Source organism: Procambarus clarkii, chromosome 29, assembly GCF_040958095.1.
Source record: "Procambarus clarkii isolate CNS0578487 chromosome 29, FALCON_Pclarkii_2.0, whole genome shotgun sequence".
Lineage (NCBI taxonomy): Eukaryota > Metazoa > Arthropoda > Malacostraca > Decapoda > Cambaridae > Procambarus > Procambarus clarkii.
Window position 1 is genome coordinate 1,860,344 of NC_091178.1, and position 72,089 is coordinate 1,932,432.

At 46.6% G+C, this 72,089-nt stretch overlaps 3 protein-coding genes across 3 annotated transcripts; 2 read left to right on the top strand and 1 right to left on the bottom strand.

The window, feature by feature from the left end:
* Positions 1-13,647: 13,647 nt before the first annotated feature.
* On the bottom strand, positions 13,648-14,013 carry LOC138369548 (putative proline-rich protein 21). The gene has a single exon (XM_069332966.1). The coding sequence runs from the start codon at positions 14,011-14,013 to the stop codon at positions 13,648-13,650; it is 366 nt and encodes a 121-aa protein (XP_069189067.1).
* Positions 14,014-16,487: 2,474 nt separating this feature from the next.
* Positions 16,488-23,012, top strand: LOC138369549 (uncharacterized PE-PGRS family protein PE_PGRS20-like). Its single transcript, XM_069332967.1, has 3 exons — positions 16,488-16,573; positions 18,348-19,113; positions 22,920-23,012. Exons 1-3 carry the CDS (start codon positions 16,488-16,490, stop codon positions 23,010-23,012), a joined length of 945 nt encoding a protein of 314 aa, XP_069189068.1.
* Positions 23,013-65,146: 42,134 nt separating this feature from the next.
* LOC138369550 (uncharacterized) lies at positions 65,147-65,587 on the top strand. The gene has a single exon (XM_069332968.1). It carries the CDS (start codon positions 65,147-65,149, stop codon positions 65,585-65,587), a length of 441 nt encoding a protein of 146 aa, XP_069189069.1.
* The last annotated feature ends 6,502 nt before the right edge of the window (positions 65,588-72,089 follow it).

The following is a 72,089-nucleotide window of genomic DNA, read 5'->3' on the forward strand; positions in this document are numbered from 1 at the left end:
CGACACAACGAACCAGACCGTTATGATTGAGTGAGTGAACTAGCGAATGAGTGAGCGTCAATGGTTTTACAAGTTTGTGAATCAGTGTCACTGACAGAGTGGTAACCTTACAAGAGTGAATGGAATGTAGAGTAGAAGAGTAACAAAGAAAAAGAGAGAGAAAGAAAGGAGGAAGGGAGGTAGGTTAGGGAGTGTCGGAGAGGAAAGGAAAAAGTGAGAGAGGGTGATGGATATAGAAAGAGTAGGGAGAGGGAGGGAGAGAGGGAGAGGGGGATAAATAATGATATTGTGGAAAAGTCGATAGTTACAGAAACCCGGCAGAAGACGGAGGTAAGCCCACAGTACCCGGATAGACCCAAATGGGGAATTCGGGAGGCAGGGAGGGAGTGGGAACTAAACGAGACACAGTCCCTTATAATGGGTAATGGGGATAAAGGAGGGGAGGCAACAGAGGAACAGACGGCGCGGGTGGGGAACAGGATACGGGATGGAGACATTGGTCCAAAAGGTATTGACGATGGTTCTGGTGGTGGTGGGGTTTAGGAGCCGAGCCAAAGGAGAGGGGGGCATGGCGGTGGGGACTTAGAGGGCACGCCACCGGAGGAGAGAGAGGGGGGCACATGGGGGTAGGCGGCACGGTTGGAGCTCGGGTAATTGTGTGGGGGCATCGCCGGCGTGTGTGTGTGAGAATGGCCCCACCAGCATTAAACACAGTGCAGCAGACGGGACAAAAACATTGCTGCGCGCTGGAGGAGGAGGAGGAGGGAAGAAAGGAGGGGGGGGGGGAGAAAGGAATGGGGGAGAAGGAGAGGGGATGGAGCAGGGAAGATATGATAGGCGTTGGGAAAGTGGGAGAGGATAACGAATAGAGGGGAAGACGAGTAGGAGAGTGCTTGTGTAGGATGGGGAGAGAGGGAGGGAGGGAGGGAAGGAGAGGGAAGGAGAGGGAAGGAGACGGAGAGAGAGGGAGAGAGAAGGAGGGGGGGGAAAGTTGTTCCTTTTCTACATTTCCTTTAGCATGTAGAAAAGGAAAGAGGAAATACTTGGCGGAAGAAAGAATGAAAGCGGGAAAGAGGAATACGTGGAGAAACTATGATAAATGGCGTAAGGGAGATAAAGGGAAGGTTGGAGATAGGAAAGAAAGGAACAGTTGGAAGCGATGCTCAATGAAAAATGAGAAAGAACGGACAGCTGAAGGGAAGGGAGGGAGGAAGGGAAGTGTGAAGAGAAAAGGGCGGAGGGAGGGGAAAAAAGAGAGGGAGCCCACACATGGAGAGAGGCTTATTGTGGGATGAAAAGACGCAGGTTAAAAAATAACAGGAACAGATGAAGACCAAGCTTACATGGCACGGCAATAGTGCGGCTGGCTTGTTCCTGCCCAAGGGTGGTTCCAGCCCAAGGGTGGTTCCTGCCCAAGGGTGGTTCCTGCCCAAGGGTGGTTCCAGCCCAAGGGTGGTTCCTGCCCAAGGGTGGTTCCTGCCCAAGGGTGGTTCCTGCCCAAGGGTGGTTCCCGCCCAAGGGTGGTTCCTGCCCAAGGGTGGTTCCTGCCCAAGGGTGGTTCCTGCCCAAGGGTGGTTCCAGCCCAAGGGTGGTTCCAGCCCAAGGGTGGTTCCTGCCCAAGGGTGGTTCCCGCCCAAGGGTGGTTCCAGCCCAAGGGTGGTTCCTGCCCAAGGGTGGTTCCAGCCCAAGGGTGGTTCCAGCCCAAGGGTGGTTCCAGCCCACGGGTGGTTCCAGCCCAAGGGTGGTTCCAGCCCAAGGGTGGTTCAAGCCCACGGGTGGTTCCAGCCCAAGGGTGGTTCCAGCCCAAGGGTGGTTCAAGCCCACGGGTGGTTCCAGCCCACGGGTGGTTCCAGCCCAAGGGTGGTTCCAGCCCAAGGGTGGTTCAAGCCCACGGGTGGTTCCAGCCCAAGGGTGGTTCCAGCCCAAGGGTGGTTCCAGCCCAAGGGTGGTTCCAGCCCACGGGTGGTTCCAGCCCAAGGGTGGTTCCAGCCCAAGGGTGGTTCAAGCCCACGGGTGGTTCCAGCCCAAGGATTGTTCCAGCCCAAGGGTGGTTCCAGCCCACGGGTGGTTCCAGCCCAAGGATTGTTCCAGCCCAAGGGTGGTTCCAGCCCACGGGTGGTTCCAGCCCAAGGGTGGTTCCTGCCCAAGGGTGGTTCCTGCCCAAGGGTGGTTCCTGCCCAAGGGTGGTTCCAGCCCACGGGTGGTTCCAGCCCAAGGATTGTTCCAGCTTCAGCCTGTATCTAAACTGAATATAGCTAAACCTGAAATAAAGTATTCTGTTATAAAACACTTTTAATATAAAAACTAGAGTTGGGCTTTAATGTGAAATGTTGCGAGAAGACAGACGTCTCCTTCCAAGACACCCGTAGGAACTCTTCCTGAACCTTGTAGAGTACTGGATGTGTTCTTGTATATAGGTATACAGGCAGCAGCATCGTGATCTCCAGCTGTTTGTTGTTGTTGTTAAAGATTTGCTACCTGGGACAAAGTTCCAAGTAGCACGGGCTATGGTGAGCCCGTAGTGATCTCCAGCGTTAGCCTCGTGCAGGAACACCTTCACAGCCAATATAAGAAGTTCCCGGTTACAGACTAGCATCAATAACGTGAATATTATGCAATGTACAATGTTAAAGAAAGAAATTTAGAGCAATCACTACAAGAGGCGGAGTTTCGCAACGCATCAGCGGGGCTCTGTAGTGAGAGTTATTCTTGCGCGACTCGCAAGAGTTCTGTGACGACGCAGCGGAGGCGCACGAGGCAGAACGGCTTGGGAAGTGTGTGTTCATTGGCTTGGGAAGCCTTTAGAAGTGCCACACAAGGAGGGGGGGGGAGGGTTGCTTTACAACCTTGAGAACCAGGTGAGTGTAATTTAACAAAGGAATACCTAATGGACTTAAAATAGTTCGAAGATCGAAATCAGTATGAAGTGGATATGGCGCAGTGATGGCGCTTCGCGAGCGAGCGAGGTTCGCTATCCTGGCTGGGGAAGATTGACTAGGCGCCAAACCTTTACTATACGTGCCTCTATTCACGCAGCAGTGATTGGGTACCTGGTTGTTAAACGATGGGTGGGTCGTATTCCAAAGGAACTAGTGGGTAAGGCTTACTATGACCTATGGGAAGGGAAAGCTCTCAGCCTGCTAACTGGAGTCAGCTGTCGTCTGTTCATGTTCCCTCCCCTGTAAAAAAAAAAAAAAAAAAAAAAAAAAAAAAAAATATATAGCATTACTACCAGGTCAAGCACTTGAGCCAATGTTGTTCCGAGTTTACGTAAACTATATAATTGGAATGGAGGAGTGCTACGTTTCAGTGTTCGTAAATGATTCAAAAGTAATGAACAGAGAGGTTAGGTTAGCACATGACTTCAGCAGCTCCGTTGGCTTCACCAGCACACTGGAGAGCACAAGGTAAGAACAGGTACGCGAGGACGACGTGAAGGAACGGTAACCAAGCGTACCATCAGATCTTCGAACGCCGACCCTTAAAGTGACCACACCGACGAGCCCAAATGAATGGATTGAGATATGAATTAATCATAATTTGCTCAACAGTATAAAGATAGGCACTGTTGAGCATAGAAAACAATGAAAGGTGCTGGTGTGAAGGTGGAGATGTAGTACTGGGGTGTTAGTACTCCGTTGTGTGCACCCCACACAGTACAGGGGTAGTACAGGGGGTGTAATATTTTTAGACCCCATTTAAGAGCCTAAAAACAATATCCCATTACAGCCCAATACGGGCTATTCATGCCCGTGCCACCTCTTGGGTGGCTTAATCTTCATCAATCGACCCCATTTAGATTACGCAGGTCAGTTTTGGTTGCCATGCTGTACAGTAAACTGGACATAAACGCCCTTAAACATTCATTGATGGATAACAAAGTTACCCCACAAATTATAAGTCTTCCGCGCGAAGAGAGATTGGAGAAAGCGTCATTCACATTCTCTAGAGAGGCGAGGAGTTAAGTGTGATGTGATTGAAATGTCCAAATTTGCCGTCATGCTGCGAGCAGCCCCGTCCAACAGCCTGGTTGACCAGTTCACATTCCAGGAGGCCTTGTCGAGGACCGGGCCGCGGGGACGTTGAGCACCGAAATCATCGTAAATATAAGGTGGATGAATGGGCATACCGCTGGGGATATTAATAAGGTATCAAATATATCAACACATAATAGAACACGAAACAATTAATGTAAATTGGATAAGTTTAGATGCTGGGAAGACCTGGGTAAATACTGGTTTGGAAACAGGGTTGATGGTTTGTGGAATAGATTACCGGGTGACATAATAGACGTGGGATCACTTGATTGTTTCAAGCGTAGGTTAGGAACGTACAAATAGACATATATATATAAATGAATGAGTTTCGTTGGATATAAATAGGAGCTGCCACTTATGTACCGAGAGACCTTCTGCTGTTTCCTTAATTCTTGGGTTCTTATGTTATAGGTACAATACCTTTTTGGAGGAGGAGCTCGTTGTTTTGTTCGGGCAAGACACTGGAACGATTAGCTAGTTCGTGGCACTGTTAACTCGTGTGTTAACTATATTAGCTAGTTCGTGGCACTGTTAACTCGTGTGTTAACTATATTAGCTAGTTCGTGGCACTGTTAACTCGTGTGTTAACTATATTAGTTTTTGTTGTGTTTGAAACGACCAGTCGTGCTCTCCTGGCGATTCTTGGGGCTCAAAAACATTTATAAAATTATCTAAAGATGTAAGGAATAACTCCACTATTCAAGCGGCTAAAAGAGGCAGAACCCAATAGCTGAAGCACAAGCCCATGACACAGAAATAAGATGCAGACTGGAGTGAATGAGGACGAACCCAGTGTCTGGAAGAGTTCGCGAGTGCAAGAACCGCTCCATACTATCCACCTCTGAGGGCTGGGTTACCAGAGAGGATGTTCCAGCTCTCCCCTCGGATCGACGGAAATGGACTCCGTCTCAGATTAAACAACTACGAGCTGGATTATCCGGGTACTTGCCGATATTGCTCTTGGCTATTCAGTACAAGGACGACCACCGGAAGCTGCCTCACTCTCGCTTACATACTCCTCATCGCTGGTTACGTCCTTCATTGTCGATAAAAGAACAATCAGAGTAACGTACTAACAGTTTAGCAAATCATGCATCCTTACACTTCACTTACCCAAGCATGCATGCGCACTCATCCACATGCATACAGGCACTTGCATATCCATACATACAGATGGATACGTACAGGCAAGTGCAGTCCACGTCGAGCAATAGGCACTCTCATCACTGGACTTGTTCCGTCACCAGCTCTCTCAACACGGACACTTACCATTTATTTTCAACAAAATCTTGGAGAGCCCTTAGAGGGCGCTTAGAGGGATGAGAAACATGAGTACGATGAAAGCGGCGATGAAAATGAGACAGATACGAGACGTGTAGACTCGAGTGCTTGGGTCGGCTCCAGGCTCTTACTTCCTGTAGGTACCGGGTTGATGCCCTTCTGGCAGTCAGGAAAAATGCAGGTAACCCAACCTTTCCTCTTCAGTGTGTCACCTTGTCATGAAACTGTTATCAGGCTAAGCATGCCGTGATCTCCACGTGGCAACGATTTCATACTCATGAAATCACACAACGCGACACATCAGTGAGAAAATCAGCTGTAGAAATCCGGGGGCTCGACCCAGCGACCTGGGTACTCACCCAGGTCGCTGGGTCGAATCCCCGCAGTACTTCAACTGATTTAGTACAAAACGTTTCTTCTCTCCACACACATGTGTGTAGGTACATATGTAAGTTCAAAACTGTAGAGTGGACCTTGAGCACTAGAGGCACCCAGACCTCTAGAGCAGCACATCAAACCGTTACCATCGAAAGAATATCCAGCGTTACTACTTTATCATCTTCTGTTACCTCATTACTTAACAACTTTCCCAATACCCTCATTATGAACCTCCCATTCTCCAGTAAGATACCCACCCCTATCCTCATCACATTTCTATCCTATCCACATCTTCCTTCCTTCTTCTTTTGTCACTCTCACTCTCCATTCCTGAGCTTATACTCCTCGACGACACCTTCATTCTCGCCCACGACGCCTCTGTCCACACCTGAGGTGAACAAGAATTAGCACGAGAGGAAAGGTGTAGCAGAGGACTGGAGGAAGGGAAGGAGGATGGGAGGTTTGGAGGACAAGTTAGAAAGGGAGGAATAGATCGAGGGCGAGGGGAAAATTGAGATGGAGGGCTATTTAGGAGGGAAGGTGGGCAGCAGGGAGGGAAGAAGGACTAGAGGGAGGGAGAGAGAGAGCCTTAGAGTGGGTGTGGCGGATCCGGTTTTCATCTGACAAGCAACATCGTCTGTGCCTCCGCCAGAATGCATAGTAATGGGGGAGTGTAATCCGGCTCAAGGCTTATATGTCTTAGTGTGAGAACGTGTGTTGGTGATGCAGTGGTGGTGGTGGTGATAGGGGTTGTGGTGGTGATGGGGGTGGTGGTGGTGTGGTGGTGATGTGGTGGTGATGGGGGTTGTGGTGGTGATGGGGGTGGTGGTGGTGATGGGGTGGTGGTGGTGTGGTGGTGATGGGGGTGGTGTGACGCTGGTGGTGGTGTGGTGTTGGTGCTGAGAGGTGGGGGGAAGTAATGGGTGTGGCAGCAGTGATGGTGGTGCGTGCTTAACAGTGAATACTGGGGAAGCAAAGTCTAGCTATTTATGCCTCGCCTAAATTGGTTTGTTTTTACCTGTTGCGTTTTATCTCAACTTTTAAGAAGCTTAAATTTTGTTGTATTACCTGGCCCCTGAAGCTGTTCGTGGAGGTGGCTCACGTGACTTCTTCTTTTAATACTATTCACGTCTTGACCATTCCTACAGATTTACTACGTAAAGCTACAATTATGTCATGTACTGTAAACTGAAATTAAAAAGATAGACCCTCGTTTGGTAGGGTCTATTTGGTTCTTAAAATTATTGTTAATAGATCGTGTGAATTGTGAATCATTAGCGATTTTTGTCGATTGTGTGTGCGAGTGGGTTGGGTGGGAGGGGGGGGGGGATTGTGTGCGCGAGTGGGTTGGGTAGGAGGGGGGGGGGGATTGTGTGCGCGAGGGGGTTGGGTGGGAGGGGGGGGGGATTGTGTGCGCGAGTGGGTTGGGTAGGAGGGGGGGGGATTGTGTGCGCGAGTGGGTTGGGTAGGAGGGGGGGGGATTGTGTGCGCGAGGGGGTTGGGTGGGAGGGGGGGGGGGATTGTGTGCGCGAGTGGGTTGGGTGGGAGGGGGGGGGGGGATTGTGTGCGCGAGTGGGTTGGGTAGGAGGGGGGGGGATTGTGTGCGCGAGTGGGTTGGGTAGGAGGGGGGGGGGATTGTGTGCGCGAGGGGGTTGGGTGGGAGGGGGGGGGGGATTGTGTGCGCGAGTGGGTTGGGTGGGAGGGGGGGGGGGATTGTGTGCGCGAGTGGGCGGGGGGGGGGATTGTGTGTAACCGCATGCATGTAATTTAAAAGGCGAGTGTCAGTTCCCAAGTCCGGACTTTCAGTCGGCTGTTGACACTCTTATTGACACTACTAGCTCCTGACACTTACCAATATGTTACCTGTACTCTATTGATATTATAGCCTGAACTACCTCCCCGTTATGCAGGTGATGAGTCACAATAACGTGGCTGAAGTAGTTTGACCAGACCTTCACCTTCTAGTGTGTGGTCTAGTCAAAAATACCTCCCCCATTAAATTCCTTCCATTTGCTCACATCTCCATACCCACGTCGTCTCGTGCATATATTGAACACTTCATTTTTCACTCACTTTGTCAAAGCCACTTAAGAATGTACAGGAAGCAGCCAGCAGTGTGGGGTTGAAATAGACGGCAGGTTGTACCATCCAAGATAGACGAAAAATGGGACGATGGCTTAGGAACGCTTCGTTTACTGTATCATTACCGTCAGTGAGTCGCTCGTCGTGTGAGTCAGGCGGTGAATGAGTCAGTCGTCGTGTGAGTCAGGCGGTGAATGGGTCGGTCGTCGTGTGAGTCAGGCGGTGAATGGGTCGGTCGTCGTGAGAGTCAGGCGGTGAATGAGTCGGTCGTCGTGAGAGTCAGGCGGTGAATGGGTCGGTCGTCGTGTGAGTCAGGCGGTGAATGGGTCGGTCGTCGTGTGAGTCAGGCGGTGAATGAGTCGGTCGTCGTGAGAGTCAGGCGGTGAATGAGTCGGTCGTCGTGTGAGTCAGGCGGTGAATGAGTCGGTCGTCGTGTGAGTCAGGCGGTGAATGAGTGGGTGAGTCAGGCGGTGAATGAGTGGGTGAGTCAGGCGGTGAGTGAGTGGGTGAGTCAGGCGGTGAATGGGTTGGTCCGGGAGAGGCTGCCCCGCCAGCCACCGTGGACTCTAGTTTCATGCTCATCTTAGCTCTGAAGTCTCCCGGAAATTTTATCTTGGAAAAACTTTGCTGGTTCGGTGAAGTGTGACGAGCGGTGCTACAAAGGCGAGCATTTTCAAGACAAATCATCAAGATGATGTATATCATCTTGGAAATTATCATCTCGCTTCATTCAGCGTCATTCAAAAACTTCATTTTTTTTTTTAACTTCATCGTTGGACGCGTATTCCTCTAACATATTGGCCATTATATAATTATTTTTTTTTCTTCAGAGCCGTATAGATGGACATTTGCAAGTTATACCTTGGGATCACAATCTGTATTCGTAGTTCGTTGAAACATTTAATTAATTTTTATGACATTGATAGTTTGTTGCAGCGTGAATCAATGATATTGATTTGCAATACTCATCGTGAATTAAATATGACACGTTCTCTCGCCTTCTTTAGTGACGGGTTGAGTGCGTGTGCTCTGAGTTCCCTCCAACACACCTACAGCAATTCTATGCTTTTCTTAATTTCTTATCAACTTAAGTTGAGACTGTCCCTTTTAAAACTCTAGCACAGTCATTTCTGTCTATAACGAGCATTTGTATAAGCATTCTCATAAAGAACATTAGTGTCATAGTAACAGTTACCTTGATCCATGCGAGTAACTCCAGCTGATAATGTATCTTATCCGTTATTGCTTTATTATTTACGCTAGTTAAATGATGACAGGGCTGACATGCGCTCACGCGGACATGCGCTCACGCAGTCATGCGCTCTCGCACACATCAGAGTCATTTGTCTACTGCGAGCGCAATACTGCTTTCTGGACATAAATGTTTTCTAGCGAGAAGCCAGATCCATGAGGTACGGACAGATGTCTTGGTCCGTGACGGTAAAGACAAGCTTCTGTCCGTGACGGTAAAGACAAGCTTCGGTCCATGAAAGCATGGGAGGGGGGGGGGGGGGAATATACCCTCACCGTTCTTGGCAATAGTTCAGTAACATTACCACAGTCAAGCCAGCTAGTAACAGACATACCCGTGCCGCTGGCAGCATGGGGGTAAATAACCCCATATGACGCTATGGACCATCCATTATTTTGCGTTAAAGAGAAAAACGTTTTATTCCATTCGTAGCAGAAAAGAGAGAACGAGTTCTCTATAAAATTCAGAGCCAGGTTGTCCATGGCAGGAAGGGACAGGTGCCTCTATCCATGACAATCACGTACACACGTGCCTCTTTCCATAATAAACAGGGACATGTGCTCCTACATATGGTCATGAGCAGGCATGCCACCGTCAATGGCAGTTGACATGTTTTACGTTAATGTCAACAATAAGTCTGAGCTCCGTGTTAGTCTCACATGCCCCAGTGAGGACCAGACCTTGCGCTCCTGCCGATGCGCACACACGTCGGGTCGTCCTCCCTCTCACCGTGGCTCGGGCAGACAAACGAGGCGACCCCGCGCGGCCTCGGAGCGCCATCTATATTGCGATAATTACTAGCCGCCGTCTGCTGCCATCCTCCCCCTCCCCCCCCCCCCCCCCACTTCCGTGCCCCTAACCCCTCACCCCATCTCTCACCCCTCCCCTCTCCCTCCCTCACCCCTCCCCTCTCCCCAACCCCAACACCCAACCTGACCATTTTAACTCAGGACGCTCAGTGATATACAGACATGTAACCGGCCAATTACACGTAACAATACCCGCTTTTCAATTTTAATACAATTTATATTTCTTAAACGTACACAATTTTTAATGATTTGACCAATTTTTTGTTTATTATTGTACAGTCGTCGGAGAGAATGAAATATTTGAGGCGGGTACTTCATCTTGTTTATAATGTGTAGTCGCTATCCTTGTTAACCAAGAGGGGGGGGGGGGGGATAGATACGCGACCGACACGGGGTGGTTATCACGTCCAGTCCTGCGGTCAGGCTACCTGCCGACGTGGCCTCTACGGTGAGTCTGGCTGCCGCCTCTACGGTGAGTCTGGGTGCCGCCTCTACGGTGAGTCTGGGTGCCGCCTCTACGGTGAGTCTGGGTGCCGCCTCTACGGTGAGTCTGGGTGCCACCTCTACGGTGAGTCTGGGTGCCACCTCTACGGTGAGTCTGGGTGCCACCTCTACGGTGAGTCTGGGTGCCACCTCTACGGTGAATCTGGGTGCCGCCTCTACGGTGAGTCTGGGTGCCGCCTCTACGGTGAATCTGGGTGCCGCCTCTACGGTGAGTCTGGGTGCCGCCTCTACGGTGAATCTGGGTGCCGCCTCTACGGTGAGTTTAAATGCCTCCTCTGTGGCACATCAACTGTGATGCGTCTTGTACCGTGCGTCGTCACTTAATTCACTTTTAGAGTTGTTCAGCATGGATACTGTGGTGGAACAACAGCCATCAGCTTGTGAGGGGTAAGAAACAAAACCCCACAATAGGGGATGGGGGTGTGTGTAAGGGGGGGGTGGTAGATGACCTCCTTGAGAAGCTGTGCGTGTCCTAGCGGCCGTGATGCGCTTCATAATGACGGCCGCGATGCATGCAGGCAACACAGGCCGGGTTATGTGTCCTGGTCACGCCTCCAGGATATCTAATGACGCTGCTGCATGCTGGGCGTGGAGGGAGGAGGGGTTGACCTCGCTGGGGCGCACCCTCGCCGCCGCCAGCAGGTGGAGCACGGCGCTGTGACTCCCGCGGGTCGCACGGAAGGTCCGCTGCCAGCTCCTTCCTCACACGTTACCGGCGGCTGTCACAGGTTTTAAGTAGCCGCGTCTCTTCACAATGGCGTGACTGGTATTATAATCAGCTGCTTTACGCTCGTGTATCCATGACGACTGTGGTCATATTGCTGCTATTACTACCTCTCGTTCACACTAGCATTTTGGATAGTAATGTTAGTGGTTCTGTAAACAGTTGTGCAATTTATTAGTGTTAATACTGCATCTATACATGTAGTTACCTGCTCAACTCCTTCATTGTTCACTTGGAATATAAAGCAATGGCAGGATTCAAACGCCCATTCGGTCTTAGATTTAAGAGAAGTACATATATTTTTGCCGGTATTAATATATTTTAACACTATATATGTGATTGATTTATTCCCTTTAATTTATTTGTCAAATGAAGAGGAATATTCAAATGAACCTTCTTACCAGGATTGTTGGAGTGTGTCTGGATTCTCTTGTCTCCCTGGATCACAACCATAGACCCACCCCGACCCCCGCCTCACCCCGCGCCTCACCCCGCACCCGCTGGTGAGGCGCGGGGCGAGGCGAGGGGCCGGCGTGCCTTAGGGATAGTGTAAACGAAAATATAATCTTACTTGGTATCCCTTATGGGTTTACGATGATCAGGGGGATTGGGGCGAAGAAATGGGGCTCAATCTCCTTACGTTGTCCGGGATTCAAATCTGGGGCCTTTAGTTTGCAGTGTGTAACCCGTCCTCGACTCAAGTCAATTACATCCGGCGGTCGACCCCACACACGCATTCATCAATTTTAACTTGCTGTTCATTTAAAACAGGAATTTTCTCAAATATAAATTAATATTTTATTAGCATATTGTGCATATATAGGCCTAGGTTAGGTTAGATTAGGTTAGATGTTTAGGTTCTGTTAACGATTATTTGTATTTGTAATACGTGGGTGAAGCATTTATAGCGTTGTGGTTCGAACAAAATTCGTCAGTGAAGCACTTGTTCCGGATATGTTCGAACGTCAGCAGTTGAGTCGTGTGTAAACCGTTTTTCATTTATAAATAGGGGGTTTGGCGGGTGGATGGAATCACTTTTGGGTCTTTGTTTGGAGGACGGGCTGGCAGAGTGAGTGTACAAACCATTCGGTTCGTTCTCACAATTTGAGAGCCGTCAGACTTTGTGGTTTTGACTGACCAGAAAAGTTCGAATCTAGGCAACCAAACCAGGCCAGGCTCGTTAAAGCTGCGACCGTCCCCCTACCCCTTCAAGACAAGCTCATTAATTTTAACGTATATTGAATTAAAAATAAGTTTCTCGTATATATATTATTATTACTATGTATTAAAGTTCTATGTCTAGTTAGGCTTAGGTTAGGTATTTTGGTTCTGTTGACAGTTATTTGTATTTAAAATTTGTGAATGAAGCATTTACAGTGTTTGGATTCGAACAGAGGTCGTCAGCGAAGCACTCTTCAAGAAATGTTCGAACATCAACAATTGAGAGTCGCGTGTTAACCTTTCAATGTATAAATAGCGGGGTTTACGGTTGGATAACCGAGCATGTGCCCTTTGTTGATGAGGCCGGGCTACGAGGCCTATGTTCATTAGTCCTCACAAACACTGTAGTTAATCCAGCAGTCAAATCCTTTGTTGCTTACTATTGAAATACACTGCTCGTGACTCCAAACTGATTGAATGTTTCTCGAACACTGCTTCGCTGACAACCTCTGTTCGAATCGCAATGCTGTAAATGCGTCACTCACATACTTCAAATATGAAACAATTGTCAACAGAACCGAAACACCTAACCTGACCTATGCCAAACTATAAATAGAACATTAATATATAATATTTTTACTTTATATGACAATTTTTTTGTTAATTCAAAAGACCAAAAATAATATGAATGCATATTAGAGGAACGACCGCCGCCTTAACGAGCCTGGCATGAGAAAACTCACTCACTCGCCGGGAAATCTGAACAATTACTCCCAGCACCAAAGCACTTAACCTTGCCTACTCTTGACCTAACTATACACCCAAAACTATAGCAAACACTTATAAAAATTTAGACTTAAGAAAACACAGTTTTCCTTACACAATATAGAAAATAGTTTACGAGTGAGCCTAAAGGGAGTGTCACTGCTGAGACGAGCCTTGAGGCTGTGTGGCGTGAGCTTGAGACGAGCCTTGAGGCTGTGTTGCGTGAGCTTGAGACGAGGCTTGAGGCTGTGTTGCGTGAGCTTGAGACGAGCCTTGAGGCTGTGTGGCGTGAGCCTGAGACGAGCCTTGAGGCTGTGTTGCGTGAGCTTGTTACCGCACGGGCGACTCAACGACTTTCTCGATTAGGACTAATAATAAACAATTGCTTTGGAAGGCCAATTTGCCAGACGCCAAACAACTTTTTTGTTTTTTTGTTTTTTGTTTAAGCCTTGGACCCTTTTTTTTTATACAATTAGCTGAAATTTGGCCACGACATGTCTATAAAGTTGGTGACCGTCGTCCTTAAGACATCTGGCGGGGATGTCAAAGATGTAATTCGGTGAATCAGAAGAAGCAAACGAAAGCTTCAGTCCGCGTTGTTTAACGTTATTATTGCCACATTTAGAAACGCTAGATAACTCCTCCTTGTTGTTTTTAACCGCAGGGCGTAGGGTGCAGGCCGTAGGGTGCAGGGCGTAGGGTGCAGGCCGTAGGGTGCAGGGCGTAGGGTGCAGGGCGTAGGGTGCAGGGCGTAGGGTGTAGGGTGCAGGGCGTAGGGTGCAGGGCGTAGGGTGTATGGTGCAGGGCGTAGGGTGCAGGGCGTAGGGTGCAGGGCGTAGGGTGCAGGGCGTAGGGTGTAGGGCGTAGGGTGTAGGGTGCAGGGTGTAGGGCGTAGGGTGTAGGGCGTAGGGTGCAGGGCGTAGGGTGTAGGGCGTAGGGTGTAGGGCGTAGGGTGCAGGGTGTAGGGTGCAGGGCGTAGGGCGCAGGGTGTAGGGCGTCGGGTGTGGGGTGAAGGAACATGGATTATTCTAGTTCCTGAATTCAGGTTACCAAATGTTCAAACCAAATCAGCAATAATAGTTGTTTGGCTCCACGGGGTCTCGGTGGTGCAGGTGACTTCGTTTTCGACTCAAATTCAGGATAACTTTTTTTTTTTTGGGGGGGGGGGGGTTGCTTCCTTAACAAGGTTAGCTAAGTAATTCCACACGTCATTATATATATATATATATATATATATATATATATATATATATATATATGTATATATATATATATATATATATATATATATATATATACATATACATATATATATATATATATATATATATATATATATATATATATATATATATATATGTATATAATATATAAAGTTTGTGAGGGTACCACCTCTGGTGCCAATGTGGGGACCCATAGCCTCGGAGAAGAAAATAAAAAGTATTCAGAGAAGACCTTGTGGTTTCTCACTGAACACTAATATTATCTTCCCCTACCACCCCCATTCTTTTGTATGTACACATATATATTTGCTTTATTTGAACTTTGTTACAAAAAAGGAGTTACATATGGCGTTACATAAATGGAGTTACATAGTTACATATATATATATATATATATATATATATATATATATATATATATATATATATATATATATATATAATGTAATGTAATATAATAAAATATTGTACAGACTTCCTATGCCCGCCAAAAGAGAATTGCAAAATTATTTTGTAGCTGTTGACTAGTTCAGTAACTCGTGACATAATTGACGTCTTTCTTTAGAGTTTTCCGCCCCTCTACCAGTGGAAATCTTACTCTTCAGCCTCTCACCAGCGTCCAGAGCTAAGAACAGGGTCAAACTTGTACACAATACAAGCACACACACACACACAAACCACCTATGTCAGACCAATCCTGGAGTATGCAGCCCCAGCATGGAGTCCATATCTAGTCAAGCATAAGATTAAACTGGAAAAAGTTAAAAGGTTTGCCACCAGACTAGTACCCGGGCTGAGAGGTATGAGCTACGAGGAGAGACAACGGGAATTAAACCTCACGTCGCTAGAAGACAGAAGAGTTAGGGGGGATATGATCACCACGTACAAAATTATCAGAGGAATTGACAGGGTAGATAAAGACAGGCTATTTAACACAAGGGGCACACGCACTAGGGGACACAGGTGGAAACTGAGTGCCCAAATGAGCCACAGAGATATTAGAAATAATTTTTTTAGTGTCAGAATGGTTGACAAATGGAATGCATTAGGCAGTGATGTGGTGGAGGCTGACTTCATACACAATTTCAAGTGTAGATATGATTGAGTCCAATAGGCTCAGGAACCTGTATACCAGTTGATTGACAGTTAAGAGGCGGGTGGCGGCTGACTCCATACACAGTTTCAAATGTAGAAATGATGGAACCTAGTAGGCTCAGGAATCTGTACACCAGTTGATTGACAGTTGAGAGGAGGGACCAAAGCGCCAGAGCTCAACCCCCGCAAGCACAAGTAGGTGAGTACAAATAGGTGAGTACACACACACACACACACACACACACACACACACACACACACACACACACACACACACACACACACCACACACACACGGCCAAAGCTCAACCCCCGCAAGCACAAGTAGGTGAGTACAAATAGGTGAGTACACACACACACACACACACACACACACACACACACACACACACACACACACACAGCCCGATAGGCTCAGATAGGCTCAGGATTCCTGTAGACCCCGATAAGCTCAGGAATCTGTACACCTGTTGATTGACGGTTGAGAGGCGGGACCAAAGAGCCAGAGCTCAACCCCCGCAAACACAACTAGGTGAGTACAACTAGGTGAGTACACACACACACACACACACACACACACACACACCACACACACACGGCCAAAGCTCAACCCCCGCAAGCACAAATAGGCGAGTACACACACAGGCAGACATATTCTTGTACTCCAATTAAACTAGTTCTCATTACCACTAAAAAAAACAGACTACGTTTAATTGCAATATCTCCTGTCATTTATATAGTATCAGTTAATGTAGTAATAATTGTAACAATTATTATTACTTTAATTGTATTTACTCAGCATCAAGATATAATTTATCTTGACGTTATATAACAGCGAATAATGTCTGATTACAATAAGTTTTGAATTATTATTACCTTTGTTTCAATAATGTACCTAGAATTACCTAAACAAATACAATTGCAATTGTACAGTTATTTATGGTTAAAGTTTCTACATTTTTATTTAGTTAAGAGAAAATTACCCTCAGAAATGGAAATGTGTCTGGCAGCACTATCATTATCTTCCCTCTGGGAGGTGAGGTGTGAGGGGGTGGGTGAGGGGGTGGGGTGAGGGGGTGGGTGAGGGGAAGGGGTGTGGAGGTGAGGGGGGGAGTGAGGGGGTGGGTGAGGGGGAAGGGGTGTAGAGGTGAGAGGGAACTGAGGTAAGGTAAAACGATGGAAGAATTTTCCAATAAATGTGAATGTAATCACCGAACACAGGCTAACCATAGCCCGTGCTTCTTGCCCCGCTCCTGTGCCAGGTAAGTTACGGGCTCACCATAGCCCGTGCTACTTGGAACTTGTTCAGAGTAGCTGAATCTATAACAACAACAACAACCGAACACAATGTGTTGCTGGTGGTGGCGACACAAGACACTGGCGACGACAGGAAGCCTCGCCACCTGGGGCCAGATTCACGAAAGCACTTACGAACCTGTACATCTTTTCTCAATCTTTGGCGGCTTTGTTTACAGTTATTAAACAGTTAATGAGCTCTGAAGCACCAGGAGGCTGTTTATAACGAAAACAACAGTTGAATGGGAAGTTTTCATGCTTGTAAACTGTTTAATAAATGTAACCAAAGCCATCAAAGATTGAGAAAAGATGTACACGTTCGTAAGTACTTGCGTAAGTGCTTTCGTGAATCTGGCCCCTGGTAAGTTGCGTCTCTTAGGGAGGAGGAGCACTAGGACTTAAGGAAAAAAAAGACACGAGAAGAAGTAGGTGTCAACAGTGATGAAGGAGAAAACAGAAGGGATGGTCGACCCGCGGATTTACGACTGTAAAAATGTGTGACGTGCGACATGGGGTCCTGCTCCTGTGCTCACCTACTTGTGCTCAGCAGTTCGTGCAATCTCCAGGAGACATTTTCAGCTCTTCAACCCGTCTTTCCGGCTACCAGATGTCTAAGGCCAGGTCGGGGCGGACGGAGGGAGGGAGGGAGGGAGGTCTGGTCGGGACGGAGGGAGGGAGGGAGGTCTGGTCGGGGCGGAGGGAGGGAGGGAGGGAGGGAGGGAGGGAGGGAGGTCTGGTCGGGGCGGAGGGAGGAAGGGAGGGAGGGAGGGAGGGAGGGAGGGAGGGAGGGAGGGAGGGAGGTCTGGTCAGGGCGGAGGGAGGGAGGGAGGGAGGGAGGTCTGGTCGGGGCGGAGGGAGGGATGGAGGGAGGGAGGGAGGTCTGGTCGGGGCGGAGGGAGGGAGGCCAGGTCGGGATGGAGGGAGGGAGGCCAGGTCGGGATGGAGGGAGGGAGGGAGGCCAGGTCGGGGTGGAGGGAAGGATATAGGGAGGCAGGAATGAAGTAAGATAAATATTGAAGCTCGGGCATAAGAGCACGAAGCAAACGGCTCTCTGAAAATTGCAGAATATTAAATTATAACAAAAATATTAACCTGCGCGAAGTAAACAAACTGAGATATTACTCAGTTAAAAAAATGTTAAAACTTTTTGAAATATTAATAATAGCAAGAACTATGTTTCGCATGTGTGTGTACTCGCCTAGATGTGCTTGCTGGGTCAGGCTTCAGCTCTTTAAGCCCCAACTTCCGACCATTCTCGTGTAATGCAATTATCACTCGATTTTTCCTAATCACACTTTATTTCATGTTCATGTATTAAGTTGCCATTGACATCCTCGTTTTGTCCAATATATTTAAGACTCAAAACGCTGAGGTTTGTTCTTAAATCTTCAATTTGTCTATATTCTCCATTCACATCCCTTTCTCTCAATCCTCAGTTGAAACACTGCTTCTGTATACTTGGCAAATGACCCTTAAAATCTTGCATGTCGTTATAATGCTTGTCCTGTCTCATCTCTTCCCCAGTGTGGTGAAGTTCAGTTCCCTCAGTCTTTCGTCATAATTCAGTTAGTTCATCAGCTAGGTTTGATATTCCATCAGCGTTAGCACGTCAGATATTTAGGGGTCACAAGCGTTATTCTGTCTCCTGTTAGATCAGCTCCCAACTGTGGGTTGTGGTACTAAGTGGGGCCCCTTGTAAATGTTAGTGGAGGCAGTAGAGTGAGACTGGGGGAACGTTAGGAAAGTGAATGTAGAGTTCTTGAAGGAGGGGGAGCTTGGAGAAGGCACCTCACGTCACTCAGGCACCGCTGGCTATGTCACTCGGGCGCCGCTGGTTACGTCAGTCACTCAGGCGCCGCTGGTTACGTCACTCGGGCGCCGCTGGTTACGTCACTCGGGCGCCGCTGGTTACGTCAGTCACTCAGGCGCCGCTGGTTACGTCAGTCACACAGGCACCGCTGGTTACGTCAGTCACTCAGGCGCCGCTGGTTACGTCAGTCACACAGGCACCGCTGGTTACGTCAGTCACTCGGGCACCGCTGGTTACGTCAGTCACTCGGGCACCGCTGGTTACGTCAGTCACACAGGCACCGCTGGTTACGTCAGTCACACAGGCACCGCTGGTTACGTCAGTCACTCGGGCACCGCTGGTTACGTCAGTCACACAGGCACCGCTGGTTACGTCAGTCACACAGGCACCGCTGGTTACGTCAGTCACACAGGCACCGCTGGTTACGTCAGTCACACAGGCACCGCTGGTTACGTCAGTCACACAGGCACCGCTGGTTACGTCAGTCACTCGGGCACCGCTGGTTACGTCAGTCACACAGGCACCGCTGGTTACGTCAGTCACACAGGCACCGCTGGTTACGTCAGTCACACAGGCACCGCTGGTTACGTCAGTCACACAGGCACCGCTGGTTACGTCAGTCACACAGGCACCGCTGGTTACGTCAGTCACACAGGCACCGCTGGTTACGTCAGTCACTCGGGCGCCGCTGGCTACGTCAGTGTGTCACCCTGTCTGTTGTCACGCTTGTGTGTCACCCTGTCTGTTGTCACGCTTGTGTGTCACCCTGTCTGTTGTCACGCTTGTGTGTCACCCTGCCTGTTGCCACGCGCGTGTGTGTCACCCTGTCTGTTGTCACGCGTGTGTGTGTCACCCTGTCTGTTGTCACGGGCGTGTGTCACCCTGTCTGTTGTCACGCTTGTGTGTCACCCTGTCTGTTGTCACGGGCGTGTGTCACCCTGTCTGTTGTCACGCTTGTGTGTCACCCTGTCTGTTGTCACGGGCGTGTGTCACCCTGTCTGTTGTCACGGGCGTGTGTCACCCTGTCTGTTGTCACGGGCGTGTGTCACCCTGTCTGTTGTCACGCGTGTGTGTCACCCTGTCTGTTGTCACGCGCGTGTGTGTGTCACCCTGTCTGTTGTCACGCGCGTGTGTGTCACCCTGTCTGTTGTCACGCGCGTGTGTCACCCTGTCTGTTGTCACGCGCGTGTGTGTCACCCTGTCTGTTGTCACGCGCGTGTGTGTGTCACCCTGTCTGTTGCCACGCGCGTGTGTGTCACCCTGTCTGTTGCCACGCGCGTCACATCATATCATTATATTAGGGTTGTTAATGAATGTGTTGTGTCTATAGTTGTGTAAGCGTGTTTACACACAAGTACTCGAGCACATTCCTGCTGTTATGTACAGTTTTTGATTATTTTTGTTTGTGTGTCAGAGAGACAGACAGACAGTTTATCTTCTTATCCGTGCGTGTACTTATCAGTGATTACGAGGGAGTGAGATCTAGCTCTCAAGCCCTGCCTGCTATTCTTGTATCTCCTGCGTTATAATTAAACTCTTCTGAGGTTCGAATTCTTTTGTCGAATCTGGCCTTAAAGTTGTGGATGGGGGTGGGGGGGGCTTCCACTACTTCTTCTTTCAGTGCATTTCCACCTCATGACCACCGTACTGCGTACAAGTATTTCCTTAGTTTCCAACTTATATCTGTGTCCTTTTGTCCTACTTTCAAGCTGAAGAGGCTGTCCTTGTCAATTTCCTCAATATCTTGCATGTTGTGGTAATATCCTTTCTGTTCCTTCCATGCTCTGTGTTGTGAGATTTAGATCTATTAGCCTTTCTTCGTAGCTTAACCGTTTAATGCATTACCGTCAATGCAGTGGTTATAATTTTATTGCACAGTGTATGTCAACACAATTGGCTCGAACCAACCCACAAAAGTCTTTTCTACACCAGCACTCCCTCCTCGTCCGTACCCCTCTTCCCCGAACCCCCTCTACCAGTTTCCCCTTTCACCCTCCAGCCCGCCCCTTCCCCCTCCCGATACAGGTTACCATTGCCCTCAGTTCCCAGGAAGTGAGGGCTGATGCGTCACTGACCCCCCCCCCCCCCCGGTAACGGGTCAGAGGAGGTCACCGGAAAATGTCACTAAAGAGGGGGATTAGTGGTGGTGTTGGTCGACAGTGCCTCCCTGGGCCCCCACTAAGCCAGTCAGGGGTGAGGACCAGGCCGGTCACATGGAAACTTTGAAAGTTTTGTAGAAAATCCGAGAAATAGTGTGATGATGGGACGACGTTCTTTCACTTGTTCTCAAGAAAGCATACGGAGTGTTATTTCTTTTATTTTTTATATTATTTGCGTCAACAAATGCACATATATAAGTTAGCTAATTAAGATTTTCAGCTGCGTGTATATCTCTGCATTTTGTGTGATTACCACAGACAAGCAAACATTCTCAGAGCTCACAATACCACAATAACGTAATATATCTGAGAAAATCCTTGGAATAGGACTGTGGGATCGAACTCGCGTGACCTGGGTCGTCCCCAGACGCATGATCGATCGCGCCTTCATGATACAAAGATTGTCTCATAACCAGAGTACTTTCCGTTGCTCCATCACAAGCGCAAACAAGCGTCTCGAAGATGTTAATTGCTACATGAATCTTGCCAAAGCCTCAAGATCCCAGACCGACCAAACCATTTGTTGAGTTAATTTTTGCGACACGTATGCACTTGTTTTTATTTAATTTTAACAATTTTGTTTCCATTATATGCTAAACAGATGTGTCAAAATATAATTTTTATCCTATATCATGGTTTAAATTTAACAGATTTTTATAATAGTTCCAAATTGGCATCCGGAAAACCACATATGTTGAGGTTTGATTCACCAGCCATGTACTTTTGCATCGTTTCCTGAAATGTATCTCTCTTTACACAGAGAGAGAGAGAGAGAGAGAGAGAGAGAGAGAGAGAGAGAGAGAGAGAGAGAGAGAGAGAGAGAGAGAGAGAGAGAGAAAATAGTGTGTAATAGACTTGAAGACAGAGAGCGCTGTAGTCAGACCTAAATATCTGTAATAAAATCCAGTAAAGACCATATTCCCCCAACAAACGAGTAAAGTTTTGCTCTGCAGCACAAGCTGCGTGCGCTGGCGGCCAACATATTAATGGTTTAGTGAATACTAAAAGGTACTTACCATTTAATAGTTTTACCAATTTGCTAAAGTTGCAATACTTTCTAAATATCTTGTACGCCACAGCAACATTTTCACTTTACTACCAGTCTAAATTATTCATCTTTTAAATGGATTTCTGACTTTCTTGATCTTTACGTCCATGTTAAGAGCACATCGCGTAATTCACAAAGATCCTCACATCGTAGCGATTCATTCCTATCATCAAGTTGATGAATCAGAATTCTTTATTTGCTCGATCCATCACCATCTAATCTCGCCGATGGGTTGACTGTAACGCTGAAATTGATGTGTGGGCTGAATGCCGGGTCGAGGAAAAATTTATGATAATAGATGCAGAGTTTCCTGGAATGTTCGGGAACACATTTTTACCGCCTGGCCGCCATGTTGAGAGTCGCCCCTATATTAGGATACACAGGTTTTGTGTTGAAGATTATGAGGTACAGGGGAACAGTGGGCTAATTGTTTTATTTCACAGAAATAGCACGCGCGCGCGCACACACGAATGTGTGGGTGTGTGAACCCACAAGAATGAGAGGAAATGATGAACCAGCGAGACTAGACCTAGTCTTCACTCTGAACGACTCCGACATAAGAGAAATCGGTTTCGAGGCCCCAGTCGGCCCATAAAAAGTGTAATTAGACGATGACTCCTGGATGGATTTGAAAAAAGTAGAACAGTGCAAACTGGAACTAGCAGGTCCATTGTTTATCACAATGAAATGTGTGAAATAAAGTATGTGTATGGGGCAAGTAACAAAGTCAGTAGATTAACAGATGTTGTCACAGCTCGTATAAGACTTGGCTACAAGTATCTGGCAGTTCGGCTTGTATTGGGATCTAGATGAAGTAAAGTGTAAAGTGTGTGAACAAAGACAGGGACACACACTCGAACACTATATCTTGGATTGTAGTAAAATTGAGCCATTTAGAGATAAATCTAAGCTCACGCTGTATGATATGGCAACCTATCTTATTACCAAGGATAAAATACCTGAAATCCTTGCACTGTATCCATATTTCGCTTCCAGTAGATATGACATATGAGATTAAGAAACTCAGTATTGTGAAGACTAATAATAAACAGCAGCTCCCCTATGACTGTAATATCTCCATTGTTCGAACAATCATGTATTGGCGATAAGACCTACCATTAATGTATGACGACTTACTGTAAATATATAGCTCTTGAAATAGAACATTCTCTAACTAGCTAACATGTAACTACAAGGTGTGAAGAATAGATGAAATTGTTTATGTAATAGTCTAAGATGAGGTCTGATAAAGACCTTTTGTGCCCTCTGTAATGCTTTTGCGATACCGCTCACAGGATGAGTTTGGGGTGCACAATAAACTAGCCACCTCCGGCGGCAACAGTCCAATCAAAAGTAGGAATGAGCGACCACAGTGTACTCACGTTTGAGTATCTGGTTGAAGAAAGGCTAATTAACTCGGAGTGGAACTGATAACAAAAAGGCTGGCATTCCAAAAGGGAAACTATGAGGAGATAAGAAAATTCCTAACAGATTTAACATGGGAAACAGAGCTCAGAGGAAAGACGGCCCAAGACATGGACTACATCACGCAGAAGTGCAAGGAAGCAGCAGACAAGTTTGTCCCGGTCCAAAAGAAAAACAACGAAATGCAGATGAGAAACCTTTGGTTTAATCAGAGATGTAGGCTAGCTAAGCAGCAAAGTAAAAGGGCGTGGAGAAACTATAGAAATAACGGGACACTGGAGAGCAGAGAAAGATACCAGAGTGCCAGGAATGAATGTCAGGTTGAGAAGAGAGGCAGAAGGGCAATATAAAAGTGACATCGCAAGCAAGGCGACTCGACCTAAATTGCTACCCAGCCACATCAGGAGAAAAACAACAGTAAAGGAACAGGTAATGAAATTGAAGATAGGGGCAGACAGATTCACTGCAAACGACAAAGAAGTGTGCAAGGAACTGAATAAGAAATTACAGATCTTCATATTAGAGGAAGGAGAAGTTCCAGAGATAAGAGAGGGAATAGTTGACCAAGAACCACAAGAAAAGTTTGAGATTACCAGTGGGGATGAAAGGAAGCTTTTGCTAGAGATGTATATGACAAAGGCTATAGGCCCCAGATGGAATCTCCCCTTGGATACTAAAGGATTGAGCAAAAGCACTGTACCTGCCACTCTCCATAGTGTATAACAAATCACTGGTAACAGGGGAACTGCTAAAAATTTGGAAGATGGCTGATGTAGTCCCGATAAACAAGAAAGGGGATAGGCAGGAGGAACTGAACTACAGGCCAGTGTCCCTAACATGCATACCATGCAGGCTGATGGAGAAGATTGTGCGAAAAATGCTTGTGGAACATCTGGAGCGAAAGAACTTTGTAACACAGCATCAACATGGGTTCAGGGATGGCAAGTCCTGCCTCACAAGATTAATTGAATTCTACGATCAGGGAAAAAAAATCAGGCAAGAAAGAGATGGGTGGGCAGATTGCATATTTTTGGATTGCCAGAAAACCTTTGACACAGTTACACACAAGAGGCTAGTAAATAAGCTGGAGATGCAGGTAGGAGTGTAAGGGAAGGTACTCCATTGGACAAGGGAGTACCTAAGCAACAGAGAGACACTGTGAGGGGTGACGTCTCAGATTGGCGAGACGTCACCAATGGAGTCCTGCAAGGTTCAGTCCTTGGACCTATACTGTTTTTGACATATGTAAATGATCTCCCAGAGGACATAGAAACGTTCCTCTCATAGTTTGCTGATGATGCGAAAATTATGAGGAGGCTTACAACAGAGGATGATAGTAGGAGGCTACATGATGACCTAGACAGACTGAATGAATGCTCCGACAAATGGCTACTGAAGTTCAACCCGAGTAAATGCAAGGTCATGAAACTAGGCGGTGGAAACAGGAGGCCAGACACAGGATACCGAATGGAAAATTATGTACTAAATGAAACGGACAGAGAAAGATCTAGGAGTTGATATCGCACCAAACCTGTCTCCTGAAGCCCACATAAACAGAATTACATCTGCGGCATATGAGAGGCTGGCTAACATCAGAACAGCCTTCAGGAACCTGTGTAAGGAATTATCCAGAACCTTGTACACAGCATATGTAAGACCAATCCTGGAGTATGCGGCCCCAGCATGGAGCCCGTACCTTGTCAAGCACAAGACGAAGCTGGAAAAGTTCAGAGGTATGCCACTAGGCTAGTCCCAGAACTAAGAGGCATAAATTACAAGAAGAGGCTGCGTGAAATTCACCTCACGACACTGGAAGACAGAAGGGTAAGAGGAGACATGATCACTACCTACAAAATTCTCAGAGGAATGACAGGGTAGATAAGGATAAACTTTTTAATACGGGTGGTACGCAAACAAGGGGACACAGGTGGAAACTGAGTACCCAAATGAGCCACAGGGGATGTCAGAAAGAACTTTTTCAGTGTCAGAGTAGTTATCAAGTGGAATACATTAAGCAGTAATGTGGTGGAGGCTGACTCCATACACAGTTTCAAATGCAGATATGATAGAGTCCAGTAGGCTCAGGAATCTGTACATCAGTTGATTGACGGTTGAAAGGCGGGACCAAGGAGTCGGAGCTCAACCCCCACAAGCACAACTGAGTACAACTAGGTGAGTACACACAATGTAGAAGTACAATTTGCTCTGAAAACTTCATCCGAAAGGCTTTGAAAGTCCCTGATAATTACTTTAGCCATGAACGTAATAGACTTGAGTGTGACCTCACCATACTACATTACTCATCTTTTGCTGTCGCCAGCTCCTGTTGCATATTCCAAGTAGCGTGTGTCTATACCTACGCCCGCATGTTTATGTAGCTACACTAAACAATTTTACTGGGGAATCCAAGCATGCGGGTTCGAGCCCATTTCATGACCTCAATGTTTTATTATTTTTTTTCTTTCTAAGTTAAATCATAGTTTGGCAGTTTGAAAGGATGTAAAGGGGATGATTGGCTATGGGAGTCTGGGAACCATGATGCGTTGGTAATTGACTGATTCCTGGCATATCCATTCAAGCTCACGTGGCATTTACGAGGAAAAAATCCAATTACTTTGTTCTGTATGAACATATTTGGTAAGGAAACTAACATGAAAAGAGACAGTGATACTATAGAAACAAAGCCCATGAATATCGAAGCTGCCGCAAATGCCTCGACTACAACACACTGCGTCAGCGGCCAACGGTTAGATCTTGACCTTGAAGCTCTGAAGGAGACGGATGTGGGAGACGGGAACAAAGGTGCCTTTAGCACATCCCGTACGTGTACACCCCGAGGGCTTGCTGGCTCCACAGCCCGCTGGTGTTGGTCGCGGTCAGGGCCACTAGCCCGTGCACACGCACGCAGGACCGCGCGTGCGGACGGACGCTTGACCGCGTGGGATCTCGCTGACGCAGACGGACTCGTCCACCCGTAGAGATGGCTGCTAGTCTGCGCATGTAGGTGTCGTGGACAAGAATGCTCTTGGTTTATGGCATATGCTGCCTTCGTTATTCTGTTGATGTGTGTGTGTGTGTGGTGCTAGGAGCGGATCTATCTCGAGATCTACTAAGTCTCTGCTTTTCAGAAGTTGGAAATTTCCGTCCCCTTCATCCTGTACTGTAAGTGAGGTCTTGCTCCAACGCCTGTCCTCATAACCTTGCATTTGTCAGGGGTTGAACTCTAGTAGCAATTTCTCAGACCGTCTCTAGAGATTGTCTAGGTTGCAATGTATTGCAGTCCTCCTCAGTTCTAAATCGCTTCATTAGTTCATTATCGTCAGCAAAAATGCATATGAATGATCTTACTTTGTGTTAAATCGTTTACTAATGCTAATTAGGAACAGGATGGGCCCCTAGTACCGACCCTTGAGGTACTCCACTCGTTACCGGTCTCCATTCCCATAGTTCTCCTCTTGCTATGACACGTTGACCTCTTCCTGACAGGTCCTCCTTCATCTCATTAATTACTTTTTCTAATACACCAGCCTGTTTTTCGAGTTTTTATGGGAGTCGCTTGTGAGGAACAGTGTCAAGAGCTTTCTGGCAATCAAGGAAAATGTAGTCTACCCAGCCCTCTCTATCCTGTTTGCTGTCATCTTGTCATTTAAACTCTACTAAGTTGGTCAGCAAAAATTTTTACTTTGTAATGCCCTAGTTATTCTAGGGAATTCCCTAGTTATTCTAAGTGTGTGTACACACCTAGTTGTGCTGGCGGGGGTTGAGCTTTGGGTCTTTGGTCCCGCCTCTCAACTGTCAATCTACTGGTGTACAGATTCCTGAGCTTTTCAAGCTCCATCATATCTACATTTGAAACTGTGTATGCAGTCAGCCTCCACCACATCACTTCCTAGTGCATTCCATTTACTAACTACTGACACTGAAAAAAGGTTCTTTCTAATGACTGTGGCTCATTTGGGTACTCGGTTTCCACCTGTGTCCCCTTGTGCGTGTACCACACGTGTTAAATAATCCATCCTTGTCTACCTTGTCAATTCTCTTGAAAATTTGTATGTGGTGATCATGCCCCCCTGATCTCTTCTGTCTTCTAGCGACGTGGGTTGCAGTTCACTCAGCCTATCCTCGTAACTCATGCCTCTTAGTTTTAGGACTAGCCTAGTGGCAAACCTCTGAACTTTCTCCAGTTTCGTCTTGTGCTTGACAAAGTACGGGTTCCATGCTGGGGCCGCATACTCCAGGATTGGTCTTACATACGTGGAATGCAAGGTTCTGGAAGATTCCTTACACAGGTTTCTGCAGGCAGTTCTGATGTTAGCCAGTCTTGCATACGCCGCCGATGTTATTCTTTTGATGTGGGCTTCAGAAGACAGGTTTGACGTAATATCAACAGACAGGTTTTGGCGTGATTGTGTGTGTGTATATATTCACCTAGTTGTGCTTGCGGGAGTTGAGCTCTGCTCTTTCGATCCACCTCTCAACTGTCAATCAACTGTGACTAACTACTATTTCCCCCCCCCCCCACCACACACACCCCAGAAAGCAGCCCGTGACAGCTGACTAACTCCCAGGTTCCTATTTGCTGCTAGGTAACAGGGGCATTAGGGTGAAAGAATCTTTTGCCCATTGTTTCTCGCCGACGCCCGGAATCGAACCCGGTACCACAGGATCACGCTTCCAGCGTGCTGTCCGCTTAACCACCGGCCCCCCTGTTGTGTGTGTGTGACAGACACACAGAGAGAGAGAGAGAGAGAGAGAGAGAGAGAGAGAGAGAGAGAGAGAGAGAGAGAGAGAGAGAGAGAGAGAGAGAGAGAGAATAAGGGTTTAAGTGTGCATCATTGGTGTGAGTGAGGACAAGTCCTTGCACTTGGAGGTGCTGTTGTTTAACGTGGGAGTTTGACTTGTAGTGGTGTGGGAATCTCTTATTGAAATTACCATGAGCCGTGAGACTCTCCAAGAGACATTTATCTCTGCACTTTGCCCCGTGAGACAGCGTGAGATGCCTTTGTATAGGAGCTGTGATTGAGGCTTCCTCTGGACGTTTGTGTGATGAAAGGCAGACTTATTTTTGCCCTTGTTGCTATGGAAGCCGTCTGGAGGATATGTATACTTCGAATGAATAATATCCATATGATATATTTCGTCTTCAGTCCCCCAATGTGTATTTAAAAAACCGTTGAATCTGGTAATTACTTTGGTCTTCAATGACCTTCAGCACATACCTGGTTATTTTAAACTAAAACAAAAAATAAACGAACAGTGATTGCCCCTCTTAATCCCGACTGCACCATGCCCCTCTCAGTCACGACTGCACCCTGCCCCCCTCTCAACCACGACTGCACCCTGCCCCCCCTCAATCACGACTGCACCCTGCCCCCCCCCTCAATCACGACTGCACCTCTCTCAACCACGACTGCACCCTGCCCTCCTCTCAACCACGACTGCACCCTGCCCCCCTCTCAACCACGACTGCACCCTGCCCTCTCAATCCCGACTGCACCCTGCCCCCCTTCAATCACGACTGCACCCTGCCCTCTCACCCTCGTCAGCCTGAAGGGGGCTGCGACAGCCAAGGGCCCAGCATATCACAGAACCTCCCATCACGTCCAATAATAATGTGTGCAGGGAGTGATCAAGGGAGTTGAACCAGGGTCGAGCGATTTGCCATTCTGAAGCACTACACCGCCAGACACACTGACGTCACACGATTCACTTAATGCGGCTAAATGACCGTGAATGGCACGTTGGGGGATTGGACTAACGGGTCCAGTGTTGCAAGTGCAGTGTGTTGTCCACTTGACTGCAGGGGCTGGTGCAATGAGGGCAGTGGATTGTGCACCAATCATGTGAAGGACGCGTCAATTGCCCCTCCCTCTCTCGTAACTGCCAACTGATCTGAGGTATAGGGTCAAGGTTGTGTGATGTTTGTTCTCTCCTGTCTGTTTCTGTGTGTCTGTCTGTGTGTCTGTCTGTGTGTCTGTCTGTGTGTGTGTCTGTGTGTCTGTCTGTGTGTCTATCTGTGTGTCTGTCTGTCCTTCCCTCCCCCCCCCCCCCCCCCCCCCCCCCCCTCTCTCTCTCTCTCTCTCTCTCTCTCTCTCTCTCTCTCTCTCTCTCTCTCTCTCTCTCTCTCTCTCTCTCTCTCTCTCTTTCTCTCTTTCTCTTTCTCTCTTTCTCTCTTTCTCTTTCTTTCTCTCTTTCTCTTTTTCTCTTTTTCTCTTTTTCTCTCTTTCTCTCTTTCTCTTTTTCTCTTTTTCTCTCTTTCTCTCTTTCTCTTTCTCTCTTTCTCTCTTTCTCTTTCTTTCTCTCTTTCTCTTTTTCTCTTTTTCTCTTTTTCTCTTTTTCTCTCTTTCTCTCTTTCTCTTTTTCTCTTTTTCTCTTTCTCTCTTTTTCTCTTTTTCTCTTTCTCTCTTTCTCTTTTTCTCTTTTTCTCTCTTTCTCTCTTTCTCTCTTTCTCTCTTTCTCTTTTTCTCTTTTTCTCTTTTTCTCTTTCTCTTTTTTTCTCTTTTTCTCTTTCTCTCTTTTTCTCTTTTTCTCTTTTTCTCTCTTTTCCTCTCTTTTCCTCTCTTTTTCTCTCTTTTTCTCTCTTTTTCTCTCTTTTTCTCTTTTTATCTCTTTTCCTCTCTTTTTCTCTCTTTTTCTCTCTTTTTCTCTTTTTCTCTCTTTTTCTCTCTTTTTCTCTTTTTCTCTTTTTCTCTCTTTTTCTCTTTTTATCTCTTTTTCTCTTTTTCTCTCTTTTGCTCTCTTTTTCTCTCTCTCTCTCTTTTTCTCTCTCTCTCTCTTTCTCTCTTTCTCTTTTTCTCTCTTTCTCTTTCTCTCTTTCTCTCTTTCTCTCTCTCTCTCTCTCTCTCTCTCTCTCTCTCTCTCTCTCTCTCTCTCTCTCTCTCTCTCTCCTTTTGTTTTTCGAAAACAATGTTTCTGCTGTTTGTTTTATCCTCTCCTAAAACATAAGTCCGGAACAATTCAGACTTTTGTTTAGCTAACTTCTAAACTGTATCTTTTATCTGTGAGACATTCGCACCGAGAAGCAATAACTATTGTTGTTACTCAGCACACATTAGCTATTGACTAATCGTACATTACTCAAGGACTCGCCACTCATTACTCATGGACCGCACCTTACTCACCAAACATGACCTCATCCACCGACATGCTCGCCGCACGCTGCTCAAATATTAATCATTCTTCACCAGGCATCGTCATTATTGTATCGTTTTTCTCCACAGTAAATCGGTAGAGAGGAAATTTTTATTCTCTTTCCCCCTCCCCATACTTTAGCAAGTGGCGGAAATTGAGCCAACCAAAACGTCGAATTTCCTGAGATTGAATGCCATTGGCTGGAAAATGACGAATGAGCGTGGAGAGTCGTATATATTCTCGAATAACCTCGTTGTAAATTTAGATAATGGCCCAAAAGTGGGGGAAAATTTGTGCTATAAATTACTGATACGCGTAAAACGTCGTTAATGATAAGAAAGAAGAGGAATAGGTGATAATAACGACGAGAAGGAATTACTAAAGGGAAGGAGGGGGAGGTGGGAGACACTGCTGCGCATATAGGCAAGTACTCACATGCTCACTACAGGAAAATGGTCAAAGGGAGGGAGGGAGAGAGGGTAGAAATAGCCTAGGTAACTCTATCCTATTGAGATGTATTTTACTGTCTCAATAAACGTACTTGGACTCGAAGGCGCCATCCAAACACTATTTTAAAATCCTAATGTGAGACCCATTCTTGACTTTGCTGCTCCGACATGGAAGCCCCTTTACATAGCCGTCCCCCCCTCCGCCCTCTCCCCCTCCTCCCCCCCTACATTACAATTCTACAGGTTGTTGTTGTTGTTATAGATTCAGCTACTCGGAACAAGTTCCAAGTAGCACGGGCTATGGTGAGCCCGTAGTGGACTTACCTGGCACAGGAGCGGTGCTGTGTGCTCTACAGGTACCTATACCCATATATATTACACCTCACTATCCACTCTTCAATCCATTCGATGAGCAACATAGAGATGGAATCCACATGAAATGGATTCTATTACCATTAACACTGAAAAAATAATTAAGAACTGCGAAAAGGATTCGAACCAGTGGTCTGGGTGCTCCCAAGCGAACGCTCTAGACCACTACACCACGACATGATCGAGACCATTGCAACCTGGGATTCAGCTAAATCCTCTAGGGTTCCTGAGGCTTCCACAGAAGCCTAACCAGGGTTTCACACAATGTCCCCCCCTCCACCCAACCACATGAACTGGACGGTAGAACGACGGTCTCGCTTCATGCAGGTCGGCGTTCAATCCCCGACCGTCCAAGTGGTTGGGCACCATTCCTTTCTCCCGGCCCATCCCAAATCCTAATCCTGACCCCTTCCAAGTACTATATAGTCGTTAATGGCTTGGCGCGCTCTCCTGATAATTCCCTTCCCTCTACCCCCTCCCCCTCAAGCACTCTGGCTTGTAGTCTAAGACTTCCAGGTCTCTAGGTCTACAGCGTGTGCTTGGGAGTACTCAGAGCAGTGGCTCGAACCCTGCTCATGGCTCCTTCTGATTTTCTCATTGATAAATCACTTTAATGTGTCTTTGTGCATTAACAACATTGTTGTATCTCTCTCTCTTGTTTCACACACAAGCATGTAATAATTGAATGAAAAAGTTAAGCGGAATTAAGGATGCACAAATGTACACAAATTAACGTGTCAATATTAGAAACACGGGCACATTTGAGTGAAGGGAGTATGACAAGTTGTTTGGTCCGAAAGGAAGAGGCCAATTTGTTTATATGGACTTCTCAAACAAGATGTGGACCATCGGTCATTGTCAAGAGACTTGCACTTCCAGCAGCACCATTGGGGTGGTTTATAGCACCATCTGTATATATGGACCGAGAGTGGTTCGGGAGATATTAGCACAGCATATCAGTCTGGCTTAAGGAGTTGTACGTCTAGACGAAGCTTGAGCTGAGCTTTAATTTGCTTCTTGGGTGGGATGGGAAGGATTTCCCCTCTTCCAAATGGTAATCTCAAGATACACGTGAGTGACGTTGTTGTCACTCATTGTATCCGCCTCACAATGTGTCACTCACGTGTACGCATTGTGAGGTTGATCCAATGAGAGTTCTACCTGCAACTCACGCCCTCTAGGGAGGCTAAGTTTTCATCACTCAATCAATCAATCATTGAGTTCACTTGCAGTGTTCTTGACCATTTTCAAATATGATGACCATTACAGGGCTTTCGTGCAATGGTAAGAAACCCAGCCTTGCTGAGTGCAAGCATTTTTTATAGCAAGCATCATTACTTTCCGTACCACCACCAATGACGCTCAGAATATTAAGTTCCTTCCACATATTAAGTATCTTCGTGGAGCGGCTGCCGAGGACATCATTCATATGATTGTGAAGGCGGAATGTATAATTATTCCACCTTACAACTCAAAAGTTTATTATATAAAATCCGGTGAAACTTTTGTTCCCTTAGTTTCGTCCCTTCACCTGTCTTGGTCACATGGTCAGGAGTGACAGAAATAATGACGGTATAAGTAAACATCTCTGAAGACGTAATGTTATAGGGAATTTCTACGTCAGAACAAACTGCAGTGTCAGTGTCATGACAGTCGTTTAAAGGTTACTTATCTCGTTGTATTATAATACACTGTTGGAGGAACTGACGTGAATCATCCATAAACAAATTATTTTCAGTCATAACGACGTAATTAAGACACCCCATCCTTCTTGCTGTTGCTCACTGGCATATTGTCGTAAGTGTAGCAGGTGTTGTAAGAGACGTTGCTCTTCTCTGATTACATGTCGAAACTGGCAAATGTAATCAGTTGAGTGTATGCCACCAAGTCTCCTGATTAATTTACATGGAGCCCCACAGGCTTTACAAGTCAATAACACAGACCTGTAATCGTGTGCCTTCTGCCAATTCTCCTTCTTATACATAGGCATGACATTAGCAGTCGTCCAATTTTCTGGTAGTTCTCCTTTCACCGGTGAAACATTGTATGCTAGTAATAGGTTCATTCAGAGCTAAAGCTGTGTGGGGCATCCAATGAGAAACCTAATCGGGTTCTACGGTTTAAGGTGCATCTAGATCCCCCCCCCCCCCCCACCTGCTGCTTCACAGCATCTGCTTGAACTTCCCTGCTTAGTCTCTCACTCGAGGGTGTCCTCTCCTCCTCCTCTCCTCGGAGAGGGGCTCAGGTTCTCGTCCGAACCCATCCTGGAAATTAGCTTCAATATCTCGTGTAGTGTTCAGTGCTGCTCTCATCCCCCGTCTGGTGTAATTACTTAGTCGTCCACACACTTTTTCCTTTAAATGTGTCCGTGAAGGTTCATTGTGTTTGTGCGCGATAAATGTTTAAATTTGGGTGCGTAAATTTTTGTTTTTTTTTGTTTTTGCTGTCATTTACATGAGAGAAGTTATTTATGGATGGCTTTTGAAAGTGTGTTAAGGATGCGAGGAAGTGTGTTAAAGATAAGAAATTTGAGGGCACGCTGGAGAGTACCTTGTTTTGAAGTGTGTTGTGTGTTGTGTGTGTGTGTGTGTGTGTGTGTGTGTGTGTGTGTGTGTGTACTCGCCTAGTTGAGCTTGTGGGGGTTGAGCTCTGGCTCTTTGGTCCCGCCTCTCAACCGTCAATCAACTGGTGTACAGATTCCTAACCCTACTGGGCTCTATCATATCTACATTTGAAACTGTGTATGGAGTCAGCCTCCATCTTTGTGTGTGTGTGTGACCGGCCATTCTGGTGAAGTATGGGAACGGGCGGGTGTGTGGAATGTGTGTATTCACCTAGTTGTGCTTGCGGGGGTTGAGCTCTAGCTCTTTCGGCCCGCCTCTCATCTGTCAATCAACCAACTATTTTTTTCTCTTCTCCTACTCCCCCCCCCCCCCACACACACTCAGGTAAAAGCCCGTAACAGCTGTCCATTTCCCAGGTACCTATTTAATGCTAGGTGAACAGGTTCATCAGGGTAAAAGAAACAGCCCATTTGTTTCCGCCGCCGCCGGGGATCGAATCCAGACTCTTAGGACTACGAATCCCGAGCGCTGTCCACTCAGCCACCAGGCCTGTATGTGTGTACTCACCTAATTGTACTCGCCTAATTGTGCTTGCGGGGGTTGAGACCTGGATCTTTGGTCCCGCCTCTCAACAGTCAATCAACAGGTGTACAGATTCATGAGCCTATCGGGCTCTATCATATCTACACTTGAAACTGTGTATGGAGTCAGCCTCCACCACATCACTTCCTAATGCATTCCATTTGTCAACCACTCTGACACTAAAAAAGTTCTTTCTAATATCTCTGTGGCTCATTTGGGCACTCAGTTTCCACCTGTGTCCCCTAGTGCGTGTGCCCCTTGTGTTAAATAGCCTGTCTTTATCTACCCTATCAATTCCATTGAGAATCTTGAATGTGGTGATCATGTCCCCCTAACTCTTCTGTCTTCCAGCGAATTGAGCTAGGTTTAATTCCCGTAATCTCTCCTCGTAGCTCATACCTCTCAGCTCGGGTACTAGTCTGGTGGCACACCTTTGAACCTTTTCCAGTTTAGTCTTATCCTTGACTAGATGTGGACTCCATGCTGGGGCTGCATACTCCAGGATTGGTCTGACATATGTGGTATACAAAGTTCTGAATGATTCCTTACGCAAGTTTCTGAATGCCTTTCTTATGCCTGTGTGTGTGTACTCACCTATTTGTACTCGCCTATTTGTGCTTGCAGGGGTTGAGCTTTGGCTCTTTGGTCCCGCCTCTCAACTGTCAATCAACAGGTGTACAGATTCCTGAGCCTATCGGGCTCTGTCATATCTACACTTGAAACTGTGTATGGAGTCAGCCTCCACCACATCACCCACATCATGTGTGTGTGTGTGTGTGTGTGTGTGTGTGTGTGTGTGTGTGTGTGTGTGTGTGTGTGTGTGTGTGTGTGTGTGTGTGTGTGTGTGTGACGGGCAGCTGTGGTGAAGTGTGGGAATGGGCGGGTGTGTAGAATGTGTGTGTGTGGGGGGGGGGGGGGGGGGAGTGGGCGGGCGGGTATGGGCGGCGCAGGTGTGGGCGGGTGTGGGCGGGCGGGCGGGTGTGTGCGCTGCCACGGTGGGTCGGTCACTTCAGCTTGACCATGTAAGGCGTGGTGCTCCTTGGACCGTGACGAGGGAGGCGGGAGAGGCCACTCCAGGCAGGTCCCCCCGTCTCACACTATGCCAGGCAGGTCCCCCCGTCTCACACTATGCCAGGCAGGTCCCCCTGTCTCACACTATGCCAGGCAGGTCCCCCGTCTCACACTATGCCAGGCAGGTCCCCCCGTCTCACACTATGCCAGGCAGGTCCCCCCGTCTCACACTATGCCAGGCAGGTCCCCCCGTCTCACACTATGCCAGGCAGGTCCCCCTGTCTCACACTATGCCAGGCAGGTCCCCCCGTCTCACACTATGCCAGGCAGGTCGCCTGGTCTCACACTATGCCAGGCAGGTCCCCCGTCTCACACTATGCCCGGCAGGTCCCCCCGTCTCACACTATGCCAGGCAGGTCCCCTGGTCTCACACTATGCCAGGCAGGTCCCCCGTCTCACACTATGCCAGGCAGGTCCCACTGGTCTCACACTATGCCAGGCAGGTCCCCCGTCTCACACTATGCCAGGCAGGTCCCCCGTCTCACACTATGCCAGGCAGGTCCCCCCGTCTCACACTATGCCAGGCAGGTCCCCCCGGTCTCACACTATGCCAGGCAGGTCTCCCCATCTCACACTATGCCAGGCAGGTCCCCCCGTCTCACACTATGCCAGACAGGTCCCCTGATCTCACACTATGCCAGGCAGGTCCCCTGATCTCACACTATGCCAGGCAGGTCCCCCTGGTCTCACACTGTGCCAGGCAGGTGATCCAGATGCTCACTTGAAAACAGTTTCCATACGATAAAAATGTTAATATTTTCTCTCAAATTGGTCAGCTATTAAAGAAAATAAAGGATGTATTCGCATTGTTTTTCCCTCAAGCAACGATGTGTGATTTTCCTTACATTGTCACTCTTTCGCTTGGGCAAATATGAGATTCATTCAGGAAAATCATTGAGACGCGTTACGAACATGAATGAACAGCTAATTCCTGCGCTTATAAAACATACAAACTCGTAAACATAACCGTCCGCACGATGGAGCACTCGTCTTGCCATATATATAAACATGTTTTGCAATCTCTTGTATTTTTTTGTGCTGGTCTTTGGGTCAGTCACTCGCTACATAGTCTTTGTAGTCCAAACCTCCCCCCTCCCACACACACACACACACACACACACACACACACACACACACACACACACACACACACACACACACACACTAGAAGTCGATTTTTCGGTCCGTCCTGGATCATTTTGAAGTCAAGACAGTCGACTTGATAATGGTCCAGGACGGACCGAAACGTCGTCGTCTCATCTTCTGGTGTGTGGTTTGGTCAACATTTCTTCAGCTACGTTATTGTGATTTTCTGCACATTCAACCCGTCCTCGACTCAAGTCCATTACATAAAGCGGTCGACCCCACAGCCGCATTCATAAATTTTTCAGCCCGTCCTCCGAACAAAAACCCAAAAGTGATTCCATCCACCCGCCAAACCCCAGCTGTTTATGAATGAAAAACGGTTTACACACGACACACAACTGATTACATTTGAACACTTCCGGAACAAGTGATTCACTGACGAATTTTGTTCGAACCACAACGCTGTAAATGCTTCACCCACGTACTACAAATACAAATAATCACCAACAGAACCTAAACACCTAACCTATGCCGATATATGCACAATATGCTAATATAATACTAATTTATATATGAGAAAATTCCCGTTTTGAATGAACAGCATGTTAAAATTTATGAATGCGTCTGTGGGGTCGACCGCTGGATGTAATGGACTTGAGTCGAGGACGGGTTGCGTCTGGGATCATAGCCTGTTCCTGAAAAATATTGTTGAAATGCTCGATAGTCTTGCAGCCACCGCCGATGTTTGTGATTGAAGAGCACTTTACTGAATGATAAAAAGTGAAGTGGTGGAGTGCCTCCATACATGACTTCAAATGTAGAGTTGGCAGAGCCCAATAGGCTCGGTGATTTGTATGCTGGTAGACCGAATGTTACACGGCAGGACCATGACTGAAACTCGGCACCCCAGAAGCACAACCGAATGAATACACACGCAAAAGAAATTGCCCATTTGTTTCTGCCTCGGCCGGGAATCGAACACGAGCTCTTCAGGTGTGTGTGTGTGTATTCACCTAGTTGTATTTGCGGGGGTTGAGCTTTGCTCTTTCGTCCCGCCTCTCAACTGTCAATCAACTGTTTACTAACTACCCCCCCCCCCCCCACACACACACACCAGGAAGCAGCTCGAGACAGCTGACTAACTCCCAGGTACCTATTTACTGCTAGGTAGCAGGGGCATTCAGGGTGAAAGAAACTTTGCCCATTTGTTTCTGCCTGGTGCGGGAATCGAACCCGCGCCACAGAATTAAGAGTGCTGTGCGCTATCCACCAGGCTACCAGGTCCCCCCCCGTGTGTGTGTGTGTGTGTGTGTGTGTGTGTGTGTGTGTGTGTGTGTGTGTGTGTGTGTGTGTGTGTGTGTGTGTGTGTGTATTTTATAAAGTTATCATCATAAGAGAACACAAAAATAAATCGTTTATTAAGCTGCTATATTTTGTTGCATCACATTGGTACAGATAAACTGTCCTCGTGCTCTACTCGACGATGTAAATATGTCCAACGCTACACTCCAGTGTTGTTGACACGGAGGTTGAAGCGTGTGCAGCCGAGCAGCTCCTTGACCAGCCTGTGACACCTTTTTGGAAATGTGTTGTTCTTGTGTTCCTGCTTCAGTCAACACGTGTCTCCTTGACCTTTACTTGTGGTTTATAAGCTCTTGCGTCCTCGTGGCTTGTTTCGTAAACGGGTTTTCTTCGCCAGTTCATGGCTTGTTGGGTCCTCTGTGTTGTTCGCATATGTCGCCTGGAGGAGGTGTTTAGGTATGTTTGATTATTGTCTAAGGTGTGATTGTTATCGTTTGGGGCTAATCTTTATTGTGTGTGGTCAATATTGATACCTGATCAACCAGGCTGTGACTCATACGTCAGGCTGCGAGCAGCCGCGTCCAACAGCCTGGTTGATCAGTCCAGCAACCAGGAGGCCTGGTCGACGACCGGGCCGCGGGGACGCTAAGCCCCGGAAGCACCTCAAGGTAACCTCAAGGTAAGGTTGTTTATGGTATAATCTATTGCATGTAGCCATACATGGGATGGTGCCCAGGTATTATCAAGAGCTAGTGTTTTTATAATTCTTTTGAATGCGCTAGTTGAAGGGTGGTGATTAGTAAATGCTTGAAATATTCTTTAAAAAAAACTGTTTTCATTATTTTTTTCCAGGAAACATATTACATAGCTTTATTACTGACATATATAACAATAGTCTGAGACAAACTACAATACCAACGAATTATATTGTACGAATGAGGGGGAACTAACAAGGGAAAGCGCCAAGCCATTACGACTATATAGGGCAAAACTGTTATTGTCATACGGATATTATGGCATGTTCTCACTGGGGTGCAGTGGCATGTTCTCACTGGGGTGCAGTGGCATGTTCTCACTGGGGTGCAGTGGCATGTTCTCACTGGGGTGCAGTGGCATGTTCTCACTGGGGTGCAGTGGCATGTTTTCACTGGGGTGCAGTGGCATGTTCTCACTGGGGTGCAGTGGCATGTTCTCACTGGGGTGCAGTGGCATGTTCTCACTGGGGTGCAGTGGCATGTTCTCACTGGGGTGCAGTGGCATGTTCTCACCGGCGTGCAGTGCGCACAGTGGTACCGGACCCCCGAGAGCGAGTAGACGTTTCCCGGTGTCATCCGGGTGTCAACTATTAACAAGTGTCACTAGGTGAATGTAGAGTGATGGCTGTGCCACGCTTCCGTCAATCGCTTATTATTAATGTTAACTGTGCGAAACGTGTCAGTCAGTTGTGTGCATAGGGTGAGTGGTGAGTGGTTTTTCGTATCTCAAGTGACAGTCATAATTTTCATAGTTAAATGTTGATTAGGAAATATTTAATGTGATCTATATCTAGCTTACGACCAGTCGCTTATTTTGACAGAGATTGACTTTCACGTTTAAACGCGACAAAAAGCTGCTCACTAAGGCCTGTTTGCGAACCTTTACTAGACCACATTTGAAATATCAGTGAGGCATGTGGTCAAGTTATAAATAATTATCTTCTATTCATATCATATAATTTAGTGTTGGATTCCCACAGCCAGCGAGAGAATTACGTCATGAAACCAAGTCATGTGAACACGACTAAAAAACAAACGAGGCAATTAATATATTTTTGTGTGTGTAAAGGGCAAATCGCGTGGGAACTTGGCTCCAGAGTCTTACAGTCTTGGGTAATACAGCAGACACCACGAGGTGTGGGACTCGCCAGTTACCTGATGGAGCAAATAACTGAGGTTGTAAACACTGTATTAAAGTCATGTTTTGATTACTTTCTCCGCCTCCAGCCTAAATTTCCCTCCCATGCCTATTAGAGATAGGAGGTTATCTTGAGGTTAGGTAAGGTTATCTTGATGATTTCGGGGATTGGCGTCCCCGCGGCCCGGTCCTCGATCAGGCTTCCTTTTTGTTACACCCCCCCCCCAGAAAGCAGCCCGTAGCAGCTGTCTAACTCCCAGGTACCTATTTACTGCTAGATAACAGGGTCATCAGGGTGAAAAAAAACTTTTTGCCCATTTGTGTCCGCCTCCACCGGGGATCGAACCCGGAATCTCAGGACAACGAATCCGATGCGCTGTCCACTATGCTGTCAGGCGCCTTGGGAAAAGCATCTCCAAGAAGCAGCACGTAGCAGCTACCTAACTCCCAGGTACCTACTTACTGCTAGGTAAACAGGAGCATCAGAGTGAAAGAAACTATTATTTCTTTCTGCCCTTACCGGGAATTGAACCCGGAACCTCGTGACTACGAATCACTCAGCTGTCAGGCCGCCACATGGAGGCCAGATGTTTAGGGATAGTTTCACGCGATTTTTCGCAGTAACTGCCCGCCAAACACACACCAAAACTACGACGTTGCTACAACGTTCGAACAAGTTTTAACGCCTAACCAGTTACAACAACCAATATATCAAGTTGTAACAAGGTTGTAACAACTTTATTACAAGTTGTAACAAGTGGAAAATAGAGACAGTTACGGTTTGTGTTTCCAGGGTGCAAACTTTATGAAGTCATGATATTTTGACCTTAGACTTTCTAAGGACTTTCTAAAAGACTTAGACTTTTAATTAATTTAATTTGTGTGGACGAGGATTTTAGCATCACGTAGCTAGTTTTGTGACACACTGTACTCCCCTTCATAGTCTAGGACAGTTGCACAAATGTAGATGTACCTAAATGTGTTGATACAAAAACAAACTAATTTTTCCCCGAGGGGCGAGTTTATTGGGCAGCGCCACTCATCCTGTGAGTGGACACACCGCCATAGTGACAGTATTGGGCAGCGCCACTCATCCTGTGAGTGGACACACCGCCATAGTGACAGTATTGGGCAGCGCCACTCATCCTGTGAGTGGACACACCGCCATAGTGACAGTATTGGGCAGCGCCACTCATCCTGTGAGTGGACACACCGCCATAGTGACAGTATTGGGCAACGCCACTCATCCTGTGAGTGGACACACCGCCATAGTGACAGTATTGGGCAGCGCCACTCATCCTGTGAGTGGACACACCGCCATAGTGACAGTATTGGGCAGCGCCACTCATCCTGTGAGTGGACACACCGCCATAGTGACAGTATTGGGCAGCGCCACTCATCCTGTGAGTGGACACACCGCCATAGTGGCAGTATTGGGCAGCGCCACTCATCCTGTGAGTGGACACACCGCCATAGCAGAATGTACAACACTCCCCAATAGGAAGAAAACCCGCTGGGTTGTTCATCCTGTCACTTGTACCCAGACACAGCTGGGACTTGCTTGACTTGGTATGGAATATCTAGTACTTAGGAATGCACACACACACGCACACGCACACGCACACACACACACACACACACACACACACACACACACACACACACACACACACACACACACAGCATTCACACACGTACACGCAGGGGACCAAAGAGCTGAAGCTGAAACCACGCAAGCACAACTAGACGAGTACAGCACCGAACGCATGACACACACAATTTCTAACCCCGTGACAAAGCCCGGGGAAGATTGACTGGGAACCAATCCATGACTATTCGACCCTGCTCACCGAGCAGTGATTGGGAACCTGGTAGTAAAACAGACTGACGAGTTGTGTTCCAGGGGAAAACTAACAGGGTAAGGCTTACCACAAGCAGTGGGATGGGAAAGCTGAAAGCCTGCTGACAGGAGGAGTCTGCAGTCGGCCGTTCCTTCATCCACCTGCGCAAATAAAAAACAAAACATGGGGGCGAGGGTTCAGGACAGTAAATTACGACACACTATAAAAACCACAAAAGGGGGTGAAACTGTTAAGTTGAAGCACTAGACGGTGGGATGACTATTACACCAGCCTGGAGACGACCAGGAGGAGGAGGGGGGGAGGGGTAGGGACGATGAGAACACGACAGCTGCATCCGGTGGTGAAACAATAGATGATGTTGGTGTCGGTGTGTGTGTGTGTGTGGTGAGGGGGCAGCGATGTCCACGAGGGAAGGTGGGGGAGAAGGGGTACATACAGGTGTGTGTTTGGGTGGGTGTGGGGGGAGGTCAAGGAGTGGTGGCTCTCAATAGGTGGGGGGAGGTTTAAGAGGGGGTAATCCTGGAGGAGGAGGAAGGCTTATTAGAGAGAAAGGGGTTACAAAGGATCGGAGGACGTCTTGGGGGCGGGGTGGCGGTGGTGGTGGTGCCGTCAAGTGTGTGGTTAGTTGGCAGTTGGTGGGTCCTAAACTTTCTCATAATTCTCCCAACATGTTCGGTGGTAATACGATCTCCAGGTGAGCGGTTGTCGTAGGTGCAGAACAGCCATCTCAAAGCTGCTGAATTAGAGGTTATCGTAGCTGTAGATGTGACGCCACGTGAATGTAGAGGTTGTCAGGGAAGCTAGTCTCTCTATGAAGGTCCAAATCTACGATGTTTCACATCCTGTGTCTTGAGTGTTTAAAAAGCTAAATGTAACCAATAATCGTAGTTTAGGGAGTCCCGACTTAAGAGTTCGAGAGAAATGATTATTATCTTATTTGGATACAAGGTACCTTTGCCAAGGTACATTTCTACGGTTTATGCATCTTTCACAACATAAGTGGATTAAATCTGACCGGTTCAGGAAGCGTCTCGTGTGAGAGAACTCTGTAGGAGCGCTGTCTGTAGGTGCCCCAGCTGACAACACGGCCAAGGTGCCCCAGCTGACAACACGGCCAAGGTGCCCCAGCTGACAACACGGCCTGGGTGCCCCAGCTGACAACACGGCCAAGGTGCCCCAGCTGACAACACGGCCAAGGTGCCCCAGCTGACAACACGGCCTGGGTGCCCCAGCTGACAACACGGCCTGGGTGCCCCAGCTGACAACACGGCCAAGGTGCCCCAGCTGACAACACGGCCAAGGTGCCCCAGCTGACAACACGGCCAAGGTGCCCCAGCTGACAACACGGCCTAGGTGCCCCAGCTGACAACACGGCCAAGGTGCCCCAGCTGACAACACGGCCAAGGTGCCCCAGCTGACAACACGGCCAAGGTGCCCCAGCTGACAACACGGCCTAGGTGCCCCAGCTGACAACACGGCCAAGGTGCCCCAGCTGACAACACGGCCAAGGTGCCCCAGCTGACAACATGGCCAAGGTGCCCCAGCTGACAACATGGCCAAGGTGCCCCAGCTGACAACATGGCCAAGGTGCCCCAGCTGACAACACGGCCAAGGTGCCCCAGCTGACAACACGGCCAAGGTGCCCCAGCTGACAACATGGCCAAGGTGCCCCAGCTGACAACACGGCCAAGGTGCCCCAGCTGACAACACGGCCTGGGTGCCCCAGCTGACAACACGGCCAAGGTGCCCCAGCTGACAACACGGCCTGGGTGCCCCAGCTGACAACATGGCCAAGGTGCCCCAGCTGACAACACGGCCAAGGTGCCCCAGCTGACAACACGGCCTGGGTGCCCCAGCTGACAACACGGCCAAGGTGCCCCAGCTGACAACACGGCCTGGGTGCCCCAGCTGACAACATGGCCAAGGTGCCCCAGCTGACAACACGGCCAAGGTGCCCCAGCTGACAACACGGCCTGGGTGCCCCAGCTGACAACACGGCCAAGGTGCCCCAGCTGACAACACGGCCTGGGTGCCCCAGCTGACAACATGGCCAAGGTGCCCCAGGTGACAACATGGCCAAGGTGCCCCAGCTGACAACACGGCCAAGGTGCCCCAGGTGACAACACGGCCAAGGTGCCTCCTGTGGAGTTCACGTATCGCTCCTCCCGGCAATATACATTTCATTATTGCTCCTGAGGTTAGTAAGCATTAATTACGCCTGTCGCTTGACCAGTGGTCATCCACAACCGGTCTAATGATCCTTCTCCTGGAAGACAACTGTATATTGAGGCGAATTATGTTCTCAGACGACTCTTCGGGATGGTAAGCGTCTTGTGAAGCTCCTTGTCTGGCCTAAGAGTGTCCAATCCTCTGCGGATGAACCTTGTGTAACAATGCCTTATCCCCTTCGGTTTGATGCTTCCGGTGGATAGTTGAGCCGAAATGTATGTACCGTATTCAAAAGCCAAATGAATTTTGAGTTTATATTGAGCCGATAACCTCAGTGTCCCTTTTCCACATTCCTTCCAAACACACATACGACGTAACTTTTAATAAGGCTTCTTGAAACACAGTAAGAAGGACAACCTAGGACTGCAGGAATGGTCTGAGAAATAGCTTCTGGATTTGAATCTAAACAAACCCAAGGTAAAGATCATTGTGGGGAGATAAAGTAGACCAACTGAACATTACAGAATATAAGAGAAACAATTCGCAAAAATAATGATAGACTTAACACTTGATATTCAGCTTGGCATCGGGCGCCGGAGACTCCCACATATAGGGCTATCAGAAGCTTCATGAATAAATTAATATCAGGTAGGGTCATAAGCGAATTCTTCAGAATCCTTCACGCGACATATGCGAGGCACACACACACACACACACACACACACACACACACACCCACACACACACACCCACCAGGCAGCAGCCCGTAACAGCTGTCTAACTCCCAGCTACCTATTTACTGCTAGGTAACAGGGGCATTAGAGTGAAAGAAACCTTTGTTCATTTTTGTTTCTCGCCGGCGCCGGGAATCGAACCCGGGCCATAAGATTGCGTGCCCAGCGTGCTGTCCACACAGCCACCACTGGCGCCTCCACTGTGAGGCTGGGCAGAGGCAGCTGGTCTCATCACACTTCGTGAAAGACGAAATTGAGGACACTTCATAACAGAAGTTCCTCAGGGGAATGGCAGCCAACAAAGAGGCCGCTTCAGTGTAAAACAAAGGGACTTGGTTTGAAATTTAGCGAGCAGAGGAGTTCCAGGGGTGTAAGGAACACGTAATTAGCATTAGAAGTGTGTGATTAAATATATTGAACTATACTCTAGAGGGAAATATCATAGAATCTAGTACGATAAAATGTTTACAATTATATAAGAGTTGGGAGTCACTAAGAAAACCGACAGCTGGTAAGGCGGGGTTCGGGAGCTACGTCAAACACATTTAGGCGAACAAATACACTATGAACTCTATCTGGAATCCTGTTAAATTCAGCTGTTTTGAGGCAGTTCGCGTAATATTGGGTCTTATTGCTGGCATAACGACGAGCCCAAGTTGCCGAGAGTGATCCGGACCGGCGTCTCGCTTTGATCTCCAACGTCTAAGAGGCCATCAGCCCTGGTAGTCAAAATCACACCTCGACGCGCGTACGGATACCGTCTGGTGCATGCGACACACCTTCACACCCAAGCACCAACTTATCGCTACTTTCCGCGATATTTGTATCAAATGTTTTACGTGTCGGAACAACGATTTAACTCACTGATTAGAAAGTAAAAAATAACAACAAATACACAAGCTCCCAGGTAGGTGTAGACACAGGTGGGAGGGAAGAGAAAGGTGTTCAAGTACCACGAAGAACTAAATCATACAAAGAAAAAAAAAACACTGATTTCTTACGTCGATGAAGCTCAATACCCGACTGTCCAGTCAGTGTTCGCGGCCAGGCGACCCCCTGTGTCTGAACTAACGAGGCTGACGATAATGTAGATACAGCACTTTTTATGAGGTCTTTCATAGACGCGAGCCGCCAGGGACCCCGTGAAAGTACTTGGCAGAGGTGCAAGCCAGTGTGAAAAGTTGCTGTACGAAGTGTGTGTGGTGCCAGCTGATACGCAGGAAAGTTGGTCTGTTTGATGGTTTCTTTGTTGGGGATTATTTACGGGGTAGCTCCGTGTTGGAGGGGGGGGCCGGGGTGGAAGGGAGGAGTGCCCCTTTTTTTTTGAGGGGGGGGGAGTAAAGAGGAAGGAGAGGCATAGGTGAAGGGAAGTATAGAAGTGGGAAATAGAGTGAGAGGTATGAAAGCAGGCGGGCTGTCCGCCTTGCTGACACGATGTGTGGGTGTTGGCAGCTAAGCTAAGCTGGCTCCCTCTTGTCAGGGAGCTGTGAGTGTGTGAGAGGTTCTTCACGTGTGTTTCACCATATATGGATGTCCATAGATGAATACTGTGTAGCATTCATATATACACACTCCGATGCTTCCACACATGTTGGTCTGTCTAAGGCTCTTTATTTTATTATTATTATTATTTATCGAGTTGTTCGTACATACATATAATTATTTATCGAGTTGTTCGTACATAAACATATATATACATACCCTTGTGATGCTGGGGAGGAAGAGTCTACCGCCCCCCCCTCCCCATGATGACTGGTTGGTGGTTCCTCCCCCCCTCCCCGTACACAACCCCCGGCAACACCCCCCCCCCCCGGCAACAGCCCCCCCCCCGGCTACACCCCCCCCCCCCGGCAACACCCCCCCCCGGCAACACCCCCCCCCCCCGGCAACACCCCCCCCCCGGCAACACCCCCCCCCCCCGGCAACACCTCCCCCCCGGCAACACCCCCACCCGTGATGCATAGGTGTTGGAGTTTCTATCCCCTCTCCCACCCCTCTTCCCCCTCTCCCCGCTCTCTTGCCCCTCTCCCACTTTTCCCCAGTGGTCTTTGGCTGAATATAGATGTATATTTTTTTCTGTTAGTGTCCGTTGCCCCCTTCTACCTTTTTTTTTTTTTTTTGCACAAGTGAGGACAGGAATAAACGGCTGGTGACTCCTGTTAGCACGCCGAGAACCCCCCCCCCCCCCATCCTACAGTCAGTGGTGCGCTAGTTCTCCCTGGAACACGACCCAACAATCGACTGACAACCAGGTACCCAACTGCTGCTGGGATGAACAGAGGCGAACAGTTAAGGATTGACGTCCAAACAGTTTTCCCTGGACAGGACTCGATCCTAGACACCTCGTTCGCGTGGCCTGGGGCGAGTGTGTTACCATGGCGCCACCTCGCCCTGTGGGTGTGCCAGCCATAATTAACGGTGTCATTCTTCATCTTGAGAGTCAGGCTCAAGACCTTCTTGCTAAAAAACTTGTCTGACAAAATTCCTAAGTGTATAAATTATTTAATGAGATCTATAATTTACTAAATTTTTGTTTAAAGTGAACTGTACATTATACATTCAATTTCATAATTATAATTAGCTCCCTCCTGGTTATTTCTGCCCGATTCTCATCGAATGTATTCTGAGGGAGTATGAAGATACTCGCTGAAGATACCTTCCTCTCTCCTGCCTCCACCTTGTTACCGTGTCACGAGGAAGTTTGCCAAGCTTGTCTAGACTGATGCCGTGTTGGCCCGCGTGTGCTGCTACGGGTTTGCGACGAGGATTTTTCTTTTTAATTCATTGTTTTCTTCACTGCCGCATCTATTTTAATGATGAAGGCTAGCTGCGTATCTGCCGTGTACATTGTGCTCGTTTCAGCTTAATTTTGATAAGTAATTGAACTTGTCCGTTGAGTTCATCACACAATTCCTTCTCATTCCAAAATAAATAACAATGATATGTTAATATTGGATTGGACGGCTCTTGGACTGGACGGTAGAGCGACGGTCTTGCTTCGTGCAGGTCGGCGTTCAATCCCCGAGCGTCCAAGTGATTGGGCACCATTCCCCCCCCCCCCGGTCCCATTCCCATCCCAAATCCTTTCTCCCCTTCCCAATGCTACTATAGTCGTAATGGTTTAGCGCTTTCCCCTGATATTTCCCTTCCCTTCTGTTCTCATATCTTTTACTTGTTATTTTTCCGAGTGCGGTCATGCACTCACTTCTCACTCTAGTAACAAACATGTTCCTGCTGTGGTTAACAGTCTCTGTACGAAGTCAACCTGAGTTCAGAGGGTAGGTATATAGTGGTCTAGACATTCAAACATTTCCTTGTAACAAGGGCACTCGTTTGCTGTCAGGTAGGTATGACAGAGCCCAGTAGGCCCAGGAATCTGTACACCAGTTGATTGACGGTTGAGAGGCGGGACCCCAAAATCCATTTAGCTCAGCAAGTTACAGCCATGATAAACTAGCTACACGGCTTAGTATACACTTGTATTACATCAACAATGGGTTCAAAACCATCCACAAGTACAGTCTCAAGGCTAAGTAGTTTCCATATGGGGTGAGTTCGTTTCATAATGGATTTCCCTATTATGCGCGCACCCCCCCCCCTCTCCCCTCCCCTCCGCACCCCATCCAGTAGGCAGCGGTAGAAAGGTTAGTCAACCCCCCCCCCCCTCCACGTTTACAGTTACAAACTGGGGATATTTGGCTAAAAGTGATCGTAGTAGACCACTTCGAGTTAAATATTTGCACATTTGTTGAATATTTGTTATAGAGTCGAGATGTTTACGAAGATTTCCTCGTAGATTTCCTCGAAGAGTAATGGGGAAATGGAATGAACTAAATGAGCACGTGTAGACGTGGACTCCATACATTCAAACACACATATGATAGAGAAATGAAGGTCATGATTCATTCATTACATTAGACATCCGGTGGCCTGAAAGATGGGGTCCAAAAGGATGGAACGTGCAAGCACAAGCAGGCGAGTACAGATAGGCGAGTACATACACACAGTAGTCACCTAGTTGTACTCACCTAATTGTGCTTGCGGGGGTTGAGTTTTGTCTCTTTGGTCCAGCCTCTCAACCGTCAATCAACTGGTGTACAGATTCCTGGGCCTACTGGGCTCTGTCATACCTACCTGACAGTAAACGAGTGCCCTTGTTACAAGGAAATGTTTGAATGTCTAGACCACTACATACTTTCAGTGCCTATTGAGGCTTCAACGGTTGAGGTGACTGGTGTGGGTGAAGGTCAACTGGTCACATGGCACCACATACGCTGACACCAGTTGTCAGCGTATGTGGTGAAGTCCACGCTGTTGTGAGAGGTGTTTTGAAGTTTTTCTGTCGTATTACAGGATAAAGTTTGTCCCGTTTTATCAAGGTCGGAGGAGGCATGAACAACATTTGACACCACGAGACCCACAGTGTATTTAGCAGAGTGAATATAAGCTTCTATGCCTTGCACGATGAAATTCCATTTTATGGAATAATTATTTATTGCATTCAGAATTAAAAATCAAATAATAGTATGTGCCCCAATATGTGCCTCTGTAACCTTTTCCACTACCGCTCATAAGATGGGTATGGGGTGCAAAATAGAGTAGACTGAACTCTCCACGACTCGTCAGTGTCTGAAGCTCCCATCCATTCATCCCACAACAGTTGACTAACTCTAGGTAAATGTACATTGTTAGGTGAACAAAGGGATCAGGTGAAAGGAACAGTGCCCCAACGCAATGTCCGAACAGCGCCTAAACGCACATGTCCTGTCAACTCTACAACGGTGGGAATAGCAATTCACATTATGGCAATTGTATATTATATTGATAAATAACAAAAGATAGCACATCTTAATCCTAATGTTGAGGTAATGGTGGAAGCTGAACCCCAGCGCTCAGGTTCAGTCCACTCACCTTCAAGTCCATTAGAAGGCAGCTGAGGCGGATGGACCATATTGTATGCATTACCAGTTGTATTTAGAGGAAAGATCTCTGAAGTAGTAGTCAAAGTATTTTGTTGTTTATAAAATAAATGCACTTCATTTTGGGTGGCTTAAAATATCTATATTGAAATATAACCCGTTTTGAAGTGCATGTATTTATAGTCAACCTTCACCCTATACTATTGTTTGATTTTTAATTCTGAATGCAATAAATAATTATTCCATAAAATGGAATTTCATCGTGCAAGGCATAGAAGCTTATATTCACTCTGCTAAATACACTGTGGGTCTCGTGGTGTCAAATGTTGTTCATGCCTCCTCCGACCTTGATAAAACGGGACAAACTTTATCCTGTAATACGACAGAAAAACCTTTCAAAACACCTCTCACAACAGCGTGGACTTCACCACATACGCTGACAACTGGTGTCAGCGTATGTGGTGCCATGTGACCAGTTGACCTTCACCCACACCAGTCACCTCAACCGTTGAAGCCTCAATAGGCACTGAAAGTATGTTGCTCTGCCGCTTCGCCTGCGGCAATGCTGACAATGTTTGCATGGCTGGCAAAAAAAAAAGGTAGTGGGTCGTAATGTAGTCAACCGTTACTACTGCAGCCGGTCATAAATTACCACCCCAAACCGTTTCCTTGTGCGGAGAATAAAAAAAAAAAATGGCCACAAGTACGTGAGGCAGATGACAACAGCTCCTCACCAGCCTGACGTCGGGCAGGCGAGGGACGAGGCTTCGGAGAACTACCAGCTCTTTCTTGTTTAACTCATAATTCACTTAAATGCATTTGCTTGCGCCCCCCGTACTTTTTTCCCCAATTTGTTGTATTATTTACGCGCCGCTGTCTAAATAACGCAGCTGTGTGTCAACTGAAGAGTGTTCGATTCCTATCCAAATACGTTTATGTCTAGTCAATACACGGTCCGCTGTTAGCCCCACCGCCTTTCAATACGTCTGCCCACTGCCCTGGCTCGTCTGATCCCCATACCGCTCCTAATGTGACTTTAGCCCATATGAAAGAGGAAAGGCGGAGGGAAGGGGGCATTCTTTTTTTTCCCCCCCAGCCTGAGGCCTACTATAGGGTCCCTTCCCCAGCGCCTCCCGCTGTGTGTTTGACGAAGGCTGGGACGCCGCTTACACTACAGGACCTCGATGTGGGCGGGGGGTGTGGCGGGGGGGGGTGGCCGGGGACGACTGTGGTGGCTGTGTGGGGTCCCGAGCGTGAAAGGCGACCGTAAGGGATGGTCGGAGGCATGGAATGGTGCTCCGGGTCACTACGACTGATTCTAAAAGACACGTTTGAGGCAAAGATGGTCGTATGGTCGCTGGCGGGGTTTACAAGATAGCCATAAACATTTTTTTTTAAGACGCGGATGGTTGTTGGAGACTTGGGATCGGGTTGTCAAGGGACGTTTTGGACGAGTGTAATCTCTCGAGTTGAGGCAGAGTGAAAGGAATCTACCTGATGTGAGGACGGTTGTTTAGGTTCAGAATCTGGATGTATAGAGGTGGAGGCGAGGTGGCCGCGCTGGCATAAGGAATTACTAAAGACTGTTTGATGTATGTGAAGTTAGTTTAGTCTAGTCATTCATTGTACACCCCATACCCATCCCGTAGGTGGTGGTGAAAGGGTTACAGAGTCATCTATAGGGTTCCCTTTCTGAACCCATTATTTCATTTAGCTAAGCAAGTAACACATGAAACTAGTTAAACAATTTTTAATACACACACACACACACATACACACACACACACATACACACACACACACACACACACACACACACACACACACACACACACACACACACACACACACACACACACACACACAGTAAATGTACCTAATAGGTGTGTACTCACCTATTAGGTGAGTACACACACACACACACACAGGAAGCAGGAGGCCAGATACAAGGTATCATCTGGGAGAGGAAATTCTTCAGGAGTCAGAGAAGGAAAAAGACTTGGGGGTTGATATCACGCCAGACCTGTCTCCTGCAGCACATATCAAGCGGATAACATCAGCGGCTTATGCCAGGCTGGCCAACATACGGACGGCATTCAGAAACTTGTGTAAAGAATCATTCAGAACTTTGTATACCACATATGTCAGGCCAATCCTGGAGTATGCAGCCCCAGCATGGAGTCCATATCTAGTCAAGGATAAGACTAAACTGGAAAAGGTTCAAAGGTTTGCCACCAGACTAGTACCCGAGCTGAGAGGTATGAGCTACGAGGAGAGACTACGGGAATTAAACCTCACTTCGCTGGAAGACAGAAGAGTTAGGGGGGACATGATCACCACATTCAAGATTCTGAAGGGAATTGATAGGGTAGATAAAGACAGTCTATTTAACACAAGGGGAACACGCGCAAGGGGACACAGGTGGAAACTGAGTGCCCAAATGAGCCACAGAGATATTAGAAAGAACTTTTTTAGTGTCAGAGTGGTTGACAAATGGAATGCATTAGGAAGAGATGTGGTGGAGGCTGACTCCATACACAGTTTCAAGTGTAGATATGATAGAGCCCGATAGGCTCAGGAATCTGTACACCTGTTGATTGACGGTTGAGAGGCGGGACCAAAGAGCCAGAGCTCAACCCCCGCAAACACAACTAGGTGAGAACTAGGTGAGTATATACACACACACACATACACACACACACACACACACACACACACACACACACACACACACACACACACACACACACACACACACACACACACACACACACACACAGGCGGGATCCAAGAGTCAATGCTCGATCCTGCAAGCACATATAGGTGAGTACACACACACACACGCACACACACACACACGCACAGCACAGCACAGTAAAAGAAGGAAAATAATATGGTAGCCGAGGCTTAAAAAAAACTAGTTCTAAAAACAGACAAGATTCTCTAGGTGCAAGAGGAAATAGCTTTTGTCTGCAAGTGCAGTATATAATGGTAAGGGAATTATGGGTCTCGGTGCGTCCCGGAGCTCTTTCTTAGTCAGCATAGCACTGCAGAGGAAGAGGTGAGGAACCAGTACAAGACTATGCCAGAGGTATGTTCCTCTACCTAGTGGCTATATGGCTACCAGATGAGAGGTAACCCCAGGAAATGTACCTCTGAGAGCAGAATTTGTTGTTTTATATAAAACAGATATTGTGCTAAATACATTTTCAGAGTTCTTAGTAATTCCAGGGATTGAAAATAAATTGGCTTCATTAGCAAGGAACTGCAGGGAGAGAAAATTATTTGTCACTTTCAGTAACTACACAACGTTCGTTAATGTTCTGAATACCTCTAAAACGCGCGAGCGCACACGTGTACGCACACGTGAACACGTGCACGCACACGTGAACACGTGCACGCACACTTACAGTTTCAGAGCGTCACATGAGAGTACCGGGAAGACCAGTCACCACTAGCATGGTTCTCATCTCGTAACTACGCAAAGGTAATTACACATACCATTAAAAGGGATTATCTAATAGTCTCCCCTGTTCCCGGTCTTAATCTACTGTACGAATCTTCACAGGAAGTATGTAATTGGTCTGAGGCGTAATAGTAGGTTCAGAGATTCCCTGGGCTATTCTCGTCACCAGAGAGGAGAACTCGACCCCCAGGGCAGCTGTCTCCGATCATTAGCGAGAAGAGTGGGCGAACTACAAGCGGGGTTGTACGCGGTATGGTGCTGGAAGGTAAAGTAATTAAGAAGATGCCTGGTCAGAATGACTATATTGCGCTTGGAAGGGAGGTTATGAGGACAAGGAGCAGGGATGTGAGGACTGAGCCCCACCTCCCGGATCGATGCCGACCTCGCAAGAAGGGAAGCCTTCGCTCTGTACCCACCCGTCCCAGAGGATCGGTGTTGGGCACGGTATGAATACCTGCCTGAAGGAGGGACCAGTGAGACGAGTCTTAGTGCTGGCTGGTTAGGGTGTGGCTCCTGCTGTGTGTTCTAGTTCGTCGGGTCCGCTTTCATCTAGTTGGGCTTTGTATAATTCTCCGTTTACTTATTTGCTTCATTGTTCAATGAAAAGTTCAAACGCAGTCAGTTGCGAGTCATCATGTGAATAGTGTTTTTATTATTGAGGTGTTTGGTGGTTAGATTAACGTGCTTTGGGCCACTTTGTGAGGACTTAGGAAATAGGTGGAATTATAATAATTCATTAGATTAAAGCACAGGCAGCCAGTGTATACATGTTAGGTTGTATATATTTATATTCTCGATGCAAAACGTTTTATTGTCAATGTGACGATATGAAACTCGCGTCTCTGGACCCCCAAAGTTACAAGCACAACCCTCTGAGTCATGATAAAGCTTAAGAGGTATCACAGACTTCCAAACTACGAGTAAGTTTGGTATAACTTCTGGCCGCGAATCTTTTAAGCACCTCGTGGTTCAGTGGGTAGTGCTTGTGTGTGTGGGGAGTCCAGGGACGTGGGTGTCCTCTCATCACATCGTCTCAGTATTTTCTCAGCGTAAAATTGTTCTGAAAGGTTTGTGTCAGATGTAAAACGCACGTTACTCTGTTAAATAGTTATCAATTATATAATTAACACTAATTTGGCGAGTAACTGTCTTACATTTCCAGTTATTGTAATTTCACTTGCAAATTTTCCATTCCTTTTGTCGTTACGTTAATTTTCCAAAGTCCTGTAGCCACTTCTTGGACTTCAAGGCGATGTTTTTCGTTCTTTCTTAACAACTTGTCTTTACATCAAAGAGTTTACCCTAATTAGTTACCGAATGCATTAGCGCCCAGAATGGTTAGAGGAGAGGCAAAGAGAGAAGAGGAGGAGGAGGAGGAGGGTGAGGAAGAACCAGGAGAGGAGAGACAGACACAGACACAGGAGGCGTCGTGGAGAATAATCAGAAAAGAATGCCAGCTAAGTGTTGTTTTTTAGTTTTTGCAAAGTTGCGATATAATAATTTATCTACACGATGTGTAGAACCAGACGAAAATTGACATTATTTTCGTGTATATCTTGAATATATCGCTGTATATTTTTTGTATATCTCTCTTTTTGAAGGAAGAGATCAAAAGCCAGACTATCACAGTAAACGTGAGAGTATTTGGATACCTCAAGATATCCCCTCAAGATAACCTCAGTATCACAACGATAAATTGTTTATTTAGGCCACCACACTACCTTTCTAACCTAACCAAACAAGTATACTTTAGTCCTGAATATAACTTTATATATATATATATATATATATATATATATATATATATATATATATATATATATATATATATATATATCTATATATATATATATATATATATATATAATATATAGGGAAGGGAGTACCACTTCTGGCTGGAAGAAGGGGACACTTAGCCTCGGAGGAAACCACACACAACGCATTAGAGAAAATGTTTAGGTCCCCTCCAATACTGTTTCCTGTTTTCTCCTACCCCCCCCCCCCCCCCTTCCTTTTGATTTTTTGTTTTATTATATATTTAAAGGTTACAAGATATACATTGGTTGATACAAAGAGTGCTTAAAGGTTATGGATCTCTTGAAGCTCCTCCGCTTCCAGACAGGAACCGAGGATACAGCAGGCGTTTCCCCTCTGGATCGCCACATTGAGGCGCTGAAACAAAAAAAATGTGTATGCTTGGGGACCATTCAAGCTTGTTCGCATATATAATATATATTATATAATATATATTATATATATATATAATATATAATATATATTATATAATATATATTATAAATATATAATATATATTATATAATATATATTATAAATATATATATATATATATATATATATATATATATATATATATATATATATATATATATATATATATATATATATATATATATATATATATAAAATTATAGAAGGGGTACCACCTCTGGTGCAAGTATAGGGACCCATAGCCTCGGAGAAGAAAATAAAGAGTACTCAGAAAAGACCTTGTGGATCCTCACTGAACACTTTGATATTTTCTTCTCCTACCACCCCTATTCTTTTGGTATTTGTGTATATATATCTAACTTTATTTGAAAATGCCATTACACAACAAAAGTTACAACATATGTATTGTATATTATATATTATATAATATATATAAATATGTACACATATACACAGAGAAGCCGGGGTACACCTCTTGGTGTCCATACCCGTTGCTGGCTTATTCATCACTGACACAAGTCATGACTGGCAAGGGTCGTCAAGCTGGGCAGGAACTGCCTGGCTACACCTCGAACCAGAGCCCACAGGTGCTGCCCTCGTTCTCCCCCCCTCCCCCCCCTCCCTACCCACCACCTGTCTGGAGCCCGAGCTTTGCTCCACCGGTAAAGGAGGCTGGGCATGTTACACCCTTAGTGGGATCCAAGAGGCTCCATTGGCTTCTTTGTAGAATTTTATGACCAGTGGAGACGTAGAACCAGGCTAACCATCCTTTGCATGGAATTTCTGACTTTGTGTGAACTTGGCTTCCACGTATGTGCGTTAACTTGACATGCATATGGATTAAAACTTTCTCTTTTTATTGTCTGTCTTGCTCTTTATTTCTCTCTCTCTCTCTCTCTCTCTCTCTCTCTCTCTCTCTCTCTCTCTCTCTCTCTCTCTCTCTCTCTCTCTCTCTCTCTCTCTCTCTCTCTCTCTCTCTCTCTCTCTCTCTCTCTCTCAAAAGGCAAAGTATAACAAATTTTGAAAGAGTTAACTCTCAAATGTCGTCAATTAGTGTTGATTCAGTGTGTGAGGAGGAGGACGGGTAGGCAGGAGGTGATCTGGTACTCGGCTGACCAGACCGAGATGAGAAAGCGGAAATAACGGAGACTTGTGCCAAGGAGCGAGCAGCTCTTAACACTGGTCTTACCCACCACACAAGTCTCCGTCCAAAAATATCCACGAAAAGGTTAGATCAATGATCCCGCCGTGAAATTCCTGTATTTCTTAGGATCTTCCTCACTGTCGATGGATGTTAAAAAATAAATATTCGTTAAAATATCTTGTATATTTAACTTAACACGCTAAGCAAATCACAGTTTAGCATCTTCTGAAACAGAAAGGAAGGTATTGGAAAAGAATAATTGCAATTTGTAGAGTTGGTGCAGGCATACTGCAGGGTAGAGTTGGTGCAGGCATACTGCAGGGTAGAGTTGGTGCAGGTATACTGCAGGGTAGAGTTGGTGCAGGTATACTGCAGGGTAGAGTTGGTGCAGGTATACTGCAGGGTAGAGTTGGTGCAGGTATACTGCAGGGTAGAGTTGGTGCAGGTATACTGCAGGGTAGAGTTGGTGCAGGTATACTGCAGGGTAGAGCCGGCGCAGGTATACTGCAGGGTAGTATTGTGCTGCGTCCTCATTGGTTGGCTGGGCGGTGAGTGGGGTTTAAATTAGCAATTATTTCTTGATGTAGCGAATTAAGGATTAATGTGAATATGAACTGTCACTTAATAATTGGACGTGTTTATTATTTTTGGTGCTGCTCAGGCAGACAGCCGCCCCACCTTCCCCAAGTGTGAAGATACAATCACTGACAGCACCCACTACTTCAAGAGCATTGCGTTTGGTGTTGGTGAAAGTCTTCTTTGGGTAGTTGACAGTCAGATTAAGCTGACAATATGTAATAATAGAAAAAAGTGAACTAACTTGCTTGATCAACTCCCCCATCACCAAACGCAGGTCCTTGAAATAATTTACGTACACTTTTACATGCCCACATGTGGACTGTCAGCCCCAATGCTATCAATATATAGGCAAGACAGCAACGTTCCTGTCCCAGCCTCGATTAAAATGATCATACAGTTTCTACACATCCAGTCACTAAAGATCCTGACCAGCATTTGTAATCAACATGTCAATTGACACTGAAGTCTTAATATAGCAGGAGCGCTTCACATCAAATACTGTCATTGAATTGTTAACAGCTCAGATCCAACTGGTGGGAATGGTGGTGGGTGTGGGCAGGGTGGTAGTGGTGGGTGTGGCCAGGGTGGTGGTGGTGGTGGTGGGTGTGGCCAGGGTGGTGGGTGTGGCCAGGCTGGTGGTGGTGGGTGTGGCTAGGGTGGTGGTGGTGGGTGTGGCCAGGTTGGTGGTGGTGGGTGTGGCCAGGGTGGTGGTGGTGGGTGTGGCCAGGGTGGTGGTGGTTGTGGTGGGTGTGGCCAGGGTGGTGGTGGTGGGTGTGGCCAGGGTGGTGGGTGTGGCCAGGCTGGTGGTGGTGGGTGTGGCCAGGGTGGTGGTGGTGGGTGTGGCCAGGCTGGTGGTGGTGGGTGTGGCCAGGGTGGTGGTGGTTGTGGTGGGTGTGGCCAGGTTGGTGGTGGTGGGTGTGGCCAGGGTGGTGGTGGTGGGTGTGGCCAGGGTGGTGGGTGTGGCCAGGCTGGTGGTGGTGGGTGTGGCCAGGGTGGTGGGTGTGGCCAGGTTGGTGGTGGTGGGTGTGGCTAGGGTGGTGGTGGTGGGTGTGGCCAGGGTGGTGGTGGTTGTGGTGGGTGTGGCCAGGTTGGTGGTGGTGGGTGTGGCTAGGGTGGTGGTGGTGGGTGTGGCCAGGCTATGGTAACTGAAGAATACAATCTTAATATCATCTGTAGACACACTAAAGGTCTCCTTGAAAGCTATTTATTTATAGTCATCATTTGAACACCCGAGATTCGAACCATGACCACGTAAAATGCCCAGCCTATCACACAGCCCAGGATGCTGAGAATGAGACAGAAGAGGTTAACCAGTTCGTGACCTCATCACTGTCTACCCAGGATCAGAACCCCCTCCCCCCCTCACACACACAAATTAAACAGAACTGAAATTTTAAGATCCACCAAAGATCCTGTCAAAGCCTGAAAACGTTCACAATGAGATCACACTGACGTCCCACATCTGTGAGAAAGACTTCTAAGAATCCTGACTGAGCAGTGATAACGGTTCACTGAGCAGTGATAACGGTTCACTGAGCAGTGATAACGGTTCACTGAGCAGTGATAACGGTTCACTGGGCAGTGATAACGGTTCACTGAGCAGTGATAACGGTTCACTGAACAGTGATAACGGTTCACTGGGCAGTGGTAACGGTTCACTGAGCAGTGATAACGGTTCACTGAGCAGTGATAACGGTTCACTGAGCAGTGATAACGGTTCACTGGGCAGTGATAACGGTTCACTGGGCAGTGATAACGGTTCACTGGGCAGTGATAACGGTTCACTGGGCAGTGATAACGGTTCACTGGGCAGTGATAACGGTTCAATGCACAGTGATAACGGTTCAATGCACAGTGATAACGGTTCAATGCACAGTGATAACGGTTCAATGAACAGTGATAACGGTTCACTGAGCATGACTGTGCAGCGATAACTGTTCACTGAGCATGACTGTGCAGCGATAACGGTTCACTGAGCATGACTGTGCAGCGATAACGGTTCACTGAGCATGACTGTGCAGCGATAACGGTTCACTGAGCATGACTGTGCAGCGATAACGGTTCACTGAGCATGACTGTGCAGCGATAACGGTTCACTGAGCATGACTGTGCAGCGATAACGGTTCACTGAGCATGACTGTGCAGCGATAACGGTTCACTGAGCAGGACTGTGCAGCGATAACAGTTCACTGAGCAGGACTGTGCAGCGATAACGGTTCACTGAGCAGGACTGTGCAGCGATAACGGTTCACTGAGCAGGACTGTGCAGTGATAACGGTTCACCGAGTAGGACTGTGCAGCGATAACGGTTCACCGAGCAGGACTGTGCAGCGATAACGGTTCACCGAGCAGGACTGTGCACCGATAACGGTTCACCGAGCAGGACTGTGCACCGATAACGGTTCAGTGAGCATGACTGTGCAGAGATAACGGTTCACTGAGCCTGACTGTGCAGCGATAACGGTTCACTGAGCCTGACTGTGCAGCGATAACGGTTCACTGAGCATGACTGTGCAGCGATAACGGTTCACTGAGCAGGACTGTGCAGCGATAACAGTTCACTGAGCAGGACTGTGCAGCGATAACGGTTCACTGAGCAGGACTGTGCAGCGATAACGGTTCACTGAGCAGGACTGTGCAGCGATAACGGTTCACTGAGCAGGAATGTGCAGCGATAACGGTTCACCGAGCAGGACTGTGCAGCGATAACGGTTCACCGAGCAGGACTGTGCAGCGATAACGGTTCACCGAGCAGGACTGTGCAGCGATAACGGTTCACCGAGCAGGACTGTGCACCGATAACGGTTCAGTGAGCATGACTGTGCAGCGATAACGGTTCACCGAGCCTGACTGTGCAGCGATAACGGTTCACCGAGCCTGACTGTGCAGCGATAACGGTTCACTGAGCATGACTGTGCAGCGATAACGGTTCACTGAGCATGACTGTGCAGCGATAACGGTTCACCGAGCCTGACTGTGCAGCGATAACGGTTCACTGAGCATGACTGTGCAGCGATAACGGTTCACTGAGCAGGACTGTGCAGCGATAACGGTTCACTGAGCAGGAATGTGCAGCGATAACGGTTCACCGAGCAGGACTGTGCAGCGATAACGGTTCACCGAGCAGGACTGTGCAGCGATAACGGTTCACCGAGCAGGACTGTGCAGCGATAACGGTTCACCGAGCAGGACTGTGCACCGATAACGGTTCAGTGAGCAGGACTGTGCACCGATAACGGTTCAGTGAGCATGACTGTGCAGCGATAACGGTTCACTGAGCAGGACTGTGCAGCGATAACGGTTCACTGAGCATGACTGTGCAACAATGAGGAATATAATGGGAAAGTGCTTCAGGAAATAGCACTGATGACACAACGAAAATGTATATGGAGAAAGGGGCGGTGATGGTCATCTTGGGATAATGATTTCGCGTTAATCAACTACCGCAGGCGAGTGAAAGTGAGTGATGATGATGATGGCTGACACTGATACGAGGAGAGACTCGTATGAATGGTGTAGTTGAGGTGTTAACTGCCCCTCGTGTGGGATCCTGGTAAACATCCTGGTTGAGTTGGTTGTGACGGTGCTGGGTGAATGAGCCTGGAGGCGGTGCTTAGAGACCAAGGTGATTCAGTTGAGTAAAGGAAAGAGTGAATGAATGAGCGACTTGAGTGTACGACGCTGCACTCAACTTTGAGTACATGTGGGCTGGGGGGGGGGGGTTAGGGGGAAGTGGGGAGGTTGTGGTTCAGTTGTTGAGTTCCGCCTGTCAACCTTCCATCAAATGGTGTACCTTTTTTTTCGAACCCTTCAGGTTCTATAGTAGTTAGTTTCGAAGCTGTGTATGGCGTTGGGTTCTTCCCTTCTCGCTAGTATATTTCACGCCCTTCACACCAATGGTTCTCGTAATATTCCCCAGTTAACGTTGGTACTCACTTTATAGACCTCTCTCCCTCCATTTGTGTCCCTTTTCATATCATATATTATCTGTAAGTCTACTTTGTCGATTCTTTAAAGTATTTTGCATGTCGTGATCATGCTTCCCATGCTGATTGTTTTCAATTCTTTATATTAATAATAATTCACGACTCTCGGCTCTGGGGCTAGTTTAATGGCGTTCTTCCGAGATAAAATAATTGCTTACACACACATGATGAAGGGAAGGCTACATATTGGTTCTGTAAATTCCAGAATTGGTCTAACATGTTGTCTGCGCATTGTTCTAAATGAATTCATGTTCCAAACTCCCGAAAAGGCTCCTTATGCGAGCCAACGTTGCATATGCCACGGAATTTATCCGGGTTGTGTGTGTGCATCAGACGACAGAATTGGTGTGATATCAACCACCAAGACTCTTCTATTCTAAACTCCATGAGTATTGTCCTTCCAAGTTAGTACATCATGTCAGACTTCCTTTTCCGTGTACCAGTCTTGAACACTAGGTGGTAGTGATGTTGAATTCAACTCCATTTACTGGAGTTGAATTCTTGCAACCATTTTATCAGGTATAATTCTGTATCGCCAAGTCATCCTGCAACTTATTATCGGATGCCTACCGAGGGGAGGAAATCATCAGGGGAAGGCGCCAAGTCATTACGACTATATAGTACATGGAAGGGGTCAGGATAAGGATTTGTGATGGGACGGGCTGGAAAGGAATGGTGCCCAACCACTTCGATGGTCGGGAATTGAACACCGACCTGCATGGAGCGAGTCAATCACCCTACCGTCCAGCCCATATGATTGGGCGGATGCCTACCCAGTAATACTTTAGTTTCACATCATCTACAATCTTCAGCAGGGAGTCTTGCCGTAGGAGATTGTTACTCATAGGGAATAAGAGGAGTCAGAGTACAGACTCTTGTGGGACCCTGTTCGTAGCCTCCCCATACCCTCATCACTCTTCCTTCATAGTGTCTTCCTGTGAAGGAAGTGTCTGGAGACACTGTGAAGGAAGTGTCTGGAGACACTGTGAAGGAAGTGTCTGGAGACACTGTGAAGGAAGTGTCTGGAGTCACTGTGAAGGAAGTGTCTGGAGACACTGTCTCCAGTTCGTTAGCTGCTCCTCCGCTCCGTGTAGTACTTTCCTACTTTCCTCCCTCTTACTCTGGCCTGTGTTTCCGTCTTCTGCGTGGTACTGTCGGCCTCGGTCCAGTCTGGTCCAAGTAGCCGTCTTATGAAACTCGAGTCACGTTCGTGAAGCATGATTTAGCGTCACTGTGTGTGGCAGTGTGTGTCCGGGGCGTGCGTACTCGGCCTAAGTGTACTGGCCAATTGTACTTATTTAGGGCGATATTCAGCGCTTTGGTCCCACCTCCCCGTATTTAATACATGGGTGGTTGGGGGGGGGGGGGTGATGCTATATCTGTATCTTGAGAGCTTTTGTTGAGAAAACTCGCCAAATTGATCGTAATTCTTTCTTTAGTTTGATGAAGACAGACGAAATATATTATACAGAATGCATTCATTCTACCTCTTGATAATGTCAGGGATTTTTTTTTAAATAATGTAGCGTTGAGGAATCTTTATATGATAGACACTCTTATTAAAAATTCCGCGAGTAGTTTGCATAATGGTCGTGTGTATAAGATTCCATGCAAAGACTGTAATTATATGTTGGGCAAGTTGACAAACACTTTGACGAAAGAATTAGAGACAAATATAGCATAAGAGCAGGTCAAGAGTCAGATGAATTATTTGTTCACTCGAAAAATTGTAATCATTCAATTAGCTGGACTAATTCATACACAAATACCGAGTGTAATTATGTTAGTGAAAGAAATATTATTGAATCTTCATTTATAAAAAGTAGTGAATTAGATAATAAAGTCCAGGATTGTATCAATTAGACAGCTCTATAATTGGTCAGATTAGTGATAGGTGTAAAATGATGTAAAGAATGAATATAAGTGCAGACGGCCTGCTGCAGTAGTATGGGTAACTCTGCACTTCGTCTCTTCCCATCATGACACTCCATTATTGAGGTATTATATTAATCTGCTCAGTTGTGAGGGTTATATAAGCCCACACCCCTTGTATAACCTGTCTTCGGGCTATTCATGCCCGTGCCACCTCTTGGGTGGTTTAGTCTTCATCAGTTATCTATTACCTGTCTACTTTACTCCTTAAAAATTGTGTTAAATCACGAAAGCGCCCGGAATATTTTCAATTTTATTTCATCTTTGTGGATACTGACAAACATCTGAATTTAAGGTGTGTATGGAGTCTGTCTCCACTTCATTACCTGGCGCGATCCATTTGTTGCTAATATTGAAGAACTAGGCTGGAAGCATACCTCTGCATTTTAATCAGCATTATAATTTAAGGAGATAAGGACTCCACGGTGGCGCAGCATATTCCGAAACTGGTCTAACATATGTGATAAGCAACAAAATGAATGAATCCATATTTAGATTTGTAAAGAATTTTTGGTGCAGGACTCCCTAGTGTATGCAGTTAGTTGATCATGCACTCTTGGTGTGGGCTTTGAAAGACATGTAAGTCTTATATCAATATATATAGGTGTTCCAATCTGCACAATCTTACACAATTTGTTCTACCATTTGGCACCTTTATCTGCATCCTTTGTCCAGAGCCTCATCCTTCTGAAGGTGCGTTATTAAATACGAAAGTACTTAAGGAAATACCTGTTTCAATTCTTCCTTCGTGGTCTGACAATGTCACATTTTTCATCACGTGTTAATTTGAGTGATTTAAACACACACACACACACACACACACACACACACACACACACACACACACACACACACACACACACACACACACACACACACACACACACACACACTATAATACTGTGTGTATATATATATATATATATATATATATATATATATATATATATATATATGAGAGAGATTGATTAGTGTGTATATGTGTACGTGTTTGTATTTATGTATACAAAGAAGTGGAAAGAGACCAACTAACCCAGCGTAGCTCTACCATGTACCAGATCAAAAGGGAACTATATACCGGCTTACACAACACCTACTGCCCTCCCCACCCACGACGATGAAGGGCACGGTTTCTCCACACATGACACACACACACACACACACACACTGCTGTGTTTCTCACTGTGTGTTCACTGCCCCCCCCCCCCCCCGCCTCCCACGATGATAACGTCCATTACAAGGGTAAACTGAACTTTGGAGATTTAATTGTTGAACTTCTTTCTCAAGTGAAGACTAATGTGAGAAGTAGAGAAGATTTGTGCTATAATTATGGATCGTTCTAAGAGATCTCGACCTGGCGCGTATAGACATATAACTCTAAGAATAAAGAATGAAGGTACACATAAGAGAGAGCGTGAGAAGGAAAGTGTGTGTGTGTGTGTGTGTGTGTGTGTGTGTGTGTGTGTGTGTGTGTGTGTGTGTGTGTGTGTGTGTGTGTGTGTGTGTGTGTGAGGGCAACCCGTTCTCGCACTTGCTTATAGTCAATATTGACTTATTAATAAGTGCATATGTGACATACTAATTTATTGTGAATATTTGAGTTTACCTTGAAAAGCTGAATAGAAAACACTGATCTAACTTAACCTTCTTAGTATGTTAAGATAAGCATCTTGTTGCTTCTTAATTACAATTAGTACTTAACCTATACCTATATTGATATTACAGTTTTATAAAAATAGTAAAACACCAAAATATTTAAATAAATTGTAAAGTAACGCAGGATATGTCAAATATTGTATAAAATCTTTGTTGTTTAATAAAACTGAAAGAAATTCCTAATATTAAAACTGGTGTTTAGCAAATCTATAGGAAGAGTTTTACCTTGAAAAAAATATAGCTTTGCATATACCACATATGTACTTATTATTCAGTCAAATAGTGACAATAAACAATAAGTCATATATATGAACTCTCTTGTTGGAGAGGGGTATACCCTAACATAGAGAGAGGGGTATACCCTAACATAGAGAGAGGGGTATACCCTAACATAGAGAGAGGGGTATACCCTAACATAGAGAGAGGGGTATACCCTAACATAGAGAGAGGGGTATACCCTAACATAGAGAGAGGGGTATACCCTAACATAGAGAGAGGGGTATACCCTAACATAGAGAGAGGGGTATACCCTAACATAGAGAGAGGGGTATACCCTAACATAGAGAGAGGGGTATACCCTAACATAGAGAGAGGGGTATACCCTAACATAGAGAGAGGGGTATACCCTAACATAGAGAGAGGGGTATACCCTAACATAGAGAGAGGGGTATACCCTAACATAGAGAGAGGGGCACGCAGAAGAGAGGGAGGGAGAGGAAGGCGTACACAGAAGGTCAGATATGTACACAGAAAAAGTTATCCACAAGAGCGAGTTAAAGAGATGGGGAAAGAGGGGGGGGGGGAGGGACACGTAAAAGTCAGAGGGTGAAAGACTTGGAGAAAAAAAACACCATATAAGGACCAACAATCACCCCCCCCCCCCCCGGCCCAGGTGGCAGGCGACAATCGGCTGGCCCATCAGCACTCTAATCCCCACCATATGAGGCATCACGACCATTGGCTCAGCCCAAATGACGCCCTGCACCCGCCCTACCTCGCTTACACCCGCCCTGCCTCGCTTACACCCGCCCTGCCTCGCTTACACCCGCCCTGCCTCGCTTACACCCGCCCTGCCTCGCTTACACCCGCCCTACCTCGCTTACACCCGCCCTGCCTCGCTTACACCCGCCCCACCTCGCTTACACCCGCCCCACCTCGCTTACACCCGCCCTGCCTCGCTTACACCCGCCCTACCTCGCTTACACCCGCCCTGCCTCGCTTACACCCGCCCTGCCTCGCTTACACCCGCCCTACCTCGCTTACACCCGCCCTGCCTCGCTTACACCCGCCCTGCCTCGCTTACACCCGCCCTGCCTCGCTTACACCCGCCCTGCCTCGCTTACACCCGCCCTGCCTCGCTTACACCCGCCCTGCCTCGCTTACACCCGCCCTGCCTCGCCTACACCCTTTAAGGGTCCCTGTAGTACAGTCGGATTCGTTCTCGACTCAAGATCGAGAATTCCGGATTCGAATCCCGGGTGGGACAGAAATGGGTTAGCTTCGTTTCCACTGATCAACCTAGCAGTAAATAGGTGCTCAGTAGTTAGTGAGCTTGTTGTGGGGTTGTATCCTGGGAAGGGTCGGTTATTGGTCGACCCTGGGGGAGGGGGGGGGGAACCTCGCTATAAGCCTAACATAGACTGTATATATAAATTGGCTGCCTGTCCCCCGACACAATGAATTATTATACACCTCGCCTACACCCTATAGACACCTCGTCTGCACACCGTATACACTTACCTGGCACAGGAGCGGTGCTGTGTGTAAAGTCCACTACGGGCTCACCATAGCCCGTGCTACTTGCAACTTGTTCCGAGTAGCTGAATCTATAACAACAAAAAACAGCACCATACTCTTCACCTTCATCACCTCTACACCTGTCTTACATGCCATACATACATACATACATACATACATACATACATACATACATACATACATACATACATACATACATACATATATACATACATACATACATACATACATAATACAGTTTCAAGTGTAGATATGATAGAGCCCAATAGCCTCAGGAACCTGTACACCTGTTGATTGACAGTTGAGAGGCGGGACCAAAGAGCCAGAGCTCAACCCCCGCAAGCACAACTAGGTGAGTACAACTAGGTGAGTACATACATACATACATACATACATACATACATACATACATACATACATACATACATACATACATACATACATACATACATACATACATAGCTAATAAGTCACCAATCACCTATATCCTCTACACTTGTATACACTCCCCTCGTGCAGGCTTCGTGCCCTCTCAACACTCCCTTCATTGTGCTGGGTGCAACCACTCGCGCCAGGATTTGGCAAGCAGTTACTCAAGTCCTTAGGAACCCTTACATTTTTTCTCAATCTTAGGCTGCTTCGTTTACATGTATTTAACGGTTCACGATCATCGAAATGTGGATGCTTGATGGTAGAGCGACAGAATCGCTTCATGCAGGTCGGCGTTCAATACCCGACCGTCCACGTGGCCGGGGATTGATCACCATTCCTTTCCACCGTCCAATCCCAAATCAATAACCTGATCCCTTAAAGTCCTCTATAGTCGTGATGGCTTGGCGCTTTCTCCTGATAGTTCCCCTTTCCCTTCCCAATCACATGTTGTTGTTGTTGTTGTTATAGAGAACCTCTTGGTGCTTGGGAGCTCATAAACTGTTTAATATATGTAAACAAAGCCGCCAAAGATTGAGAAAATATGTACATGTAACTAGATGCGTAAGTGCTTATTGAATCCCGGCGCACGTGTTCTAGCAGCCTGCCTGATTTATGAGCACTCAAGATACCCGGATGTGGAGGGGGGTTGGAGGGGGGGGGGGTATTTCCCAAGACAAAATCCTTCCCGGTATATATCCTCCGGTTATATAAACACGTCCACCTGGACATGTTAACTGGTTTATTAATACATTATGTGTGGGGATTAGTACCGAGTGTCAGGAAGTGGATTAAGGCTGATATGACGTCACTCAACCCTGTCAGAGACTATCTATATGGGCTTCTGTCTCTTGTAAATTAGCTTCCTTCTGGGGGGGGGGGGTGTGTTTACCTGTCAGTGTCTGCGGGGATGGAGGTTCAGCTCTTTATTCCCCCGCCTACTGGCCTTCTACCTGCTACATTTTGTGTCTTTATGTGTGTAATAATCAAGATGTAATATTGGTAGCACTTATTCTTAAGTACATTAAGAATGAAGGAAGAATGAATCTAAGAATGTCTTAGATTACATGAGCTGTTCTTCTCTACAGCCATGAGGGGGATTTTCAGAGCGTTGCATTTGAAAACAATCATTGCAAAAGTCAAAATTTCGAGAGAACCGCCAATTGCACCTGTTACTTAATCCTCAGGGTTAAGTGACTACTGTGAGACCACAAATCCATTCTCACTCCAACTGGATAGTTATGTAGATATTTGTGATGGTCTGCAGGCATATTATGGATCCAATAATAGTCTACTTGTAAACCGGCAAGTGAACCTTTATCTTAAACGGAGATTATTCTCAACTTTTAATTTTATTATATTTTACATCGTTGCTTTAAAATATAAAAAGTAAATGCTTACCTCGTTTTCTTTGAAACTATCTGAATAATTAAGTTTTCTAGAAGTGAAATTTTAGGGGATACTCATAGTTTTCGAAATTCATGTTTTACGTGTATGAGAATAATACAGTGCATTAACGTAACCAAATGTAATGATCTAGCCCTAACCTAACTTTAACCTATCCATGGATAGGGAGTAGATAATAACACCAATTACTTAGTGGCTTTTGAAGTGATTACTTCCAGGGTACCTCCCTGAGGACAGGTTTGTACTTAATAAACATGAGAACCTGTACGAACCCGTATCTACTGCATAGTTACCATTAAGAGATTCATACCGCGCCAAAAATACGGCATGCAACCAAATCACCCAAAAAAATGTTTCTTGAACTTCAAATTCCAAAAGAGTAGTCAGAACCGAATGGGGACAGGGAGGATTCAGGAACCTTCATGACAATGGCCCCAAAGCTGCATGAGCCGTTCTTCTCTACAGCCAAGAGAGGGATTGAATCAGGATCAAGGATTGAATCAGGATCAAGGATTGAATCAGGATTGAATCAGGATTGAATCAGGATTGAATCAGGATTGAATCAAGTGAATCAGGATCCTTGTTTTATGTTACCGATGATGTTCCCCATTTTGTGGGCAGCTATGGGAAGTTGCACGTTGCCCACATGATGTGTAGTTTAGTGTGTTTATTTTTTGTTGTTCAATAAGGAGGAGTAAAGTTCAAAGTTCTCGACTCGGTAATAGACCTTAATTAATGAGCCTTCCAGAGAACCTGTGCAGTAGGGGGCCTTGTAGCCTGGTGGATAGCGCGCAGGACTCGTAATTCTGTGGCGCGGGTTCGATTCCCGCACGAGGCAGAAACAAATGGGCAAAAGTTTCTTTCACCCTGAATGCCCCTGTTACCTAGCAGTAAATAGGTACCTGGGAGTTAGTCAGCTGTCACGGGCTGCTTCCTGGGGGTGGAGGCCTGGTCGAGGACCGGGCCGCGGGGACACTAAAGCCCCGAAATCATCTCAAGATAACCTCAAGATTCCTGGCACGCATGTGACAGCATGGCTCTCACCATCTACCACAAAGTATTTGGAGGAAAGTGCAAAGCAATGACGTAACGAAGACATAAAGCCGATAAAATTGCCATGGTAGATAGCCTGGATTTTCTATTGATTGAAGCCATTGAATAAGGTATTACATTAGAAAAATAACTACAGGGCAAGAAGAATAAGTTGCTAAATTTCACTCCATTTGTGTAATTGGATGTTGGAGTTGAACTTGGTCCCGCTCTGTCTACCATGATAATACGGAATGTGTTTGATATTATCTTAACTGGAGAACTGTCGGAAAACCAGACACCATCTTGAGATGATTTCGGGGCATAGCGTCCCCGCGGCCCGGTCCTCGACCAGGCCTCCTTTTTGTTACACATCCCCAGGAAGCAGACCGTAACAGCTGTCTAACTACCAGGTATATATTTACTACTAGGTGAACAGGAACATCAGGGTGAAAGAAACTTTTTACCTATTTGTCTCCGCCTCCACCAGGGACCGAATCTGGAACCTCAGGACTACGAATGCGAAGCGCTGTCCACTCAGCTGTCAGCCGCCCATTTACTAATATTCAATACAATAGGCTGATAATTTATTACAGTCCACTAGTCCAGTTGTAATATTAACTTATAGAAAATGTAGCCTAGTGGAATTTTCCGTCAATAGAAAACGGAATATCATTAAGTTGCTATTAAATTCACCAGCTGGTTATGTTGGGGTACGTTCTTAATACAGCTCAGTCTTTGAACTGTAAACTTCATAAAACCATTTCACTTGAACTAAATTATTAGTACCAAAATAGAGTAAATGTGACTTTTCTATTACTTCTTGACATCTGGACAAGATAGAGAGCGTCAGTGGAGGAGGGGAGTAGTCAGCCATTGTTAATTTTAACAAGAAATCGCTGGAGCAAATTTAGCTCCTATAATTTCCCTTGGACAGCTGTGTTATGGAAGTGGAGTGCTTCCGTTATCAACTCGCAACCTCGTCTACTCTCAAGGGCGGTGTCGTTTCCGATTCCTATAATATCTTGCTTATTAGAGGCCTTTAATATTTAGATTTAGGACATTTTCCGGTTAGGATATGAAACGGGGACATAACGCAGGTGAATATTCCTTGGTCCTTTCCTCATTAACAATATACCAACATTTCCTCTGATTTAACTGCCCTATTAGGATTCCTGCTAATATATGTGAGTGCCCTTTGACAGGAACAGAAGAGGAAGAATAATGAACACTAGTAACCTAGTACTGCAGTACATGAGTTGGAGGCCAGCCACACCCACAAAGTGTATCGACTGGCTTATTAATCCGTGTTCATACTGGTTGTCTAGGATATAACAACAATAAGATAAGGACTCCGCATTTTAATTAATTATATATATATATATATATATATATATATATATATATATATATATATATATATATATATATATATATATATATATATATAATGTAGTCTAATACTGAAGTGAATGTCTGGTAAACAATAATGTTGATTAACTACATACAAACCATTAGCCCCCTTAAATGTGTAAGAAAATCGATTTGTGAGAATTTTAAGAAATACAGTCCACTTTAAACCATCATACAATTTGCTATCGAAAAATATCAATTAACGTAAAATATAAATTACTATATACATTAATATAAATTAAATATAAATCTCACAGGTCAGTTCCCCACAAGTACATCGCACCAGTAATGTGAATGAATTTGAGTTTTCCATTCTAGTCGCATGTTATCTTGAGGTTATCTTAAGATGATTTCGGGGCTTTTTTAGTGTCCCCGCGGTCCGGTCCTCGACCAGGCCTCCACCCCCAGGAAGCAGCCCGTGACAGCTGACTAACACCCAGGTACCTATTTTACTGCTAGGTAACAGGGGCATAGGGTGAAAGAAACTCTGCCCATTGTTTCTCGCCGGCGCCTGGGATCGAACCCAGGACCACAGGATCACAAGTCCAGCGTGCTGTCCGCTCGGCCGACCGGCTCCCCACGTTGACGAAAAGCATTCGCTAGTATCCAGTGTGGATACTAAATTATTTATTTATAAAGTCGCAGTGTCCGTGGTGTAGTGGTAAGACACTCGCCTGGCGTTCCGCGAGCGCTATGTCATGGGTTCGTATCCTGGCCGGGGAGGATTTACTGGGCGCAATTCCTTAACTGTAGCCTCTGTTTAACGCAACAGTAAAATGTGTACTTGGATGAAAAAACGATTCTTCGCGGCAGGGGATCGTATTCCTGGGACCATAGGATTAAGGACTTGCCCGAAACGCTACGCGTACTAGTGGCTGTACAAGAATGTAACAACTCTTGTATATATCTCAAAAAAAAAATAAAAAAAAAAATAAAGATAATTAGCCTCTAACATCACTTGCCTTTGTTCGAGAGTGGGGTTTAAGGCTCATGCTCGGTGATGATAAAGAAAATTGGTTTACTGAGGCTTATATAAAATATATATAAATGTAATATTTTCCCCTGTATTTTAATGTAAGTTTATTCTTCAATTTTATGTAACTCGTTTATAGGTAAATAAGTATAACATTCAGGGTTTTCTAAAAGATCTTGTTCTGTACTACTGAAACACTTGTTCACTAAGAATTGTAATGTATATTAAAGAAAACTTGTAAAGTAGAACTTGAGAGCGGCTTCAAGAACGAGTGGTGGAGATCCGCCTGGCTCCTCACCACGGAGGGATGACGCCACCACACTGTAAGTGATGTGCATTTCCTCATAAAGTGTGTTGTGGCTCGTGCAGGTGTCATGAATGTGTTAATTTCCGGTTTCCACGAATTTTTTCACGTTGGCAACTCCTTAAGTGCTTTGTGTAATACAAATGTTGTTAAATGCCTTACAGGCCAATATATTTCCACTATCAATATATCCCACAAGAGGGAAGTAATGAAATGTATTGAAAGGGGGAGAATGAATCAATGGCGTCTAGGAGGGGAGAGGGGGAGGGGGGGGTAATATCCGGGTGGGAAAATGTCAGTAGGGGGAGGAAGAGGGAATGAGGGGGGGGGGGGAATTGGGGATGGGGGGACGGGGGGAATGGGGGGGGGGTTGCCCAGGATGTTATATCCCTGGGAGTGATGTATCAGGGGTGGAGAAATGTCCACGTGGGTAGGTTGACAGCTGTTGAACATTCATGTCAGTGCTCTTCTACTATTGAATGCTTGACAAGCATGTTGATCACTCCCAGTGTTCTTCAACTGTCAAACATCCTCAACTACATCTGTCTCGGGTCCGTCGTCTGCGTCATCTTAACGTCATCCTCGAGGAGAGAGAGAGAGA

Excerpts from the sequence above, each read along its gene's own strand:
- LOC138369548 (XM_069332966.1), bottom strand. The coding sequence starts at position 14,013 with ATGTTCCTTCACCCCACACCCGACGCCCTACACCCTGCGCCCTACGCC.
- LOC138369549 (XM_069332967.1), top strand. The coding sequence starts at position 16,488 with ATGGAAGAATTTTCCAATAAATGTGAATGTAATCACCGAACACAGGCT. Across the intron at positions 16,574-18,347 it reads TTGCCCCGCTCCTGTGCCAG|GAAAGTGAATGTAGAGTTCT; the intron begins GTAAGTTACGGG and ends GGGGAACGTTAG. Across the intron at positions 19,114-22,919 it reads ACTCGGGCGCCGCTGGCTAC|GATGAGTTTGGGGTGCACAA; the intron begins GTCAGTGTGTCA and ends TACCGCTCACAG.
- LOC138369550 (XM_069332968.1), top strand. The coding sequence starts at position 65,147 with ATGACGCCCTGCACCCGCCCTACCTCGCTTACACCCGCCCTGCCTCGC.